The following is a 72,089-nucleotide window of genomic DNA, read 5'->3' on the forward strand; positions in this document are numbered from 1 at the left end:
CGGTAATTTCAGTGATCCTCAAAGTAACCCCCACTGCCAGTAGATGCACTTCATGCACATCTAGAAGTGCAGTGGTTGTATACTGTAGGCAGTTGTACTAAAATATCCATGAGATGGATAGCCATGGTCAGACCTGGCCTTTCAAGATCAGCTGGGATGAACATTAATAATGTATAATCATTCATCATCGTTGCATATTAGATGCAGGATTGTAGACAGACTACACTGCTAAGGTGTTTACTATCTGTAACCCTTTACTTCTCTTTAACTGGACCGTGAATGGACATATTATTTTACTTGGCTCTGATGGGAAGGTTTAGCAGTTGTATTGCTCCTCTGTTATCCATCACTAAGCTGACGTCTTTAAAAAGGTTTCACTTCAGTGATTTTGTTCCTGAGAAAGTGGAACCAGCCTCCTGTAACAATTTGTTAAGAAGCAGGGCCGTCAATATAGGAATCATTAGGTTGAATAGCACATGGCGTTATATATCGAGGTACTCTCAAAGAAAAGAGATTGAGAATACCTTGAATTTGTTTTCATGTCATGCACGACTACAGCCATCTATAATTAGATATATTTAAAGATTAAGTAAGACATCTAAGGTAAAATAATATATATTATTAATCAAAACGCATTTGCTCCTGTGGGTAATGTCCACAGTAATGACTCTTACATGTCTAATATGTGTAATGTGTACTTGTAAAGCACTTTGAGCACCTGTAAAAGCGCTCTAATAAAAAATGTAATGCATTATTATTATTATTATTATTAAAACATATTCAAATGTAATATGTGCAACATATTGAACTTCCTTGGTCATATCAAAAGCCAAGTGAGTCACTTCTAACTAAGAACAAAAAACAATATGTGAATTCATGACATGTTGAACCCTTTTTGAAAATACCAAATGAAACAATAAATGATGGTGTATCCTTATAGTTTATCAATAAAGACCTAGGTGCCTTTTGTTGATCCCACACTGTTGTGTACCGAGACACAGGACGCAGGACCCAAAAGCAGGACTCGGAGACAGTTGTCCAAAAATAGAATGTTCTTTAATAGCAAAAACTAAATCGTACTTTCAAAAAATAGAAAGTAGTTAAACAGCCAAAACTAAGTTGTACAGCAACACAAAAACTCACTTGGCAAAAGGTCTAAATCGCAAGGTAGGTATCAGGAGTCAAAAGGCCTAGGTGCTTACCAGAAAGTAAAGGAAAAAAAGACTAAGTAGTCAGATGTAACCTTTAACGAGGGTTAGATTAGCGATGAAAAAAAAAATTCATTACAGATCTCACAGTTTAAGGTGTTAGATTTAGTGTTGAAGATGCAGGATGTAAAGAGACATTCACGAAGGCGGACGGTGACATTAAGAGTCGACATACGTGGGAGTTCTTGCAAAGCTTTGAATTGAGACATAAAAGAGAAAAGTTGATGTAAAAAAGACTGAAGAAGAAGTTGTTTGATCTTGTGATTTATTCACCCTGCTGGTGGATTATTTGTGGAAATTAAAGGGTATCCTCATATCAAGGTTTGTATCGGAGTGAAATAAATTTGCATTTGTGTCTTTAAGTGAAATAAGTAGCTCATTTTATGACACGCGTAGTGGATGATGTGCCTGCACACCCAGCCCCAATGCACAAACAGGAATCCTATTGTGTAGGTCCTAGTTAAAATCCCCCTGTATTTTGACCGACTGTTAGATAATCAGTCTGTGCAAGGACTGTTTGTGTATGTGGGTGATTCCTGCACAGCCCACTGCATTTCAACTGGCAGAGAATGGAAATAAGTGCTGCGACGGGCACAAACACCTTCAGTATATTCTGCTTTATAAAGGCACAACGAGTTATAGCGGTAAATGTCTCCCGTTAAACATAATTCCTATTGAGCCCCGAGCTTGAATGTTTATGTCCGTGGGAGTTGGAGGGTTACGATATGTGCCCTCTAAGATGCCCTTATCTAAAACCTCTTTGCAAAACAGTTTTATGGATGAATGCTTATCCATATTCCAGCGAGGTAAGCGATGCGATTTCACTGTTGATTACCTCTGCTGATCGGTGTTATTGGTTTAGTGTTAGATAAATATAGGGGACCGTTGAATGGAATGAAAATGCTCCGTCGTGTCAAGACAAACAATGCATGGATTATGACGGTGGGAATCACAGGGATAAAGAGAGACTGATTTTAATAATCCTGATGAGCTCTCAAACGACTGACCCTGCAAGGTCAGTGTCTGACGTTAATTGAAGCTAATCTCAAGTTGGTTTCGGTGTAAAGTTTGACCTCATCCCGCGGGTTATTTGGTGCATGTTATTTTTGCAGGATTAACATTATACCAATCTCCTGCCTTTAATCTCCCAGTAATTTAAACCCAAAATTGATCCACATTTCTAAATGGAATTTATTTTAAAGTCTGCAGCATATCGGATGTATTACCTCAGTGAGGCACTTCATCAGAACAACTCAGAGTCAAAGTGACATCTTGGGCAGCATTGCATTTCTGTGCCTGCCCTAAAAGGCTCTTTTCCATCTCAGTGTTTCAGGGGCACTGACAGGGCAACCCTTCCGCAGCAAGGCTAGCGGCCAGGCAGTCTCGTCGGTGATACATTAAGCATCAGATTGCATATGAGCACCAATCCAAACAACTTGTCATGGAAAGATATTTACTCCTCAGTTCAGACATTATTCACACACAACTATGCCCTTGGTGGATAAGGAGCCGTCTTGGGCTGAAAGAAGAGTAGTGCTGTTCACCTCACCTGTCCCAGAGAGAAGGAGAGACAGACAAAGGCGAAGAGGGAGAGGTGAGTGTAGTGAGAGTAAAGAGGTGAGGTGGAGAGAGGGGGGATACAGAGCAGAGAACTTAAGATGGAAAAGTAATTGAAGTGAGGAAACATACACATAGAGGACGGCTGATGTAAACAGAATTGAGGTCAAGGAAAGTTGTTGTTTAAAGAACATGTGTTTTATATCAAGGTGTTTTTTACAAAGCTGCATATTTCACAATATAACGTTAACAACAGATCAAATGAGTAGGCAATTAGAACCAGACTGCAGTTCGCCTCAGCTTTTGGAGCATTGTAGCATCTTTCAGGTCATGGTTTGGTATTACAAAACTTTTACAGCCAATTCATTTTTCAGCGACGGAAGGCAACTGTTTTCGGTAAATGTCCAATTTGCTGTTGGTGCTTGGCAGCAGACGGATAGAGTTAGCAACTGGTGAACATAGTGAAAAACAAAGCCTTTAGCTAAGCTTAAGGAAGAGTTCGTTTGGACTTTAATTTGTGAGTTGATCAGAAGAATTTCGCTGACAGTGGCGAGCCGTGACTTATATACCTAGGCCCTCTGACCCCCACCCCTTCCCTAGAGTTATTACGTCACAGCGTATACTTCAGCGGAATATCAAAACAATGGCCCGGGGTGCAAAACGCATCAATGAAAGCGACCCTCTACCACACAAAACAACACCTGTAAATAACCCTATTTGTGTTCTTTGAAATTGAAAAGGATATATTGCATTGTGTTTGTTACTTTCGTTGCAGTTGTATGTCTTAAGTGTAATTTGTCATGCTTTTATTTTGAAGGCGAGTTAACGCTGTTGACAGGAAGTTGTTGTTCTATGAAAACAAGAAAAGTTGCACAGCGGGCGGAACTTGTCATAAAGTCTGCGATAATAACACCCACCCATTTAGAGGGAAGATATGATTGGTCAATTGTACTGTCATTTGACATTACTCTCTCGTTTTAGGCACAGAAATAGAACACACAGAACAACATAAACTGAATAGGCAGATTTGAAGGATTTATTTCTTTGGAAATGTTATTTTAAATACAATTAAATCAAGTTATTTTGGTAAAACAAATGAAAAATATAACACATTTTTTTAAAGTTATATTTAGAGGGCCCTGACGACTCTCCACTGTTCGCCGATGTTCCACTTTTCTGCACAATGTGTACACCTCATGCTAATGCTAATAATCAAAACAATCATTTATTGTGTTGATACATTGCTCTTAGCTTGTTGCACTGCCTCAAAATCGCAATTATATTATACTATAATTATTATTGGGGTAATATGCAACGTGGTTTAAATCCTATAGTTTTTTTTCGGACTTGAAAATAAAATGTTTAATTATCAATGGGATTGATGGCCCACATAACAACCAGAATACTAACATTGCATGAACATCAATACACATCAATATAGCCATCTGGACTTCCGGTTAGTTTAAACCACATTGACAATGCAAGACTTACAACCATTCATGCTAAACCCCCTTTTAACACTCAACCAACCACGGAACAGTGGTCAGTTTGCTTACAGGCTCTCAACATGGTCAACATGGATAATAATATAGCACTTTTGATGGTGACAGCAAGGCTATGCATGTGTGTCTACCACTCTCTGTGTGTGTGTTTGACATGCATATATGCTCTCCGCCTATGTGTCTGTGACAGAAGCTCAGTGGTAAGACAAATGTTTCCTCCCAGTTGACCGTACATCCTGCTGGCGTAAATCCTCTCTGTCACTCAACGGCAATCTTATATGCAGAGCCTCATTACTCTAACCACACAAGAGCCCCCTCTCACATGCAGCCAGGCATCTTAGCTATCTCTGGTGCACAACTCCCAGCAGATGCAGCCTCTTTCCCCCCCACGTAGAAAAATATACACATCCCAGACTCAGGCACTTAAGCAAGTAGTTGCACACACATTAATATGTAGATCCACAATCATGCAATTCACTGTATATGTCTCTTTAGGGACAGAAGCAAAACATAACAACATATACTCACTCACTCACTGAGGTGTAGCCACCTACCCAACTTTGCTTTGGACTTCCGCATCAAAGAATTGTAAAAAGCTCTACAAAGCAAAGTTAAATCCAGGATGGCCTCACCTAATGCACATGTAATGGTACCGATTAAAGGGCCCGTAAACACTGCCTAGCATGTGGAATAAGAGTTTAGTAGTTTAGAGGGTCTTATTATTTGTCGTATTTAAAGGAAGAGGCAGCCTTATGAGCCAATTGGCTGTACTGCAGATAATGCTATCTGGAGATGTTGTGTGTTAAGCACTAAACCTTAATCTCCCCAATAGTCATTGTAGCTTTCTTTGTTTTTGTTCTGCACACTTTTTTTCTGTCAGGATATTATTTTACACTGTTCATAGCTATAACTACGAAAAAATATTTGCACTGACATTGACTTATTTGTCACCTAACTTCAAATCTTCTTTAGTTAATTTAACCCAAACAACACATTATTGTTTGTATACCTAACTTTGTGGCTTTGTTGTGTGAAACTAATTGCTTCCTGTGAATTCTTCTAAAAAACGATGTCCATGTATGTATGTGTGTGTGTCTGCGTGTGTGAGGCATTAAGCTTTGAAAACAGCCCAGAAAGCTTGTGAATGTTTTGGGAGCACTTGGGCTGCCGACTTTTCCTCCGCTTAGCATCAACTTGGTAAATGTTAATGCCAAAGACATCTGCTCTTCATTTAGAAGTTAGTATGTGTGGTTTGGTTGTGACACTGAAAATAATGTATCTCAGGGAGCCAAGAAAGACCTTCTGCTATGAGACTCATCTTGGGGACCTCTGGGCAGAGGAAAGGACACCGAAATAGCACAGCAGAAAAATATGTTGTGTACTTCCTTCCTCAACCTTTCAGAAACCTGCTCTCAACAGGGATTGAGGTTTGGGCCTAATGTAAGTAAAACTCTACATTTTAAAGTTGTTAAATTAGCATATGAGCGCCATGAGGGAACACTATAAGCGTCTGTGGGTTTAAATGTCGAAATATCCACACATTTAGAGTTCTTAACTTTGATGTTTAGGTGCGTGACTGCCTGTCTTTGTGTGTTTTTCTATATCTGCCCTTAGCCATGCAGCAAGCTTGGGGAAACTCCCATCTCACCAGCTTCGCTATTCCCCGCAGCCTTCGCTCTGTACAACAGACAATGTGAGGAGAAGATGTGACTCATCCTCCCTTCTCTCTCTCTCCCTCCTCACCCCCCCTCTATGAATCAGTTATCTGCTTGTGTGCCTGGTTTTCTAGTCTTGACTGGTTGACTTGAGTCACAGTGGCACCGTTGCCCCCAGGCCAAAACAAGACTTGATGAGCGAAGACACACTTTTCTCCCTCTTTCCCATCCCAGATGAGTACCACCTCCTTGTGTGTGGTCTCTGTCTACCTATCACTGGAAATGCTGATTGGGTTTCTGCAGCGGATGACTGTTTATTCAGTTAGATCATGCAAAGACAACCATCATCAGTTTTTTCCTGGAGCCTGAAAACACCCCTGAGATTTAATTTGAGGGAAGCTAGCAACCGTAGACGCTCTCTCGCTGTTATAGAGGCTTTGCATATGACGTCACGTTACCCGTGACGTCAGCGCAACGGCCATACTGGAGTACCAAAACAGACACCGTAATACGTCATACCTGTTCAATGTTTGTTTTTTACCGGACATACAATGGTTAACTTCTGTGCCATTGTTGGCTGCGACAACAGAGGTGATCGAAACAGGGGGCCGAAGTCATTTTACAGGCTGCCGGCGGTTATTATAACACACCAGGGTGAAGCAACACATGAACTTTCAAAGCGTCGCCAGGAAAAATTGCTCAATAGGATCGGACGGGAGGATCTCAAACCATCCAACCACAACTATACTTGCGTTTGTGGCGATCATTTCACGTCAGGTAAGTGTTGGGTTTTACATACAAACATTCAAAATGAACATATAACCCACGTACTAAGACATGCATCTTAACAAGGAAATAGGAATTCTGGAGTCTGTCATCGATCGACATATCAGATTGTGGAGTATCTACAAAGTAAAGTCATCCCTTGGTCATCTTCACACCAGTCTGTCAATCCCCTGCAGTGCTTCGTTTAACTGTAATTTAAAGAAATTCCTCCCCCTACTGGCCATTTGATTATATGTAAACAGTAAAGGCTGTACAGTCCCTGGGACCTTTTCAGAGGCTTTTGGTTCCCTCAATTATTTGTCATGTTCCAATATCTTGACACCAGCATTTTAAATATATCTAAAGTCTGACTTGTCCTGTCAAAAGAGGTCAAATTTGTATTAATTAACAGTTCACCCAGGATATATCTGATCTACAAGTGGCACTTTTTGACAAAAATCATCCTGACTGGGCACCGTCTGTCAAATTGGGCCACGAGAAAATTACAGCACCTTCCCCTGCTACACATGCCAGTTATAAACGCACCATAAAAAGGTCATCCATCGCACTACTTGATCTCTACAGCATGGTATCTGATATACCATCTTTAGAAGAGCCCACACCAGTCCTGGGAGCCACTGGAGAAGAAGAAGGACTGATTAAACCAGAGACTGGCACTGCAACTCAGACTGATTAAGCTTGGGTAAATACATTTTGAAAAAAAACAATTGAAAGGGCAAAGTATTATATTTATTACAGGTTTCCAATATACCCATTGAAAAACAAGTACATGCTTCTTTAACTGTAAGCTGCAGAGATCACCTCACATAACAGAGATAGATTAACATTGTGTTCATATTACAGTTATTTTCAATGCTAAAACACATTTTTTGAAAGCAGGGCTTATTTTCTCAAAACACTAAACACAATTCACAAAACCATACACACAAAGTGCAAAACACCTCATATATACTGCAGACTTAAGCACTGCACCCAGAACTACAGAAACACTTACCAAAACCAAACTTTTGCACTAAATGGCACACACTTCATTTATAGTACAATACATTTTGTAAAACCAACTACACACCATCGTGCTCAAGCACACTGTTTTATGGCGTTTGATATAGAGAATTCTGCAAATAAAGATTGTTCAAGTCTCCAAAATATGTGCAGAAACACAAATATACTGTTGTTATACTTTTACTTTTCAAAAAGTAGAAAGTTGAATTGCAAATTGGGTGCAGAGCTGAACATGTGTTTAGAGTTTTGGATATTTGAGCTGAGGTTTTGCTCTTTGAGTGTCAGTTTAAATAATGATGATTTTTGTGTCATTTTAGTGTGCACAACTTGTTTTGATTGTTACACTTACATTACATTGCATTTAGCTGACGCTTTTATCCAAAGCGACTTACAATAAGTGCATTCGACCAACAAAATACAAACTTGAAGAAAACAGAATCATATAAGTACATCAGGTTTCATAGAGCAAAAACATTTCAAGTGCTACTTAACTGGCTTTAGGTAAGCCAGTCCTTTATTAGTATATAAGTGCTTTGTTAATAGTTCTATCGCTCGAAGTGGAGTCGAAAGAGATGAGTTTTCAGTCTGCGCCGGAAGATGTGTAAGCTTTCTGCTGTCCTGATGTCAATGGGGGGGAGCTCATTCCACCATTTTGGAGCCAGGATAGCAAACCCACGTGTTTTTGCTGATGGGAACTTGGGTCCCCTTCGCAGCGAGGGTGCAGCGAGCCGTTTGGTTGATGCAGAGCGGAGTGCACGTGCTGGGGTGTACGGTTTAACCATGTCCTGGATGTAGGAAGGGCCAGATCCATTCGCAGCATGGTACGCAAGTACCATTGTCTTGAAGTGGATTCTAGCAGTTACCGGAAGCCAGTGAAGGGAGCGGAGGAGCGGCGTGGTGTGGGAACATTTAGGAAGGTTGAAGACCAGACGAGCCGCTGCATTCTGGATGAGCTGCAGTGGTCGGATGGCACATGCAGGTAGACCAGCCAGGAGGGAGTTGCAGTAGTTTAGGCGTGAGATGACGAGAGCCTGGACCAGAAGCTGCGTCGCTTTCTGGGTCAGCTGGGGACGTATCTTCCTGATGTTGTAAAGCGTGTATCTGCAGCAGCGGGTTGTAGCAGATATGTTTGCAGTGAAGGACAGGTTGTTATCTAGGGTCACACCCAGATTCCTTGCAGTCTGAGTCGGGGAAACAACAGAGGTGCCGTGTACTTACATGTTCTTTATATAGATTTGATGTAAAAGAAACAAGTTCAATCAAATAAATATATACACTGTCATTCAGATTGATTAGTACTTCTGTTTCTTTTGAGAGGGGACGCCTTTTCCTGGGTAACTGTCTTGGCATCACGTATCCGTATGTTTCTATGTAGAAAAGGAGAGATGCAACATGGGTACATGTTGATCCCAAACCAGCCTTGCAGTTGCAGTTAGCTGTGATGACTGCACCATCCTTCTTCATCAGTACCCACGGACATGTTGGCGGCAGCCCAATACTCTGAGAATGCAATACCTGAAAAATAAAATACAAAAATATTATTGGATTGTTGACTATTTAAAACCACCTTGTCATATGCTAGGTAGCACATAACAGAAGCTGACAACCAAGAATAGGTTCACAACTTTTGGAATTTAAATATATTGCAATATATAATAAAGCTTTAATTATAAAGCCCTTTTCATAAAGCACGTGTAGCTCAAAGTGCTTTACAATCACAAGTTAAAAATAAACCACGAGAAATTCCCCTCAGATCAGATGTTAAGACCTTTACAGGTACATAGCAACAACATATATATATACATATAACATTTTAAAAGGTTAAGAGACACGGCGAGGTAAAATGTATGATAATAAAAATACATAATAAGACACAAGACTAAGTTAATTGATGCAACAATATAAAACCCTATAAAATAAAGTAAACATATAGATATAGGTACAACAAAAATAAAAGCTGGTGTTTAAAAATGTCCACTGAGTTGGCCTCTGATATTTCTTGGTAGCGTAGTGGATAAAAACAGCCTCACCCATTTTATTTTGGGGGACTTTAGGGATATTTAAAAAGCCAGCTGAAGAGGACCCCACGGATCAACACGACGTATCGAACCACCACACTATAATATTTTAGATTAACCTTGTTAAAAAGTTCCAGAAAAATGCAACCCGACCATCATTTATAATGTGAGCGAATGTACACTTTAAGCCATATAATATACATATTATAATATAGTATACTGACTGAGGTCTGTATCAAGCCTCATTAAGACCCACCGAGATCAGATATCCTAGTTTATCAGCCTGCGAGCCCACATTATGTTGTGATAAGTGTTAGTTTTACATATAAGTGTGTTAAGGTTAATCTAAAAATATTATAGTGTGGTGGTTCGATACGTCGTGTTGATCCGTGGCGCACTCATAACGCGCAGGGCTGGAGTGACTTTTGCTGTTGGAACTCGGGTTTGAGTCCAGCATGAACTTTTTTGTTATTTTCATGTCGATGGACACTGAATATTATGTGGTTTGAATAGAGGATTCCTAATATTGTATTGTTTGCCGAGACCAACATTAATGACCCATCATCATTTTAAAGTCTAATATCCCTGCACATGCAGCAATGACATTTCTGTTGCTATCTTTGCAAAACGAGTTAACAGTCACATGTTATCTGGATGAGTGCTGCAGAATGCCGTTTTTATAAGGGATGTAGATGTGTGTGTCTTTCATATTAAACATGATCGCTGGTAGATAGCCACAGAAGTCGTAACACAGTTTAATCTGGGCGGATCCCATTTTCCCATGGGCGAATCACAGTTTACCTGAGAGGATCACAGTTTAACACAGCTGAAAACTTCTCCACGCTGCTTTCAAACTCTGAGTAAACAACGTACGCTTCACTGGGAGGCTGTCTGAAGGTGTACACATGTCTCAGATGGACTTGGTATCACATTAGGAACGATATTCAGTGATAAGTCGGGCAACAATAGCTGGTTTTAAGGATTTATTCGAGCGGATCACAGTTTAACACAGCTGAAGACTTCTCCACGCTGCTTTCAAACTGTGAGTAAAGAACATGTGCTTCACTTGGAGGCTGTCTGAAGGTGTACACAGGTCTCAGGTGGACTTGGTATCACATTAAGACCGATATTCAGTAATAAGTCTGGCAACAATAGCTGGATTAAATGATTTATTGGATCTCGCAATGTTTTGAACAGACATCCCCTGTCAACTCGTTTTTCTTTTTGTAGTCCTCGCTGTTCGCGTCCGGATATCGCCATCGTAACCACAACCTCACACACTGGTACTGAATGTGCATCAAAGTGTTCCTATGAAGCCAAATATACCAAAAGATGTATGTAAACGACAGACGAAACGATCGAAATGTGTATTTCAGTCGAAGGCCACGCCTCCACATCTGTCAACCAGTTGATCGGGGAACCAGTTAATCCGGAAAACCGCCAGTAGAGTGGTACTCCAAGATGTCTGACGCGAAGTCCCGTGACGTCATTAGGAAGCCTCTATACATCAACCCTGATGTTTGAAGCAAAGCAGGAGTCGATCTGTGAGCAAAACATTGTAATAGACTTCCTTTTGTGTAAATAGTTTTCTAAAGCCTGATTTTATGCATTGACAAACTGACTTACTTGACACTTGATTCACTAAAGTCCTAACTTGAGTTTGGCAAACAATTCAAACAAAAATACAACAGGCGGTGATTATTATTATTTTGTTAGGGTTATTAATTTAGGTAGGATTGGTTTAAGGGAGTTTGGTTTGGCACGTTATGCTAACAAAATGAAAAAAGTTTAATTGTGTGTATCATGGTCACCATGTGTGTATTAATATGTGTGGATGAGCCATAAAAACGACTGAAGCTAAAGCTAATGGGAATTTCAATGTGCGAGTATTTGTAACCAAAATAATTAGAATTGTATATTTGTACCTGGTGAAAGCGCCAATCCAAGCAACTGTTATAATTTATAATATTGTATATGGCAACCTGCAAGAGGAATTAAGAGTTCAAATATGGAGTCTAGGTCACCCTAATTATGGTCCATCAATTCAGCCCAGTATTTGTCATTATTATAATTTGTTAAGTCAAATCTGGTGGCTCCCATACATAAAATAATTGAAACTCAGTCATTACCGCAGGGAGAAAAGAGCTTGAAAATTGTGTCTGGAGAGGTTGTTATGGCAGGATGAAGTGAAACAAGTTTACTATACATAAAGTACTGTTTTTTACTTCAGAGCCACAATTAAGTGTAATACGTGCACAATGGTGCCAATGCTGTCACGTCAGTGGAGCTTATATTGACCCACTAAATCATGATAACCTTGAAGGTGCTGTTAAGGCAAGCCATTTCATGTCAATGGACTATTTAATGCCAGGCTAGGTAATTAGCTTTTAGGACAGAGAGGATTTTAATTGTTTAAGGGTCTGTCAATGAGGCTTCTACACAGGTTTGTCAATCCTCTCTCTTACATACAGACACGAAAGGTGAGATTGCCAGCACGGCAGAGCTGTTGGTCACATAAAGAGTTTACCGCCTCTGCGTGTTGTAGAGAGGCCTCATGCAGGATGGCACTCTTCGCCACTAATTCTCTCAATTAAGAGCCTCCAGCACATTGCCACTCTTTGTACACAAATCCCCTTTAATTACAGGATTTATACACCAGCATAGTGCAAACATGAATAAATAACTATATAGAGCAGGAAAGGCAAACACAGCCACTCAATGCTCCTATGGAGCGTGAGATTTTGCAAGGTCACCACAGATAAGATGCACGGTTTATGACATGCATCTCAAGTAGAGCTAAATATTTCCTCCCAAGTGGCAGTTTTAAGTGTATACTTTGCAGGAAAAAAAAATAAAATAGGGAAAGTGCTGCTGTTAATACAATAAAGATACAGTATACTTGTCATGCAGCCGAGGTTGAGTAATTTCAGTTAGTTTTCAGAGTGGTGATGAGAAGCAATGCAGTCTAAAGTAGCACTGAATAGAATACATTCGTCACGTTGTTATGTCTAATACCAGCAGCTTGAGGTAAGCAGACCATGAAGGACACTGGCTGCACTGTACCGACTGTGTGCCACATAACTTCACTGTGCATTGTACCACTGGGGGAGACTATTTAAGATTCCCGGAGAGTGTTAGACAGAGAATAGGAAAAGCCTTTTTGTGTCCATGAATACCCGGGCAATCAATGCATCAATTATTCAAGCTGCATGCAGAGAGAAACCATTGCAAGCTGTCCATTGGAGCTCCGTCCCAAGACTCCTAATGTTGCTCTGACAGCAGTGGAACAATACAAATGCAACAGAGCCATTAGAAGCAAGGCATTGCAGAACAACTGCTGCAAAATTAGAGATAAGACGGTCCAAACATGTCAATGACATATCCAATTGTGACTTGGTTTAATCACAGTATATTAACAAGCAGGCATTCAATAGGCACAAGTGTTGAGTAAATTAATTTTATATTGACCTCAAGCCCATATGTGTAGAGCCATTCAAACTCAACCTCTCCACAGTGAGAACAATAGATACAGAGTGAATCTAGATACTGTAGTCTATTTGTACTTTGTCCCTTCTCGACACACATAGCTGGTTAGTACTTTGAGGTATGAAATAGACATTTAAAATAAATGTTTCTTGTTTTTTTAAAGCTTAAACGTGAAGGTCATTATTTTACATTCTTTACAACCATATAATACATCTGTTGTGACATGTTCAAGAAAACAAAGAGAACAGTGACTTTTGTTCTAAGTAGAGATGTCCCGATCCGATCACGTGATTGGGGATCGGAGCCGATCACGTGATTTTCAAAAGATTGGAATCGGGAGAAAAAAATCGGGGATCGGGAATTTTTTTTATTTATTTTTTTATAAAATATTTGTATTATTTTATTTAATGTTACAAAACAAAAATGACCATGTTCACGTCTTAAAGTCATCCTGAGGACTTAGTTTTGGTTTAAAATTACACAACATCATGTATGTGTTGCTTTCTTTGGGCTTGTTTTCATAGACCTGGTTGCTTATTTCTCTCAAATCTGGCAACAGAGTGGGCGCAGTGTCTAATAGTAGCAGTAAGCTAACGAGAGGCTACGTTCAGCTGGTGACTCGGGAGTCGGGAGTCGGGACAGAGAAAATGTCAGGAGTTTGGAAGTATTATAAAATTGAAAGCGAAGGCAGTGTAACAGCCAGATGCAATGTTTGCAAGGCGGAGGTTCCGCGTGGTGGAAAGAACAGAGCTACGTTCAACACGACCAATATAATACGCCACCTGAGAAACAAACACCAACAACAACACGACGAGTACACAGCGGCCACTCAGGTAACGGCACTGAAACAACCAACACTTTCAGAGACTTTTAAAAGGAAAGAAAAACTGCCCCAGAACAGTGAAAAGGCCAAAAAAATAACAGCCAAGATAGCTGAATTCCTCGCATTGGACGACCAGCCGTTATCTGTTACCTTTTTTTTTCTCTTAATGCATTGCATAAAGATCGGATCGGGAAAAATCGGTATCGGCAGATTGTCAAAATCAAATGATCGGAATCGGATCGGGAGCAAAAAAAGGTGATCGGGACATCCCTAGTTCTAAGTTGTAAGTCAAGCGCTTACACACATTTCCTATAAATGCAGGTGATGACAGGAACATCAATACAGCATCGATATGCAAAGGCTGTTGTTATTATTACTTTGGATATAAATGCAGTGCTAGATATTTCATATAGATATGAATCCAAGCGTCCACAATCATTACAAAACATGGAGGTTTGTTGAGTTTCTAAAGACTAAATAATACTTTATTCTTATGTCAATTTTTATGACATGCCCTTTGCACATTAAGTTCCCCTTCAAATGTTCACTTAAGAATTTAAGCTTTTGAGGTTATCTTCATATATTAAGGAATCCCTTAAAGTTGGTAAACATATTGCGTAGATCACAACAAACAGAGTATGGAAAAATTGTCTGGTTTATGGTGATAAATGAAGAAAATTTACACATCCAGAGAATTCTGAAGAACCCAATGAATGAGCTTAATGATGGGTAATTGATTTAACACTAAAGATTTTGTTGTGGCAATTCAGCACTCACAACAGGAAAGAATGAAACCAACAGTATAAGTTTTACACAGGCATATAGGTTTCTAGACCCGCGCTGCTAACCTAGACAACCTCATACCTCTCCAGCCTGCCACCACCCCTCCAACCCCCCACTTGACCAATTTTGCCCTCCTCAATATCCGGTCACTCAACAATAAAGCCCACATCCTCCACAAACTAATTATGGACAAATCCATCGACTTCCGTCTGCTCACTAAAAGATGGCAACAACCCAATGACTTCTTCTCCCTCAATCAAACATCCCCCCCTGGTTTTAATTACATCACTAAACCCCGCCCCTCACGCCGTGGTGGTGGGCTGGCTGTCATCTACAACCAGAACATCCGGACTACAGAACTCACCCTCCCCTCAGTACCATCCTTTGAATTCCTCACCTTCAAAGCCCCTCCCTCACTGACAGTTATCCTCATTTACCGGCCCCCCAAACCACACCCGTCCTTCCTCTCTGATCTCACTGAACTCCTCACCATTGCTTCATCCCCCTCCCCACGTCTGTTACTCCTCGGCGACCTCAACATCCACATGGACTCCCCCACCTGCAAACACGCCTCTGAATTCTCCTCCCTTCTGGACAATTTCTCATTTACCCAACATGTCACCTTCCCCACCCATGATAAAGGACACATCCATGACCTTATCTGCTCCACCAACCTCCCAGTACTCGACCTCCACCCCTGCCACTTTCCCCTCTCTGACCACCAACTCATACAGTTCACCATCGCCTCCCCCATCCGCCACCCCATCCAGGAACATCACCTTCCGTAATTTACGCTCTGTCGATCCCCAGCACCTCTCCGACCTGTTATTACATTACATTACATTACATTGCATTTAGCTGACGCTTTTATCCAAAGCGACTTACAATAAGTGCGTTCGACCAACAAAATACAACTTGAAGAAAACAGAATCATATAAGTACATCAGGCTTCATAGAGCAAAAACATTTCAAGTGCTACTCAACTGGCTTTAGATAAGCCAGCCCTTTATTAGTATATAAGTGCTTTGTTAATAGTTCTATCGCTCGAAGTGGAGTCGAAAGAGATGAGTTTTCAGTCTGCGCTGGAAGGTGTGTAAGCTATCTGCTGTCCTGATGTCAATGGGGGGGAGCTCATTCCACCATTTTGGAGCCAGGATAGCAAACCCACGTGTTTTTGCTGATGGGAACTTGGGTCCCCTTCGCAGCGAGGGTGCAGCGAGCCGTTTGGTTGATGCAGAGCGGAGTGCACGTGCTGGGGTGTACGGTTTAACCATGTCCTGGATGTAGGAAGGGCCAGATCCATTCGCAGCATGGTACGCAAGTACCATTGTCTTGAAGTGAATTCTAGCAGTTATCGGAAGCCAGTGAAGGCAGCGGAGGAGCGGCGTGGTGTGGGAGAATTTAGGAAGGTTGAAGACCAGGCGAGCAGCTGCATTCTGGATGAGCTGCAGAGGTCGGATGGCACATGCAGGTAGACCAGCCAGGAGGGAGTTGCAGTAGTCTAGGCGTGAGATGACGAGAGCCTGGACCAGAACCTGCGTCGCTTTCTGGGTCAGCTGGGGACGCATCCTCCTGATGTTGTAAAGCGTGTATCTGCAGCAGCGGGTTGTAGCAGCGATGTTTGCAGTGAAGGACAGGTTGTTATCTAGGGTCACACCCAGATTCCTTGCAGTCTGAGTCGGGGAAACAACAGAGGTGCCAATGTTGATTGTTAGGTCAAGAGTGGGACAATCTTTTCCCAGAAGGAAAAGCAGTTCAGTCTTGTCAAGGTTGAGCTTGAGGTGATGATCAGACATCCACTGAGAGATGTCAGCTTGACAAGCAGAGATGCGTGCGCTGACCTGGGTCTCTGAACGGGGAAAGGACAGAATTAATTGGGTGTCGTCAGCGTAGCAGTGGTATGAAAAACCATGCGGGCTAATGACTGATCCGAGCGAGTTTGTGTACAAGGAGAAGAGGAGGGGACCAAGAACAGAGCCCTGAGGGACCCCTGTAGTTAATTGACAAGGGTCGGACTCGGACCCTCTCTAAGTAACCCTGTAGGTGCGGTCTTTGAGGTACGAGGTGAGGAGGGAAAGTGCAGAGCCTGAAACTCCAAGTTCTTGGAGAGTGCGAAGGAGGATCTGATGATTCACCGTGTCGAATGCAGCAGACAGGTCCAAAAGGATGATGACAGAGGAGAGGGAGGCTGCTTTAGCAGTGTGCTAAAGTGACAGCAATGAGAGCAGTTTCTGTGAAGTGACCTGCCTTGAAACCAGACTGGTGCGGATCCAGAAGGTTGTTCTGATGGAGATAGCAGGAGAGTTGTTTAAAGACAGCGCGTTCAAGTGTTTTAGACAGGAACGGGAGGTGAGAGACAGGCCTGTAGTTTATAACATCAGACGGGTTGAGAGTGGGTTTCTTTAGGAGAGGGTTTACTCTTGCCTCCTTGAGACTGTTTGGAAAGTGACCAGAAGTTAGAGAAGTGTTGATGAAATGGGTGAGAAACGGTAGAATATCAGGAGCGATAGTCTGAAGAAGGTTTGAAGGGATAGGGTCCAGAGGTAGGGCGGGCAGAGGTAATGAGTGTAAGAACCTCACTTGGAGAGAGAGGGGAAAAGGAGGTCAGTGTGTGGGTGAAAGGAGGGTCTGGTGACCCAGCGGTGAGTAGAGGTGAGTCAGAAAAATAAGAGTGAATATCATCAACCTTTTTTTCAAAGTGGTTAACAAAGTCGCTTGACAGAAGGGAGGAGGGGGAAGGGGCTTTGGGGGGGTCCAGGAGGGAGGAGAAGATGGAAAATAGTTTTTTGGGATTGGAATAGGAAGATTGGATCTTATCTTGAAAGAAAGTGCTTTTTGCCTGAGAGATCGAAGCAGAGAAAGAGGAGAGCCTGATAGGTTAGGAGGTCGTCACGGTGTTTGGATTTCCACCATTTCCGCTCTGCTGCCCGAAGGACGGTTCTATTAGCACGCAGTGCATCATTTAGCCAGGGAGCAGGAGGGGACTGACGAGCCTGCGGAGGAGAGTTTCTGCAGCAGAGTTTGGAGGTAGTAGTTGGAACGAGTCCGAGGAAGGGAGGGCTGAGAGCACCGATGAGGCAAATGTAGAGGGGGAGAGGGAACGAAGGTTACGGCGGACAGGTGCAGGATGAGAAGAGATTAGTTTGTTATGTTTGGAAAGGGGTAGAGAGAATGACATGAAGCAGTGATCGGATGTGTGGAGCGGGTTTACAGAGAGGATAGAAGTAGTACAGTTCCTTGAGAATATGAGATCAAGGACATTGCCAGCTTTATGAGTTGGTGGAGACGGAGACAGTGAGAAAGCAAAGGCGGTTAACAGAGATGTTAGTTCGTCTATCTTCCCTGTCTGGAGGTTGAAGTCTCCGAGAAGTACAGCGGGAGGACCAGTTTCAGGGATGTGTGAAAGGAGATGATCTAATTCCTCCAAGAAGTCCCCCAAGGCGCCTGGTGGACGGTAGAGAACAACAATGGTTAATTGTATAGGATGGGTTACTGTGACGGCATGGAATTCAAAGGTGGAAGGAGTGAAGTTAGGTAGCTTGAAGAGGGAAAAGCTCAATTTGGGAGAGAGCAGGAGACCAGTGCCACCTCCTCTGCCAGTGGGTCTGGGTGTATGGGAGAAGGAATATGCTGTGGAGAGAGCTGCTGGGGTGGATGTGTTGGATGGAGTAATCCAGGTCTCAGTGAGAGCAAGGAAATCCAGGGTCTGCAGGGAGGCGTAGCCAGAGATGAAGTCAGCCTTAGGAACAGCTGACTGGCAGTTCCACAGGCCGCCTGAAACTAGATGTTGGATCTCAGTGGAGCATGTGGGATAGACGAGAGCAGGCCGGTTATATCGATTACGAGATACACGGGGCCAGTGATAATTGCGAGAAGACACATAAACAGGAATGGAGAAAATACACTAACAACCAAATAAAATAAAAACACCAGCGATACTTTAGCTCAATCAAAGTAGGATTTGCCTCCCTCGTGACTCCCGCAGGACTCTAATGTCTTTGTCAGTCTTAGCCTGTCTGACGCTGAAGCTGACGCCCCAGGAAAGTGCTACCTAAAATGGACACCTGATTGCTGAGTTCTCACAGCTGTGGGGCCACGTCCCTTTAATTAGTTAACTCTCTGCAGCTGGTGGCCCTCAAAAGGAAATCTAGACTGGCTCCCTCCTGACTTGTTATTGTATTTGAAGTGGCCCAATGGTTTTACAATTACATTAAACCCTAAGTTATAAAGTTATGAGTTTAACCCTTAATACAGTTACACCTACTCAATAAAGCTCTTAGTATTCTACAAATGTTTAAATCAAAGTTAACCCTAGCAGTCAGTTAGTTCAGTTTTAAGGTTTCAGTCAAATTACTTGTCCCAAGTTTCTGCCTGACAGATACTGGAGCGGTTTTGAGATTTAAAATCACAATTTCAGTCAGATCAACTTCAGAGCATTGATACAGAGTACACACACTGAAACAGAGAAGTCTAAAAACAGAATGTTACTCACACAATTCTAGAAGTCTCCAGTTGCTTTCACAATTCTAGAAATCTCCAGTTGCTTTCCTGTCAAAATCGAGTTGCAGTTGTTGTTATCCTCTACTCTCCCCCTGGACTCGAACCTCAGCTCCTCAAAAGAAAAAATGTCACTTTTAAAACCTCCTCACTCTAGTTCACCCCTATACTCAGTAAGTTGAAGCAAACCGGCCGCCAGCTTGAACGCCTAACCATAAAATCACCCTTCACAGTTCACCATGAATCCTACAAACTCCATCTCACTACCGCAACATTTGCTTACCTCTCCACCATCTTTACCGACCTCTCCCGTAACCACAGGACCCTCTTCTCCACCGTCAACAAGCTCCTCAAACCCTGTGCTGACACCCTCCCTTTCTCCACTTCCACTCTATGCAGTTCATTCCTCCAGTTTTTCTCTGACAAAATCACTGCCATTAATCTCTCCCTATCCATTGCATCTGACACACAGACATCTCCCCCAACATCCACCGCCACAATTTCTCCCTCCATCTCCCTGGACCTCCCGAGCCCTCCTCCCCACGGCCGCCTCTCCCAGTTCACTCTGGTTACCCCCCCTGAAATACTCAAACTGATCAGCTCCTCCAAACCCACAACCTGCTCGCTTGACCCTCTACTCACCCCTCTGCTGAAGTCCTGCCTCCCCGTCCTCTGCCCCTACCTTGTCAACCTTTTCAACTCCTCCGTCCCAGGGAACCATTCCCTCTGCCTTCAAAACTGCTGCTGTCACTCCCATCCTCAAGAAACCCGGTCTGGATCCCTCCTCCCTCAGTAATTACCGCCCCATCTCCAACCTCCCCTTTCTCTAAAAAACCATAGAACGCATCATCTCCAAACAACTCCACAGCCATCTCCAAATCAACACGTTTTTTGAACCCCTTCAGTCTGGTTTTCGTCCCCACCACAGCACAGAAACGGCACTCATCAAAGTCCTCAATGACCTCCTCACCTCTGCTGACACCGGTTCCCTCAACATCCTCATCCTCCTCGACCTGAGTGCAGCCTTCGATACCGTGAGCCACACCATCCTGCTTACCCGACTCCAGGACATCGGTATCGAAGGCACTGCACTCAGGTGGCTCCAGTCCTACCTCTCCGACAGATCCCACTTCATCTCCCTCAACAACCACTCCTCTGCCACAGCTTCAGTCACCCAAGCTGTTCCCCAAGGTTCAGTACTCGGCCCCCTCCTCTTCATCATCTACATCCCCCCCTTGGTCAGATTCTCCGCCACTACAACCTGGACTTTCACTTTTACGCTGACGACACACAGATTTACCTCAGCACCAAATCCCCCCAAATCCCCCCACAACCCCCCCCTCCTCACCCACATCGAATCCTGTCTGACTGCAATACAATCCTGGATGCAACACAACTTCCTCAAACTCAACAGCAATACAACTGAACTCCTCCTCATCAGCTCCAAATCCACCCTCAGCAAAACCTCCAACCTGACACTCACCATTGATGGCACCCCTGTTTCCCCCTTCACCCAGGCACGCAACCTTGGCGTTATATTTGACCCCACCCTCTCCCTCGAGCCCCACATCCGCCTAGTTGTCAAAACCTCATTTTTCCACCTCCGCAATATTGCCAAACTCCGTCCCTCTCTCACCCGCCCTGCAGCTGAGCGACTCATTCACGCCTTCATTTCTAAGATAAGATAAGATATACTTTATTGATCCCAAGTTGGAACATTTGCATTACATCAGCATGTGTAACAGTTGTAAATATGCATGTCCTCCCACCTTGACTATTGCAACTCACTCCTCTACGGCATCAGCACTATATCCCACAATAGACTCCAGCGTGTCCAGAACGCAGCCGCCAGACTCCTCACCCACACCAAATCATGGCATCACATCACCCCGGTCCTCAAAAGAACTCCACTGGCTCCCCGTTTCACACCGCATCAGTTAAATATTCACTTAAATTTCAATTTTCAGTTTTTCAACACCAAATTTCGTATACAGCATCGGTGGAAGGTCAGACACATTACCCTAGGAGATGAGCATGTTCAAACGATAAATATTTCCGCCATGAATTAAAACGTACTCGCAAAAAGGCGGGGCTTAGAAATAAATGCTCATAACTCATCAACAATGTATCCATTCACCACAGATTTTGGTGGAAAGGTTAAATCTGTTTTGGGAAATAGGCACACCAAATACATTTCATTTAAGACTATAGGGGGCGCCAAAAACACCACCAATTTATAACTCAAGAGCGGATGGATGAATTATTATTTATGTTTTTTACACATACTCTCGGGGTGACTACGAACTCAGATTTAAAGTGTTGCAACAAATTCAGAATTTGGGCGTGGCCTAAACATTTTTTTAAATTGCGATAGCATAAAATGAGCTTCGGACGCAAAACTTGGGACACACGTCAGAGCCCACGACTTTTTCGAGAATGTAAAAAAAAAACGTACATTTTCAAAAAAACTGCTCACTAGCGCCCCCTATTGTGTGGTAGTCACATATAGTTTCTCAGAACTTCACGAATTTTGGCACAGACATTCCTCATGGAATTGCGGACATATTTGTAGAAAGATTCCATTAGCCCCGCCCCCCAGGAAGTCGGCCATTTTGAAATATGTGCGTTTTTCAGCCATTTTAAGCACGTTCTTGCAAACTCCTCCTAGGGGAATGATCGGAAAAATTCCAATGCAGGACAGGTTTAGCCCCTATCCAATATGATACTTAATTGCAGAGCACATCTTTGAAAAATTACTCGTGGAGGTCGTAAGCTAACAGCGAATACACAATTTTTGACGATTTACATTGCGCAAATTGCTCCAAACTGCTCGCATATAGTTTTTCCGATATTCACGAAACGCTGTATACACATTACTATTATGATTGCACACATATTTAAAATTGCCTTCCATTAGCCCCGCCCCCCAGGAAGTCGGCCAATTTGAAAAATGTGCGGTTTTCATGCATTTTAAGCACATTCTTGCGAATTCCTCCTAGGGGAATGATCGGAACAATTCCAATCCAGGACAAGTTCAGCCCCTATCCAATATGATGCTAAATTGCGAATAAATCTTTTGATAGCTCAATCGTGGAGGTCGTAAGCTAACAGCGAATACACCATTTTTGACGATTTACATGTCGCAAATTACTCCAAACTACTCGGATATAGTTATTCTGATATTCACGAAACACTGTATACACATTGCTCTTATGATTGCGGACATATTTCAAATTGGCTTTTATTAGCCTCGCCCAAAGTCGGCCATTTTGAAATATTTGCGTTTTTCATGCATTTTAAGGACATTTCTGCAAACTCCTCATAGGGGAATGATCGGAAAAATTCCAATCCAGGACAACTTCAGCGCATATCCAATGTCATACTACATTGAGAAGGAATAGTCCTTCGCTCAAACGGGGAGCTCGTAGGCTAACGGAGAATGTACAATTTTTGACCAATTATATGTCAGATAAGCTACTGAGGCTTGCCTGTCTGCCTGGCACATCAACTCTCACACACACACACACACACACACACACACACACAAACAAACAGACACACAAACACACACACCTACTGTTTGTCCAACAACGCCCTTTGCTGCCGGCATATTCATTACAACAGACACCTATACACTCCCTAACCCTAACCCTACTGTTTATTTGTAGATATCTCCTAAAGCCTACAAATAAAGTGTGAAATGTAGGCCTGTTACATTTATTATTGAGCGATATATATTATACACACTGTTCTGCTTTCTGCACTGACCTCAGCAACTGTTCTCACTGTAAACATCGTGTCACAATGAAAGCAGTTGTATTGAAAAAAAAATAGCCTAACATCCAGGGGACATGTGATAAGTGAGTAAACAAACGGTAAAGGGCAGACAGTCTGATGCACATTTGATCATCTCAAATAACTTATAATCACAACGGGAACAGTTTGCAGAGCTGTGCTTCGTTGACAGAAGTCCAGCCATGCGCCACACCTCTTTTAAACATCACTGTTGGCTGAAATCGTCTCAGCAGAATACTTCACTGTATCCTCGGTTACGGCTCCTCCAGACAGCCTCCTCCATAATCGATCCTCCACGAGCATTGAGAGAAATTTGTTTTCCTTCGAGACGGCGCGCCGACATCCGTTTCCAGGTCGCTGCCGGATGACCTGGGAGTCTGGGACGCGAAAATTATAGACATGAGAAACGGCTCATTTCCCAGGACTCGCGCGCGTCTGCTTGACGCCGGGACGACCGGCTGCCCTCCCCTACAGGCGCACGGACGCGAGGGCCCGCTCATCACTGCGTGCACAAGTGCGACCGCAGTTTTAATTATTATTATTATTGTAGTGTTTTGTTAAATGCTGTGGTGTTTCCTGAAATGCTGTAGCGTTTTGTGAAATGGTGTGGTGTTTGGTGAAACGCTGTGGTGTTTTGTGAAATGCTGTGGTGTTTTGTGAAATGCTGTAGCGTTTTGTGAAATGCTGTGGTGTTTCCTGAAATGCTGTTTTGACTTGACCCCAAATATATACATCTTATAATAATAATAATAATAATAATAGCTTCGATTTCTATAGCGCCTTTCAGGGGACCCAAGGTCGCTTCACAAGTAATAGTGCAAAGACAAACATAACAAAACAAAAGACAGACAAACAGAACAACAGATCGATTTAGGGGCCGAAAGCCTTGGCAAACAGATGGGACTTGAGGGCCCTTTTGAAGGCTTCAAGTGTGGGGATGTTGCGTATCTCCACAGGGAGAGCGTTCCAGAGGGTGGGGGCTGCCACACTGAAGGCTCTGTCCCCGTAGGTTCGCAGTTTGGTGCGGGGGGTGGTAAGCAGGCCACAGTCTGAGGACCGCAGGTTCCGGGGTGGGGCATGTGGGTGAAGGATGTCCGATAGGTACTGGGGGGCAAGGGCATGGAGGGATTTGTAGGTAAGGAGGAGGATTTTGTAGGATATGCGGGACTTGACCGGCAACCAGTGTAGGTGGATGAGGGTGGGAGTGATGTGCTGCTTATAAGAGTATAATACATTATGTATAATATCAGTTAAGTGCTTCAACATAGTTAACATTGCTGGAGGTATGCACAAATATTGATAGATGTCTTGTAATGCACTATTGAGGAACCTGCGACCCAAGTTGTTCATTCAATGCATAACTACACCATAGTTGTGTAGGCCTATATGATATGTCAATAAACCTTAGAAAATCTTGAAATCTTTAAAGGGATGTGCAAAATAGTCATTATATACAGTCTTTAATTAACTATTAGTAGAGAATAACGAGTAATGAATATACTTTATAGGGATCCTATTAATATCTAATAATAAAAATAATGAAATTCAATAACATGCTTTAACCACTAGGTGTCCCTTTATATCAGCTGTGCAACTTTATGGTGTAAATACAGCCTATCTACCAATTGGATCAAATATAAAAGTCAGCCGAATTAGTGTTGATACTGCAAGGAGACGTATTGTGTGAAAAGAAATGTAAGAGGGAAAATAACGTATCTTTAGATGCGGATTTTGTTAAACTAATACGTTTGCGCTGTGGACCAACACTATACATTGACGGGGAAGGGGGTAGCAATAAAGATAACACCATTAAACAGTTACACAACATAACAGAAATAATATCGATAGCAGCGTCCCTAGCAACCACCTTGGTAACAATGAAAACGTTCTATGGACGCAATTTCCTGAAGTAATCTTCGTAATAACTAGCAAACTAAAGATAATGTACATCCACTGCACACATAATCTGAAATAACAACTCACATTTCTCGCATCAAATGACATCAAAACACATTTTAATGGCCAAACTAACTTTAAATAGGCATTTTCCACCGAGAATAAAACGAAGTTCGGCCATGTTTTTTTTCTTCTGCATTTTTGAAGATCACGTGACATAGACTCCAGTATAGGCGGCGCGTGAGGCTCAGGTTTGGGAAGGCTAAATAACTTTTTTTTACCTGACGCTGCCCGCCCCCGGCGTCTATAGCATGGATGTATAATAAGAACTGGATACAGCGTGGGAGGCGGGGCCTCATTCATTCCTATGAGAGTTGCTCAATAGCGCATGATGACAAAATGGCCCAACTTTTGAGAGAGCGAAACGTCACAGATTACCCGGCATGCCTGAGAAGTACCCGTATGTGTGCTCATAGCGCATGCGCAACTTTAACCACGCTGCCTAAAAGGCTCGTTCACATTAAGCACGTGAATTTGCGTACACGTAACAGCACCGCGCGTTCATGACAGCATGGTACTGGATTTATATTAACGAGGCGGCAGTTAGCAGCTAGCGGCTAGCTAGTAAATGATGCTAACTTACACATCAATCGTTATGTACTTTTATATTACGCTGACATCAGGATCTAGTGATATCCAAGCAACAGAGCTTCATTTAGCATGATACTTGTGTGGGTTGTACATGAAACCACTTGGTAATATATAAAAATGTATATGTTGAAGCGGCTGGGATGAGGATCAGCACCTCCAAATCTGAGGCCATGGTTCTCAGCAGGAAACCGATGGACTGTCCACTTCAAGTAGGGAATGAGTCCTTACCCCAAGTGAAGGAGTTCAAGTATCTCGGGGTCTTGTTCTCGAGTGAGGGAACAATGGAGCGTGAGATGGGCCGGAGAATCGGAGCAGCGGGAGCGGTACTGCAGTCGCTTTACCGCACCGTTGTGACGAAAAGGGAGCTGAGCCAGAAGGCAAAGCTCTCTGTCTACCGGGCCATTTTCGTTCCTACCCTCACCTATGGTCATGAAGGATGGGTCATGACCGAAAGAACGAGATCGCGGATACAAGCGGCCGAGATGGGTTTTCTCCGCAGGGTGGCTGGTGTCTCCCTTAGGGATAAGGTGAGAAGTTCGGTCATCAGGGAGGGACTCGGAGTTGAGCCGCTCCTCCTTCGCGTCGAAAGGAGCCAGTTGAGGTGGTTCGGGCACCTAGTTAGGATGCCACCTGGGCGCCTCCCTAGGGAGGTGTTCCAGGCACGTCCAGCTGGGAAGAGACCAAGGGGTAGACCTAGGACCAGGTGGAGGGATTATATCTCTTCGCTGGCCTGGGAGCGCCTTGGGATCCCCCAGTCAGAGCTGGTTGATGTCGCCAGGGAAAAGAAAGTTTGGGGCTCTCTGCTAGAACTGCTACCCCCGCGACCCGACCACGGATAAGCGGGAGAAGATGGATGGATGGATGGATGGATGTTGAAGCCTGTTATGATCAATTGTGAGTTAAAACTTTATCTAAAAAGTAAAGCTGATGATGGATTACTGTGGTGGAGTTAAAATAACAATAGCCTATTTCTTTTTGAAATGTGATGGAGTAAAAGGATAGTAACTGTGATTATTCATGTTAAGTAGCCCACAAGTAACTAAAACGTATAATACTTGAAGGAAAGGTGTAAAATGTTCCCATAAATACCAATATCACAGTACAACACCCCTTGTTGTTAAATACCAACCATGTGTATATATATATAAAATATATATATATAAAATATATATATAAATATGCCGCTAAAACTGTGTAATATACCAGGCTGATAAATCCTCCAAACTGTTACAGGATGTGTATTTTGTGAAATGTGTATTTTTTTTAAATTATAATTTCTTGTTTTGAATCTTTAATACTTTTTTTATGCATACTTTAAGTAACATTAGGCTGTCTTTGGCTCTTTTCTGCTGTAACAATGTAAATGTATTCTGATCTAATTGATGTTTTTGTCAGTTTGTTTCCCTATATTGCGACACTTATTTGGTTTAAGATTATTTCTCCTTTTTTTAGACATCCCCAACCATAGTGGAATGCTGTTGTAAAGGATTGCATTGATCCGTGCATCAATACCTTCACCCAGCTTTGAGGACTCCAATTAATGAAATCATCTTGTGGCTGGGAAAAATGTGAACAAATAAATCTCACAAAGAGTGACTTTCTGGTGTAATCATTATAATATCAAAGACAAGCACTTTAAGTAACAATATATAAAATCATTCAGCAGCAGAGGATGGGGTGGAAACAGCATTTCTAACTAAGATAATTACAATATTACAAGTTAAACATCAAGATGAACATACATTAATTAAAAAAGTACATGGGAGACTTAAATATCCTGCAATATTGTATTAGCAGAATTGGAACAAATGTGCCAAAACATTTCTAAAATAAACATAAACATAAACTGAGGGCTTTCTTCCTGAGCCGCTGGGAGTAAAGGTCCTCCATGGATGGCAGCTCCGCCCTGGTGATGTTCTGTGCAGTTTTCACCACCCTCTGTAAAGCCTTACGATTGAGGGCGGTGCAGCTGCCATACCAGGCCGTGATGCAGCTGTGTCCGTGATGGACACTGAGGAACCTGAAGCTGCTGACTCTCTCTACCGTAGTCCCATTGAGGGCGATGGGGGGCGTGTCCCTCTCTTTGCTGCTTCCTGCAATCCACAATCAGCTCCTTGGTTTTGCTGACGTTGAGATGGAGGTTGTTATCCTGGCACCAAGATGTCAGGTTTTCGACCTCCTCTCTGTACGCCGTCTGTGATCTGGCCGATGACGGTTGTGTCTTCAGCACGTAGGCCCATACCAGTGTCTTGAAGTAGCTGCGCTTCCTCCTGGGCAGCATCCAAAATGGAGAAGAAAGAGAACAGACACACCACAGCTGGGTGAGGCTGGTGAGGCTGGGGAAGATGAGTGAGGGAAAGAGAGAAACAAAACGGGGGGGACTAAGATGAGTGAGGGAAAGAGAGAAAAAGACAAGGGGACTAAGATGAGTGAGGGAAAGAGAGAAAAAGACAAGGGGACTAAGATGAGTGAGGGAAAGAGAGAAAAAGACAAGGGGACTAAGATGAGTGAGGGAAAGAGAGAAAAAGACAAGGGGACTAAGATGAGTGAAGGAAAGAGAGAAAAACACAAGGGGACTAAGATGAGTAAGGAAAAGAGAGAAAAAGACAAGGGGACTAAGATGAGTGAGGGAAAGAGAGAAACAAGACAGGGGGACTAAAGTTTAAGAGAGAAGAAGAACACAGAATGTGAGTGAACAATTAAATTAAATTACACATTTAAAAAAAATAGTGTGAGTAAGTGAATACATCCTTACAAGGAGGACTGCCCTGTCAAATTTAAAAGTTATTCTTGTTAAATATACATGGGGCTAGAATCCAAAATGCAGAACCACTTTAGATTGTAGCCTCAAGGGACTGTTTAAGGTTACTTAAAAACATATCATTTCCCAAATTGGTGAAATGAACTCCATCTCTTAGAAATATGCCAGGGCAGTCAAACTTAATGCAAGGATGCCTTACACTCTCTCCACCCAAACCACTAACAAATGTATCCATCTCTCTGTTCACCCACATTCTGGCCTTGTTCAGCTTTCCCGGATTGGCTTTCCTCCAGTGACATCTCTCATTGATAGATGATAGAATTATCTTCATCTCTGAGAAGTTGTCACTGAGGGAAAGCAGGTCCTGCTTCATCGCTGTGACAAGCTCCACACCTTTGATGTTGCCAAGGTCGTTGCCGCCACAGTGGATGAACAAGACATCCGGGACTGTTCTTCCTCTCAAGGACTGATAGAAAAAGGGAAGAAGTTTCCTCCACCTCAGACCACCCTTGCCAAACCACCACACACGGCAATTGAGACCCAGGTTGCTTCCCATGGTGTGTCTGGCTCTTTCTTCCCCACGTCTAACGTAGCTGCTCCCTATTATCCACACATTGGGACCTAGATAGAATAAAATATATTGAAAAAGGAAAAAAAAGTGGTTACTGGTGATCATCTTTTAGAAAAAGGCGGTACATGTAGCCTGACTTGTCATATCATTTTCATCATATTTTTAAGACTACACAAGTTTAATTTGCATATTATATTACATATAACTCTATACTTGTATATAGAATCATGATGAAACTTTATAAGGATTAAGATTATATATGAATATTACATTAAATAATGCATGACGATTTCATGCATTATTACGAAGCAGGATGTATCAAGTCACTGACTTTTTGTGATAAGGTCACAATCAACTGATTTCACTTATCAGATGTAAAAATAAGGTACAATATATTTGTTTTTGCCATATGAAAGTAAAGGGTATGCAGTCAAAAAATTACTGAAACAAAATGAATAACAATTCTTATAAAAACTATACAGCACCTTGTCCAAGTATGGCGGGAGGCCCACTTTCCTTCAGGATTTCCTCTCTGGATGTCGATCCGGCTATTTCTGCCATCTATAAATAAAGTACAAATGATTAGCTCTTCACGCCTCTTTAAAATAATATGTGTTCTTGAAGATTCTGTATGCATCGTCGTTTACAATGGTAGGGACATTGCATTGGAAATTAGTTGTGAAAAAGATATGTCATTTTTTGTTTTTTCATCTCACATTTATAGATTTTAAATACAAATATATATATATATATATATATATATATATATATATATATAAAACGAATTATAAATGCAAAGTCTGGTTTCTAGAAAGTTAGCTAATGCATACAGAGTTAACATTGCAGTACTGCTGGCACGCATACATTTCTAGCATTTTGGTTAACTATGAAAAGTATGGAAAATTACTGTACAAACACCCAACATTAGCTTAGCCACAGTAGCGGTTGCTGATGAGTGGTTTGGCTTATTTTACTCTTTTATATGAGAACATGTTACATTACATACAGACATTACGGAGGCAGGTTAGAAAATAAATATGTTTTCGTCTCTTACCTTTTGGAGCAAACGGTTGTCGGTTGTTAGCATATACTGTATATATAAAGCGTTGTCTCTTTAGCCTCAGTGACGTGACAGTGAACACTGAACGTGACCGCGTGTGAAGGGGGAGGGGCGCGGGGGATTTAGGTCTGGGCTGCGCTATATTCAGCCTCTCTTTCCAACATCTCCTGTGGCGGCAATCCACATTTCTTTGTCTTTGCAGCAAGATATTATAAAATGCCTTCTTGTGTTGCCTACAACTGTGTGAACCGAAGTGAAGGGAGTGGTTCTAACATTTCTATGCACCGGTATGTGAAAAAAACATAATCAATTACAGTCTATAAATATATAACATATTATTTTAAGTAAGCTAATGCTAGCAAGCTGAATAATATGCTAGACTTAAACAAATAGCTTTAACAATTGCTAATGTGTGATTACCACTCTCTTCATACATCTATGATCAGGGTTAGATTAGAAAAATAATTATGAAAGAACAACATATGATAAGTAGTTGTTTTGTGTCGAATAGTGAATTGTAATACCTAGTTAAGCCTCCTGTTAAATTTATTAAATATTCCTTGGTCAATGTGACACAGTGCATGTTTACCTCCCACCAGACCGTGTGTGTCTGTCTGTGTGTGTGTACTTTAAAGTATTTTTCCTAGATTTTAAAAAGGGGTACATTTAACCCTGAATGTAATAGGAGGGATAATAAATACAATTAAGATAGGCATACCACTCAAGCTATGATATAAATATGGTTACAGTTTTCCACGCCATGACAAAGCAAGAATGTGTCAGTGGGTCAAGAAGATCAATCGCAAGAATTGGAAGCCAAACTCCAACTCCCGCATATGTGCTCTACATTTTACCGAGGAGTGTTTTCACACCGTCAGAGAACTGAAATCATCTGCTGTCCCGACTGTTTTTGCCTTCCCCTGCGTCCACACAACATCCAGGACACAGGTGGTGAGTATGGCCCCGAAGGTAAGTGACACTGTTTGCGTATCAGAGGTTAATGACAACATTGTGATGGAGGAAGTGCACGAGGAAACACATTTTGTGTCAGATGTAATCTTTCATCACAATGATGATGAACATTGTGTTGAGGACACAAAGGTACAACATTTTGAAGTGAGTGACAGCATTTCAGCCTCTGCTGACCACACTTACCATAAATTACAGCACCGCACCACCAATGAGACTACAATACAGGAAGGTGCAAGTGTCAGAGAGTTATCGGACGATAATGACAACATTGTGATGGAGGAGGTGCACGAGACATTTTGTGTCAGATGTAATCCTTCATCACAATGATGAGACACTGGAACCGTGTGTTGAGGATTCACATGCACAAAACACTGCAAATCACAACATAATTTCAACCACTGCTGACCACAGTTATTTTGCATCTCCCAATAAGCTGAAGCACAAATTCGAAGTTAAAATAAACAAAATGGATAAAAGATTGGTAAATTGTCGCAAAAAACTAAGAGTGGAAAAACAAAAAACCACACGTTTAAAAAGAAAAATTAACTGTTTAACTGAGGTTATCAGTGAGCTGAAGCAGAACATGCTCATCTCAACAGGTTGTGCTGAGATGCTGGAAGCCTCTTTTAGTGGAGTGCCAAAAGAAATACTCATCAGAGTTAAACAGAGGAAAAAGCAAAAAGTGTCAGAGGAATTGCGTTCATTCGCAATGACTCTGCATTTTTATTCCGCTAAAGCTTATGCTTATGTGCGTGAATGCTTTGACCTTGTTTTGCCACATCCCGAAACCATCCGGTCGTGGTTCAGCAAAATCTCTGCAGATCCTGGATTCACACAATCAGCATTTTCTGCCATCAAGTCTTGTGTCGAAGAAAGGAAACGTGAGGGAAAGGAAACCTTGTGTGCTCTCATGATGGATGAAGTGTCAATACGTAAGCATGTGGAATATGCTGCTGGTAAATTCCATGGATACGTGGACCTAGGCTGTGGCGTCGTCGATGACAGTTTACCACCAGCCAAAGATGCCTTGGTCCTTATGGTTGTTGCTATTGACTATTCATGGAAGATACCAGTAGCGTACTTCTTAATTGATGGATTGACAGGAGAAGAGCGCGCTAATATCATCAAGGAGTGCCTTCTACGACTCCATGCCATCGGAGCTTGTGTATTGTCATTGACATGTGATGGTCCATCATGCCACTTTGCAATGTTGAGAGCCCTTGGAGCAAACATGGATGTACTTAACATGAAGCCATCATTTCCACATCCAGCTGATCCCTCAGACACAATCCATGCAGTGCTTGATGTGTGCCACATGCTCAAGTTAATCCGAAACACATTGGCTGATCGAGGTACGTTGCAAACTCCAACAGGAAAAATCAGTTGGAAATTTCTACAAGAGCTGAACAAACTTCAGGAGGCACAGGGACTGCGACTTGGAAACAAGTTGAAAATGGCACATATACGGTGGGAAAAACAGAAAATGAAGGTTAAGCTTGCAACCCAGGTTTTCAGCAGCAGTGTGGCAGATGCTTTGGAGTTTTGCAACACAGAGCTCCATCTACCACAGTTCAGAGGATGTGAAGAGACGGTTGAGTTCCTGAGAACTATTGATGCTGCCTTCGATGTCCTGAACAGCAGGAATCCCCTAGGGAAAGGTTACAAAGCACCTATCAGGACATCCAACAAAGAGCGTGCAGAAAAAATCTTGCTGAAGGCAGAAAGGTCTCTCCTCGAACTGAAAGATGAGAAAGGCATACCAGTGCATGCTGGAAAACGGAAAACCTGTGTGGTTGGTTTCATTGCCAGCTGCATAAGTGTATGGAATGTTTTCCAGGAAGCTGTGTGTAAGCCAAATGCCCAGTGCCGTTACCTTCTCACTTATAAGCTGAGCCAAGATCACCTTGTGCTGTTCTTTTCGGCTGTCAGAGCACGTGGTGGATTTAACAACAACCCTACTGCAAGACAGTTCACAGCTGCATACAAGCGTCTTCTAGTGAAGTTGCAAGTGAGGACTGGAACAGGCAATTGCATCCTCCGCGATAACACATCCATCTTGGGGGCGACACATGCAGCAGCTAACACCTTGCGCAGGTATGACTTGAAGCCTGTTGAGCATGCAGAGCCAGAGCATGATTACCACCTATGCCTAAATGTTGATGCTGTTTCTGAGTACAAGGAAGCTGCCATCAACTACATTGCTGGCTCCAAGCTCCGTGTTACTGTCTTGAGAAACCCAAGCAGATGTTGTGAGCATCTTCCACTGTATGCTCCTTAGAGCCAGCGGAGATGTCACGTCTCTTACCCTCTGAGTCTCTATTTGTTGTGTTATGGGACCCTCTAGTGTCTGAACACGGTGGTGCCCCATTTCGACAATCCCCACCGACACTGCGCATGCGCATGACGGTGGTGCCTTCACAGCCCCAGCCGGCACTGCGCATGCGCGTGACGGTGGTGCCTTCACAGACCCATCTATTATCCGCCTTTTGAGCTTCTGAGCTGCTCTCAGAAGGGGAACAGTTGACGGACTGTTTATTGTTTTTATTGTTTTTCTTTTCATTTTTTTGAGCTGCGCCCTTGGCCTGAAGCCTGGATGCGTCAGCGGAAAATGGTTTATTTGAGAAACAACAACAAACTTGTGACATGTGTTTTTGCGGACTTGAGGATGGTGTTGAGGCATCTCTCGAGGCGGCGGGAACACATCTAGAGCTGGGGAACCGTGGACTTCCAGCTATGTCACAGAGGGGAGAAGGAGGGGCTGTCAGGCCGCCCGCTTCTTCTTCCTCGACTGCTGGCCGAAATTCTGGGTCGGCTGCGCCTGGGCTGCAGCCGGAACCGGAGATTTTCTAGGCCAACTCGCCCTCGTCTCCTGCCTGGGCTGGGGACTCGGGGCGGGCTGCGACCTCTGCTGTTTAGGTATTTTGAACCGAGCAGGGTTCGAGGCAGCTTGGGCGAAGGACTGCCGCTGTGAAGGCAGCGGCTGGACCCTTCGAGGGAGGCAGAGGTGGAGGGCCTCGTCCTCCTTATTTTCTCTGCATGGAGGCGAGAGCGGAGCCGAAAATCCCCTCGGGAACGATGGGCATGTCAAGCACATCCTCCTTTTCCCGGTCTGGGAGGTTGGTGAGGTTGAGCCATCTAGCTCTAGACTTTTCTGGTGATTCTAAAGTAGATGACAATGTATGTGTGTCGCTTAAGAGGAAAAGATGCCTGTTTTTGTTGTTGTTATTACTGTCAGGAAATGTACAACCTAACCCTGGTCCGCCCAGTAGTAGTAGTCAGATCGTTACTCCTGCTGATTTTAAAGCTAGGTCTGGGTTGGGTTTCATCCACTTGAATGTGCGCAGTCTGTTAGGTAAACTAGATTTTGTCCGTATCTGGGCGAGCTCGACTGACGCTGACGTCATTGTTTTATCAGAAACATGGCTAAACAAATCTATTTTGGCCTCTGACATTGCCTTAAATGGTTTTAATTTGTATCGTACCGACCAGCCTAATAAAGGTGGTGGCATTGCCATTTATGTTAAGAATAAGTTCATTGTAACCGCTGTAGTTTCCAAATCTATCAGTAAGCAATTTGAATTTTTAGCCTTAAATATAGAAATGGCAAAGGGCCAAGAGGTCATGGTCGTGGGCTGTTACAGACCCCCCTCAGCTGTCAAAGACTCCTTGTCTTCGCTAGCAAATCTTTTATCGCAACTAGACTACAAGGAAATAGTGCTACTTGGACATTTTAACTGGGACTGGTTAACTGCAGTGTCAGAGGATTTTAAAAACCTTTGTATCTCTTTAAATGTTACTCAGATTGTTGACAGTCCTACTCACCCTAATATTAAGTCCCCAACTAAATCCTCCCTAATTGATCTCATTTTAACTAATGTTCCCTATAAATACTCAGCTGTGGGAGTATTTGCGAATGATTTGAGTGACCACTGTGTTGTAGCCACAATAGACCTATCGCTAAACCACGCCCCAAATAGAATTTGTCCAATCATATCACAGCAAAAATCCCTCCTGGCAGAAAACTCGGACATCACCAGAAAAGCCGTTTGTGGGGCGCATCAAACCAAAACCAGACGTCTGTGATCGAAACCACTGTGAAGAGTTCAGTTTCTATGTATATTATCTAGCTAATATCTGATGGTGAAACGCTGTGCGTGGGGTACCTGTAATTCGGACACCAGGTACCCTAAAAGGCTGGATGGAGGAGTATATTTCGTACCTTTTCCGAAGCCCAAAAGAAAACTCAACAAATGCAAGCGGTGGATTATGCTGTGTCGTCGACCACATAGCACATACACAACTGAATGTGAAGACAATTACCAAGGACACTTATTATTGCTCAAAGGTAAGGTCAATTCATAAAGACATAATATTTGACGGCATGTATTAGAAACGTAGACCAAACTATTAGTTTGCTAACGATTGACTTTGACTGCCAACTAGCTAGCGTATATCCAGCCCAGCTAACTAACGTTAGCTGCCAACTTGTTAGCCAGCTAACTAGCTACAGTGTTATCAACATCAACGTTTGCTGTCTGACTTTTCGTCCTCGCTAGTTAGCTGGTGTTTTTAGCTAACTGTCTTTTCACCTCAAAGCACTTCAGATATGGGAAGCCAACTCTGGAATATCCAGATCCCATCCGGACTCTCGTATGTGCTGCTCCGAAAAGACACAGACCCTCAACCAAAAAAAGGTAACGTAACAGTCAGCCAGGTGCATAACAGTGAAAATGATGACCAACAAGGACAGTTATAGTTATAGATTTAATGTAGTGACCACCACTGCTAACATTGACTTGAACTCCCCCCGCGGCCATTGTCAACAGTCATTCACGGTCGGCTTTGTTTGTCCGAGTTTTCAAAGGGGGCGTGGCTTAGCAATAGGTCTATTAGGGACACTAAGGTCCAAAAGGTTAAACCTCGTATTATCATCAAGAGAGACATAAAACATTTTGTGGAGCAGGGTTTTGTACATGATCTGTTTGGGTTTGATTGGGGAAAAATCGATTTGTGTGCTGATGTTGAGACTGCATGGTCTTATTTTTATCTTGGTTTTATGGAAATTATAGATAGACATGCACCCATGCGTACATTTAGAGTGAAGGGACGAGACAATCCTTGGTTTTCTGCTGAATTATCTAGTCTCCTTCATGAGAGAAACAAGGCCTGGGCAAAGGCTAGGAATTCAGGCTCAGAGGTAGAATGGCTGCGTTTTAGGCAGCTAAGAAATAGCTTCACTTCACATGTCAAAAGTGCTAAATCTAAGTATTATCTGTCAGTTACCACAAAGAACCTGAACAACCCTAGAAAATTATGGAAAGCCATAAAATCGATATCCACCAGTGATATCCGTAATGAGCTACCTCCGTGCCTTACCACAGTATCTGGCACTATATCAGATAGGGCCACCATACTAAATTGTTTTAATGAGCATTTTGTGTCTTGTGGCTCTCTGTTTCATTCTGTTTCTAATTCTGCTTCTGTGAACAGCACAGTCGGTGACTCAGAACAATGTGGTCTGGAAAACCCTTTCAGTTGTACTCCTTTTACTGTTGATGTTGTTCGTGAAGTCTTAACCAAGCTAGATCCTAAAAAGCCGGCTGGTCCGGACAACGTAGAACCTTTCTTTTTAAAGATAGCTGCAGATTTTATTGCTCCACCTCTTACTACTCTTTTTAACCTCTCTCTCAGCACGAACAAAATCCCAAAAGTATGGAAGTCAGCTTATGTCCTGCCACTACTAAAAGGAGGGGAGGCCACCTTATTAAATAATTATAGACCCATCTCTAAATTGTCAGTTCTGGCCAAGGTTCTTGAACGCCTAGTGAGTGAACAGGTAAAGGTGTTTTTATGTAACAATGACATCCTGTCTAAACATCAGTGAGGCTTCAGAAAGCAACATAGCACTATCACTGCCACAATGAAAGTGGTAAATGATATTACGAGTATTTTAGATAATAAGCAGAGTTGTGCAGCTCTATTTGTTGACCTATCCAAAGCTTTTGATACTGTCGATCATCGCATTTTGAAGCAAAGGCTGGTCAGTATAGGCATGTCCAGCCATGCAGTAGGGTGGTTTGTAAACTACCTCTCTGAAAGGTCCCAATGTGTTCAGTTTGATGGGCTGTCTTCTGAGTGGTTAAACATCACTAATGGTGTACCACAAGGTTCAGTTTTAGGTCCGCTATTATTCTCTATCTATATTAATAGTTTAGGTGAAAATGTCGAAGGAGCAACATTACATTTTTATGCGGACGATACCGTTATGTACTGTGCAGGTCCCTCGATTAACGAGGCTGTTGTTAAATTACAGGCTGTTTTTAACATTATTCAGGCTCAGCTCTCTGAGCTTAAGCTTCTTTTAAATGTAGATAAAACCAAGGTAATGCACTTTTCGAAAGCTAAAGCTAAAAATACACCAGAGACTGCTTTGGATATTGTAACTACGCAAGGAAGTTGAAGTGGTTACCTGTTACAAATACTTGGGTATCTGGCTTGATGACTGTCTCACTTTTAAACTTCATGTCAATAACCTGCTTAAAAAGCTGAGGGTTAGGCTAGGTTTCTTTTACAGAAATAAGTCCTGTTTCTCGCTTGAGGCCAGGAAAAGGCTAGTCACTGTGACCTTTTTACCTGTGCTGGATTATGGTGATTTGTTATATATGAATGCACCTGCCAATTACCTGAGCAAGTTAGATGCTGCGTATCACAGTGCACTGAGATTTTTGACAAATTGTAAAGCACTTACGCATCACTGTACCCTGTATACCAAGGCGGTTATGCCATCACTTACTGTACGGAGGCTCAGTCACTGGTACTTTTTCCTTTACAAAGCCATGTTTCATACAAATACCTGGGTGTAATTATTGACCATCTGCTGTCATGGAAGGATCACATTGATTATCTGTGCAAAAGGACAAAACAAAGAATTTATTTTCTCCGCCGTCTTAGGTCTTTTGGCGCGAGCAGAGAAATTCTTCTGTTGTTCTTTACATCTGTGATCATGTCCATTCTACAGTACTGCAATACTACCTGGTACAAATGTCTGTCAGCAGCGTTAAAATCAAAACTGCTCCACCTGTTAAAGATCTGCTCAAAGATTGTTGGTCAACCCTGTCAGAGACTCTATGACTCAGCCTATCATAACAACCTAGTGAGGCTGTCCAACAACATCATCTCCGACCCAAACCATGTTCTGAACAGTGAATATGAACTGCTACCATCTAATCGGAGATACAGGGTCCCACGATTCAATAAAGTCAGACTGAAGCACTCCTTTGTGCATCAGTCAGTCCTCACAGTAAATACAGAGCTAAATCCCAGACCAAATGCACGCTGAAGGCTCTTTGAGCATGTTTTTCTCTCACTGATTGTGCTGTTATGTTAAATGTTTGTGTTTCATGTATTTGTGTATGCATATTTGTCTGTTGATGTTGGACATGGAGCTGCTGTGACGCAAGTCAAATTTCAGACTTGATCTGACAATAAAGTAATATCGTATCGTATCGTATCGTATGTTGGATAAACTACCATCTTATATCTGCTCCCTGATCTCTCTGCGAATTGAAAGTACTTATTGCCTGAGATCGCATGCTGTGGTTTTATTAAATGTGCCAAGTGCTAGGACTGTCTTAGGGAAGAAAGCTTTTAGATGTGCAGCTCCACTAACATGGAACAGTCTGCAAAAATAATAGAAAATTACCAAGCTAGTACCACTACATGTTTTTAAAGCTCGGTTGGATGCTACACAATCAGATGCTGTTGGTACCTGTACATGTGGTTAAATATGTAAATTGTAATCCCTGTACATTTTGCTGTATGATGTCCTTTTGTTGTTCTGTTGTTTATGTTTTTATGTCTTCTTGTGGAACCTACTGCTGCAGGTCTCCCTTGAAAAAGAGATCATTGATCTCAATGGGATTTTAGCTGGATAAATAAAGGTTTTGAATTGAATTGAATTGAATAATATTAGTAGAGAATAACGAGTAATACATATACTTTATTACTCGTTTCCATTCATGTCAATTGCAGATCCATGTTTAGTCTTCTCAAGCACCAACTATCAAATATCTCTCCTGATTGTTGGCACTTGACAATCACCTTACCTGAATTTTACTCAGGTGTAACTAAAGTCTGATTTAAGGGTTGTTTATATTTCACATCATTAATCAGAATCTGCAAAGTAACTAAAATAAGTCTAGTGGAGTAAAAATACCAGGTTAACCTCTGAATTGTAGTGGAGTAGAATTACAAAGTAACAATGAGCTGTCATGTGGGTATATATTAATGCTGCGCATTATGGACACAAGCGATTTTCACCCATTTAATAATTATATGTTTTACATTTGATAACACCAATGTGTTTAATACTGGCAACTTCTAATTGTGGGAAAAACGAAAACGTTCAGTAGAGACGTCCCATAGAACATTTTGCGAAACACAATAGCCAGCATGTGTAGTTCTAGGGGGGCCTTCGATTCCAGTTTTGGATAGTCTGGCGTAGTTTCATTCCATTTCAAACAGCTGTTTGACTCTCGGCGTAACCTTGGCGCACTGCCACTCCAACATCCAATCCCAGAGCTTGAAGATGAATCATGGGGACTGTAGTCCTAAACGATAGCTGGAGATTATGGGTAGTGTAGTGTCTTCGGCCATCCTAAACTCAGAAATGTTGACAATCGCAATGATGCTCGAAATGTCCCTTATAGGCAGGGCTGCACATAACTGGTGCGCAGGTGCGCATGCGCACCTCCGCCAAAAAAAGAGCACCGGGCCATTTGAAACAAAGCGCATTTGCGTACCAACATTGAGAGAGGGAGAGAGGGAGAGAGAGAAGGGAGAAGAGAAAATAGAGGAGAGAGAGAGAAAGAAAGATATTTGCGAGTTGCATATGAACCATGATATGAACTCAGGGCCGGCCCGTAGCGCTGGCTAGATGTTCGCCTTGGGCGCCAGATCTGGGGAGTCGCTGCGCTGGCAGTTCTGGGAGGGAAAAAAACATTTTGACCGTTGGGGCTCATCCTAATTTTTGGCCTTGATGTAACAATATTCATAATTAAGTAAATGTAACACCCTTTTCACCCCGGTTACACGTTTCATTTGCCCTATACGATGGGCGCTGTAAGTGATGAAAATGGGGGATGTTGGCTTATCTGGCGCCCGCAGCTCACAGCCAAAATGCGAGGGTGCACCGGTACCATCGCTGTTGTTATTAGAATCTGGTGCCGTGCTAGCTGCTCTAACGGATATAAGAAGAAGATGTTTCTACAATAATGTGGAGGGAGAGTCCTCTTCAGTCAGACTGAGAGGCTGATACTACAGCTCAGTGAGGTAAGTCACTCTTAGTCTAAGTTCAAACGGTTTGGTCACAATTTATGTAAACACATATTTCCAAGGCACTCCTTTATAATTATTGGGATAAACAGGTTTTAAATCATTCCAATGTATACTATAGGACAGTAACCAAAAATATCCTTTAAAACTGGAGAGCTAAAAAAAAATGCATAAATAAATACATGTTAAGGTAAAATAAGATATGAATGAACAACACAAATAAAATAAGTTACATTCATTTGTTATTGGCTATGGTAGGTTATTGGTTATGTTCACGTACTTTTTTGATTACATCCACTTGTCTAAGATGACAACAGAGACTTTCGACCCAAAACCAGCTGTTGACTTGTGGATGCAAGCAGCTAATCACAGACTCAACCAGAGAGAAATAAGTAGGCCTACATCATCAGCTACCATGTCTGACAGAGAGGAAGACAGTGAGGAGAACAGTCAGGAGGGTAGTGATGACAGCTTGTAGGATTACTGGTCGTGCTAATGTTGTCTTGTGTTCACCACTGCATGTGTGTTCTGTGTTCACCTCTGCATGTGTGTTCAGTGCCGTGTGTCTGGCAAATAAAGTCAAGACCCCCTCAAAGGTTACGGTTTATTTCATTTTAAGGATGAGCACCAAGCAACATCTCCAGGTGCTCCTTTGAGAACCAGGGCAAAAAAGTTATGTGCACCCCTGCACATAACCCTGCATATAGGCCTACGTCTGTTTCCGGTTATTTTTATTTTGAAATTCAGTTCCTGACGGACGCCAAAAAAGCCAGAGATTATGGAATTAAACCAATAAATAAAAGCAAGGATAATTGTGTGTTATTGGTGAGTAAATAACAGTGTGTTATTTTGAAAAGAATAACAAATTAGAAGGAAAAAAATATTTAAAAATACAGATTTCAGTATTCTGAGGCTCTGAGCCCCATTTATTTTCCTCACAGACGGCAACAAAAGTCCGAAATTATACGATTTAAAATAAAAGCAATAATTGTGGCTTAATATTGAGTAAGAACATGTTTTTATGAACCACACAGCTTCCGGTCTTCCACGACCCGAGAAAAATACATGCTCCAGGCACGAAACACATTACCAGTAGAAATACATTGCTTTTAAAATCGTAGTAGAAATATATTGCTTTTAAAATCGTGCTGTGCAACACGAAAAAAAGGGTAAAATCGTGTTGGTGAACACGAATCAATAGATTAAAAATCGTGTTGGTGAACACGAAATGCCATGAGACTGGGTTGAAATATCGCTGCTCTGATATCAAGCAACGGAAAAGCTGTTATATTGCTTATGGATTATCAGAACATGCAGTCACATTGGATTAACCTATGGATTAACTACACCATCGTTTTAATGCCATTGAAGACCAGTTTAGACCAGACAAAGACAAAGGTAAGCCATGTTAGCGTTGTGGGCTACCTAGCGCCACTTGTTTTGATGTACGTTTTTGTTGATAACTTCACGAGTTTATATCTTTCAGTGTAGAGGTGGGCACCGTTAGAATCTGTGTCTCCTTGCAATCATAAAATATATATTGGATGGGCACCTAGGATAAGTAATAAGGGAGCTAGGAGTGATTATCAGTGCAGTAATAGGTTAGCATTTTTCGCTCGGGTCATTTAGATGCTTCTTATGAGACTTGTGTTTTGTTTTGGTAAAAATTGTTTGTATCGTCAGTTAGCTGAGATTATTCCCGTTAATCTGGTATAACACATTAATAGGTTCTTAAATATTAAGATCCCCTGAGACACAGTGTCGTGAAAAAAAAAACTAAAGTACCCGCCGGCGGGGACCTTCGGGCTTAACAGGTTAATATTTGAATTACACATGTTGTGCTTTTTTTGTATGTAATTTCAGCTGGATGAATTATATATATTTGTTCTTTTTATTTGAAATGTACTTTTTGCCCAGTATTGTTTGATTAGTGAAGTGTCTTTAAAAGAGGAGGGACTGTGAACACTGAGGACAGCACTCTTTTTGCTAATATACTTGCTTACCATGCTGCGAATGGATCTGGCCCTTCCTACATCCAGGACATGGTTAAACCGTACACCCCACTACGCTCTGCATCAGCCAAACGACTCGTTGCGCCCTCGCTGCGAGGGGGACCCAAGTTCCCATCGGCGAAAACACGTGGGTTTGCTGTCCTGGCTCCAAGATGGTGGAATGAGCTCCCCATTGACATCAGGACGGCAGATAGCTTGCACATCTTCCGGCGCAAACTGAAAACTCATCTCTTTCGACTCCACTTCGAGCGTTAGAACTATTAACGAAGCACTTTTATACTAATAAAGGACTGGCTTACCTAAAGCCAGTTGAGTAGCACTTGAAATGTTTGGCTCTATGAAATGATGTACTTATATGATTCTGTTTTCTTCAAGGTTGTGTCTTCCTGGTCGAATGTACTTATTGTAAGTCGCTTTGGATAAAAGCGTCAGCTAAATGCAATGTAATGTAATATCAATATATTTATGTCTCCATGAGGTTGTTGCACCGATAATGTATAATGTAATAACGGTTACATGGAAAGTTGTTTTTTAAGTGAACAATGGAAGTACTTTGTATTCACTTCATGTCACTGTTGCCGTTTCTCATCCCTCACCAATGACATTTGGGCAGTGTGCCCCGATAAGTTAAAAAAACGCCCAAGTATTTTTCTCTTTTAGATATATCTCAGCTGCCGCGAAGCACTAAGCTGGCACTTTAAACCTCATATCACCTGTCAGCTCAAAATATATCCGGCATGTAAACAAATCTTCAGAAATAAACATCTAAGTCAACAAACTATTTGAATAAAATGTGGAGAGTTGTGCCGTTGCACTGAAGTCACCTTGAACACTGCAACTATTATTTACAAAAACACAGTACAAAGACGGAGTAAACACCCACTATACTTCTCAGCTTTTTTGCTTATTAAACTTAACCGTACACTATATAAACACCAACATACTTCTCTTCCCTCCACACTTTTAAATATAAAGTTTCAGAAAACACCAGTACTGTTGGTTATTTTTATTTAAAATTTGTAATAAAAATTAAATGTCCTTGATTGCTTTAAGGTGCGCCTTAAATCCCCTTGGTGGTCACTGGCAATGAATCCAATTCACTCAACCCCACTATGGCTCAACTGCAAGTAGACAGTAAACAATATTAGGCAGTAGGACAATCCAGGGCTAGCCAGTTAGCATCAGTAGATATCTCTGGAACACAATATAGAGATGTCTTTGACATAATGTCAACACTGTAACCTTTACGCATTTATAACAAGCGTTAATAACGTTCGATTTTAAGTGTTCAAATGTAATTTTGGGCAAACCTTAGTCATTCCACACAGACTTACTGTAATAAAGTGGTTTCCATATCATTATTGGGGTGTGACGGAATTTATTTTTGTTTTTCCAGGAATAATCTTTAACATTTTATAAAACATAATTGTTATTATTAGAACAGTATTGATAGCTATTTATGTTTATTCATAACAAAACTAAACAGGTGTTCTTGCCTAAATGCGCGTCAGAATAATGATCAGGATGAAAATGATCAAATGTCTTATGATGTGCTACAATAGTTTCTAAGACACAAAATTAAATGTTGTATGCAAACCAGCATAGACAAACCTGAACTAAGAAAGTAAAACACGGGTGACTCATATAAAGTATATTTTTTGTCTTGATTAAAACTACAGAGTTCCACCACGTATGTCACACACTGCCGTGCTGCACTACTTCACTCTGATGATGAACAAAATGGGAGTCTGAAAAAGCAATTTTGGTTTCAAAATCTAATTTTCTTTAACTACCAGACTCTTAAAAGGCCTGACAAATATCACTGAACCAATTAAAGTGCACATCTGTTTCATTAGGGGGGCCCATATCCATCCATCTTATCTGTCAATCTCATCTCTCAGTACCTTCGTGGACCTAAGATGTCTTCATGCGTGCGCGCCTGTGGAGATTAATTGAGCCAATTTAACATAATTTCAGGGGAAGAGAAAAACTTCACGCTCTGGATTTTTAACTTGATACTCAGTTTTATTACATCTTAAAGCAGTAGCGTAGGCAGAAATGTACTTTAGGGCGGGCCTGTATAAAATAGGGTGGGCCAGCTTTTTCCAGGGGGAAAAATTACTTTAAGGTAGGCCTGGCCTATAATCATGGCCATTATATGACAAGTACCCCCCACCTTTAAAAATGATTAGTTTAGACCCCCCCACTTTTAATATGCGGAAAGTCCGTGCATCGGTCTATCCACTCGCCGCTCTTTGTAGAGCGCTGTGTCAGTGCTTCATCACTGACACAGCGCTCAATCAAATCCATTCCACTTGCTTATTGTGAGAATGACCAAATCAATGAAACTCCGTACCATGTTTTCACTGCTACTTAGTACCAAGGCAGATTCTCAGAGCCGTGCACATGAGCCGTACACATGAGCCGTACACATGCTGCGTGTTTTGCGTAGCTGTGTCTTTAGTTGTAAAATTATGCATGCCACAGTTTACCCGCTGCGAGGCTCCGGCGCTAACAGTTCACGAGCGTGCTCCACTAGCACCATAAGGCGTTGTTATTAAAGAGGTGGAGGGAGAGTCCTCTCCTGTCAGACTGAGAGGCTGATAACTACAGCTCAGTGAGGTTGATAACTACAGCTCAGTGAGGTAAAGGACTCTTGAGTGTTTGGATAGTTAACTTTAGTCTAAGTAGTGGGTCTCAAACGGTTTGGTAATCATTTATGTAAACAAGTATTTGCAAGGCACACCTTCATAATGATCATTATAGTTATAAAAAACAAGAGAATAACAGGTATGAAATAATTCCAACTCATACTATAGGACAGTAACACACAAATACAAGGGGAGTGAATTGTAAAATATGCATAAAGAAAAAGTAAATCTGTTTCCAGTTCTGTTTCACATGGGTATTGTTGAGAGATGTATCCATAGATTTAGTCCCTAATTTTGCTCTCAAAGTGCACCAGATTGATGCTTTTAACTTCAATATTTAAAAAATCATAAATGCTGACACTAGTGTCAGCAGAAAGTATTAAAAATAATGATTACAAAAAAATGCAAAAAAACCCATCTGATTCGTCTGTACATTGCTGTTTTAGTCTGTGTTCTTCTAATTGGTGTCTACAGTGTGTGTCTATTGAGCTGTTTAGAGCCATGTGGGACAAAACCCGATCATGTCCCTCCCTCTCACTGTCTAAGTGAACAGTGACTGTAAAAACTACACTGCGCATGCTCAGAGTATTTTCCTATTTAATGTGTGTGGCAAAAAAATAATGACCATTGGGGCATAGAGCTGCCATCCCCACCATACGTCATCTCACATAATTCAGAGCTGATTGGCTGTAAGTACGTGTGCCGCGAAAAGTGCGGTGTGTGAAGAGGAGATGAGAGAGCTGCGCATGGGTTCCCTCGACAAAAAAGCAATGAGATTTCTCCATAGGATTTTAGAAAATAGCTCGAAATAAGATCTGTGGGAAACGTACCTGTTAGATAAATGCACATTTTGTTCAGTCGGATAATGTCCACATGTCTACCCTACTTTTATAATTTTCTAATCATAAATCTATCGATTAGATTTATGATAGACTTTTGAAACTACAAGAAGATAAGGAGGACTTTTACAAAGAAGGATAGGCAAATGGACTTCATCTTCAAGTCAAGGTAAGATCGCAATTTTATTGAAAATGGGATCTTACTAAGAGAGAACAATTCAATATTTAAATGATAAAATTACATTTTTGGGGTATCCTTTTGTTGAACTGTCTGTTTAAAATTAATCGAAGCATCAGACAAAAAAAGCTTTTGAAAATAATATTATATTTGGATTTAGGTCAAAATATAATATTTGTAAACCTGAAGAGTCAGTGCCTCACCAGCCATGAACCTCACTGTACGTCACTGCAGAATCTTATAGACATCTAATTTTTTTGTGCCCCACCACTTTTGTACATATAAAAACGCCACTGCCTACGCCCAAGCCTATAATAATAATAATATATAATAATGCCCATTGCCAAGCATCGTTGTAGCATTTCCCTCCGAATAATGGTCGAAGACTTGACTGATAATATGAATTTATTGAAACCTCCAATATCAACGTAAGAGCTATAAAGACACAAAAATAACAAATAGGTTCCATCCGTATCAGAATCATTTAGCATACTACCAAATGTTAATTGTAAACAGACAGCAAAGCTACAAAACAGCATAGCCTACAAACGAATTAGGACACAACCCACATTTTTATATTATAGGTAATGTTGTGGAATATTTTCCAAGGCCCATAACTTTGACCCAGTGTATCAGTTCAAACTGTCCTGACTAAGCACAGGCACCTGTAACCTTGGCTGCTGTGCTCTCAGTGTTTTGTCTCCCTGTTCCTGCCTGTTGGCGTCAGCTGATAGAGGTGTTATCATTCTATCTTGTTATGCAGCATGTTGATGATGCTCTCTGAACTAGCTAAATACATGGGTCTGGGGTAGAGTTCTTCAGAATTGACGTGGCAACTCTACCGTGAAGTCAGAACCTCTGACTCTTGGACTTGTGATGTGAATCCTCCGGCCGTTAACTCCAAATAAACCATCATGTGTTTGACATCAAAGCTACTGCTCTTCCCGTGTCTCCTTCCTGAGTCGGTGACTCCCACTGCATAGCTACACAGAAGTTTCCTCTACAGGTAATACCAACCTTGTGCCTCTTCGTGGGGTGCTAAACTTAACCATAAACGTTATCCTTTACTTTCTCCGTTTTTATATGTAGATATTACTTTTCTCCATTAATCTCCGCTCCTTTTCTGTTGTTTCCATAGCAACAACAACTTCCTGTCAACTGTGTAAACTCGCCTTTAAAATAAAGCCATCTAAATAAAACAGGAAGTTAACCTAAATTACATTTAAGACATACAACTGCAACAAAAGTAACAACAACAATGTAATATCCTTTTCAGTTTCACAGAACACAAATTGGGTTATTTACAATAGTTAGGTAACTCTTTTATTGCACTAGGTAACAGCAACAATAGATTGTAGCATTCAAACCTGCTCATAAACTTGCAGTGGTCCTCGCTTTTTGTATGTCTCTCCAACGAGTTACGCAGGTGCTTCAAGTCTACATATCCATCCCTCGTAAATGCACCTTCAGCTCCTGGGCCGGAGAAATGTCTGCACATCTTACAGAAAAGCGCGTCCCTACTTGCGCTGTATTCCACCCAGGGAAAATCTTCATACCACCTCGATGAGAAGCACCTTGCTTTTTCATGATTAACAGTGTAGGGGAACTTCTTCAGTTTTGGCTGTGAAGGCGGTTCATCAAGTGCAGACAGATCAGTGGGTAGGCCTACACCTGCTTCATGCTGACGACCGGGAGCGGGAGGGAGCACTGCTAGCGCCGTGGAGCAAGCGGCCGTAACAGTATAGTCTCCAGAGTCGGAGAGCCTGGCCCTGGATCGCCGCTAGATGAGAGCATAATTTGCAGGCAGCTCTCTCACGTTACTAATTGGGCGCGCGCCGGAACCAACAACCAGTTTTTACCGGAAATGAGTTCCGTTTAGAGGATAAAACACATACAACATTAATTCTACTCGGTATTTGTTCACTTACATTTCACTTTGAATGCTTGGATATTCTCAATGGGTGAATAAAAAAAAGTATAATAATACATTTTTTTAAATAAAAACAAATTACACCGAAGCTTTCTCAGAGTGGGCCAATGTGTAAAATGGGCCTGGGCCCGCCCCGGCCCTAAGGTGGCTATGCCACTGTCTTAAAGTCACATTTGCTGCACACGCTTTTATTCAATTATAACCTGAGGAAATAGGAAATAAATTGGGGCAAGAATAGCTGAGTATACAATGAACTGCGCTCAAATAATGATTGAATGTCATGCTATTTGAATGAGGTTTAAAAAGAGACACTGCTTCATATCATATTTCAGGAGACACACACAACTCAACTTTACAATAGCACACAACTCACACACACACATCTCACACAACTCAACTTTACAATAGCATAGCAACATTACATATATGCAGAGTCTTTGTGTATTCAAAGTTTTAAAATAATAGTGTTGTGTCTCCCAGTTGGATTTTAATATATGCTATGGGCAGATTCTGAACATGAACCCAATATAGGCAGTTCACTTCCCCACAGGAATAACAGACACAAATCCACTTTATGTGTCTTTTATCTTTGTCCAGACGTTTACAAAAACAACAGGTAAAGAAACTATTACCTGGGGGTTGTTTCCTTGTATTTTTTAAGCAACTGACAGTGATGTGAGAATTGTGTCTGGGGTTGAGTCAGTCAACTGTCAGTCTTCGGGAGGCTTGTTTTTTTTTCTTCCTCAGCAGACTTGAGGTGTGTTTTCACTCTTGTTTTGTTTAATCTGACTATGAAATCAGCAATGCTTACAAAACACAATGTTTCATACAAGAAGCATCTGCCTTAATGGCTTGACTCTGAGGGGATGTGAACAGCTGCACTAAGCCATTTCTGTGGCAGTCATGAAATATTATTCACTTACCATATACACAAACTTTTGCAACTGATCAAGAAAACGAGAGCAAATTGTAATTTCTCATCTAAAGTTTGCATTCCTGCTATGTTGGGAGGAAACCATTAGCATGTTTAAACTAGACGTTGTAAATAAGATTAGTTCTGCTGTTATAAAAGATAAGGCTACACTTTTGGCTGACCCAGTATATTACCGTAGGTGCTAGCTTAGAGCATTGTCTTTATTTGTATACAGTGGAACAAAGGTGGCTGTGTGTGTTCATATTCTTTGGCGTTGCTTTATCATGGCATCATCCTTTCTACATCTTCAGAACAATGTGTGCTTTGACAAAGGTTTCAGAAGTACAATGAAGATGGAGGAAAACTTTATTCCCTTAAGAGTTTTTTCAAATTGTCAGAAGTATCCATCATCTATCGGTCAGTGACACATTTCCACTAAACGCACCAATAGTATGTTTTGCATGTTGATAAATTATAACAAATCTATAAATCTTTATTATGTAATCATTTCAAAACCTGTCACATAGCAGCACATTACCAAATAAGTGTGTCCATGCAGTTGTTAAATTGTAATCACTGCCCAATTGAGCTCGATCAGGAAAACACCTGTGAGTCAAAAAAGCCAGATGTTGGTTGGGCGTTACATCTGTGCTATGCTAATTAATTAGTTTTAAACCTTGAATGAAAAGGTAAGCTTTTCCATACTTGGACAAATGCAAAAGAATAGTCCTGGTAACCAGGACCATTTTGTTGGTTGTCATAACAACAACATTGTATAAATGTTTTACCTTTAGTATAACTTACAACTAAAACGGAAAATGTACGGTAGTCTTTTGATGTGTAATTTTCCCATTCCTGCTTGACAAATAGAGGAAATGTCACTTAATGGCTGCCTGCATGGCCTGATTACGTCAGAATGTCTTGTGCCATCTTTTGTTCAAACAGCATTTGAAACTGTGGACATGTAAAAGGAGACGGAATGGCACTGAGTGCAGCAGAAATACAGCGGGTGAGTATATCCAACATGCAAAGTGCCCTTTTTATCTCCTGCATTTTGCAAGCGACAATAAAGTACTTGCAGATTATACCTTTGTCATCGTTGTGCTTTTGTTTTTGGAGTCCTACCATTTATCAAGCTGCTGTATACTGAGGTTTCACAATTCTCTGCAATAGTATTTTAGCTGACTGTCAGCAGAAGTCGACTTTTAGGAGAGCAATATTGTTCTTTGGTGCTGTTTAACTCCTGTCCCAGTCAAATTCAAGAAGCCACATAATTATCTGGGAGCTGCCTCCCACTTCTGTAACTAAAGGAAAGTAGAAAAGAAGAAAAGACGATAGCCAAAGTCCTTTTTCTGAAGTGTTTGTGCATGCATTCATTAATTTGGCTTTGTTGCACTTTAACTCATCATTTCTGTCATCATCAGAGAAATACCATCGATTAATTTAGATGAAAGGAATTTGCACAGAAACAGAGAGCCCCCGTCCTCTCTGAGAATCAAAGGCCAAGGACTCAATGTTCTCTCAATGGTGAATACATTCATCTGAAATGTGTAACATGAAGCACCACTGCTCGCACTACATGTTCTGCATCACACTCTATACTGACATAATACAGCTTTGATGTTGAATGTAAGAATGAAGTGTGTTATGGGCTTGCACTGCGTTACCACAGCAGTGTTCACCTACAAGTGTGCAGATACAGTGTGAACCAGATTGCATCATCAGCTTAGCAAATGATGACATTTTGTACTCTTCTTCTCATCTCAGGAAAAATGAGTCTTTATATATTAGGATCAATTAAATGTATAATTTTTGAGACTGTTTGCTGATGTGTGAACATATCTGATGAGTATTATTAATGCTGGCTGATGGTATAATTATTAGGGCTGTCAAGTTAACGCGTTAATAACACGTTAATAACGCGTTAACGCAATCATTTTTTTAACGCCACTAATTATTTGAACGTGCAATTAACGCATGTGTATTTGTCCTCGGCCCGCCCCGTAGTTTCAGAGCCCAAAGGCTTGACGTTGTTGTTGTTAGTTGGATGGTGGGAGATTCTAGCGAGAGATATGGATACAAAAAAAGGTGTTTTAAACAGCAAGCCAAGCACACAGCTGATGCTGACGCTCGCTTGCGGCAGACCACGCTTGAAAGTTTGCCGGGGAGACGGCTGGACACGGCGTCTACGAGCAGCAATCTTTCAACAACGATAGCTAAAAGGGTGGAGGTGGCTACAGCTTGCAGGACAATTAACATTGTGGAGGACGAGGGACTGTGTGAGATAATTTGGATCGCATCCAACGTGTCGACTGCACATCACAGCGCATTATTTTGACCCTAGGTGGGAACTTCAGTCTCATGCTTTGACTGAAGATGAAGACAGAGGAGCGGCATTTCGCCGACAACTGTAAACAGGCTTGTCTGTTTGAGCAACTGGCTCAGTGCAAAGAAGTAGACAGGGTTGGGAGAGAGTGTAAGAGAGAGAGAGGTTCCAGGTTGTTGTGTTGAGAATATTCAGGAGAATATTTGTCATTGATCAAATGATAATAAACAAACATTTGCATAAAGCACATTTTTCCACTCATATGTTGATAAGAGTATTAAAAACTTGAAAAATATCCCCCTAAGGTACATTTAGAAGAGATCAAAATTGTGCGATTAATTTGCGATTAATCGCGATTACATATTTTAATCGACTGACGGCCCTAATAATTATGTCCCAGTGTGAGCTTTTACAGCTAATTTGATTGGCATGTTATATGTGATCATGATTTAAGTGAATTAACCTTTGGACGTGTTATTATTCAGAAGTAACATGTCAAAACTGTAGCATGATCACAAAATGAACATTGTTGATGTAAATATTCTACTGTGAACATTACTAATCAGTAAATAGTTTGAATGATTGTCACTAACTTAAGTGCTTTTTTTCATGTCTTGAAATGTCATACATTCTTCTTTTTTTTTAAACACTCAAAATCATGTCACCTGTCAGAATTGATGGATAGCAAATACAACACACACAGTAATAATAGTGTGTTCTCAGTGGGTGGTAGATAAATATAAAAATGCTGTTTTTAGACGGTGTCTATCATTTCTTTGCTCCCTGGAATGAAGAAAAAATATGGCATTTGAATGTCAGAAGTTGTATTTGAATGTCAGACACATGAATATGCTTAATTATTAAAGAATTACATACGTTTCCCAGAAATCTTAATTTGGTTATAATGGGAATGACCTGAGCTCCAGTTTCCAAGTGTGTAGCAGGATGGTCTAATGTTGATTTCTGACTATTATTCACATTGAGTCAACCTTTCGCTAAAGGTAATATCCTTTTAAGAAACCCATTATGCTGCAGTTCAGTGGTATCTGTTTCTGCACACTGGGACTAGTGCTGGTGTCTACTCGCATTTTATCATTGACATCTTCTCGGGAAGGTAATCCAAGGCTGTTGAATTCAAAAGTATCTTATCGTCTTATTTGGACCTACAAGTTTCCCGGATTCCAAAATAAGCTCAGTTTCACTGGAAAATATCTTACTTGTTGTCTATCACTGTTTATGGTCATACAATTGTTTTTAACCATCTCATAAGAACTTTATATTATATTTGTATTTAGTTATTGATAAAAAAGAAACCACAGCCATTATACACTGAAAATACATTTAGACTAAAAGTTTAGTTTACAAATACTATGACTATTACTAGGGACACTGGTCTTCATCTTTATTCTGTGCAGCCAGAACCACCTACCATTATTTTAAAGCCCCGGAGGCTCAGTTGGTATTACTTTGCCAATCTTTCCACAGTAGTAGTACTACTAGTGTTGTGCTTAGCGCTGCCCGGTGATAGTCATTTGTATAAAGAAATACAAACAAGTCACAGCATTTGTTTTTTTCCTACCAGAATGATAATATGTAGAGCCAGACCTTTCGCTGATACAGCATCTGCCAACATGATATTAGATATTTACTTACTTTTGTCTGTGCCTCAAGTTGCCATTCTAGTATTTAGGGTTGCACAACATAATGCAGCTGTAGAATAGTCCATTGAATACAGTAGGTCCTATTGTGCTTTTTGGGGTTTTCCCCTTCCTCTTGTGTGTTATTTAGGTTTTTGTGCATATAATTGGTTTGCAAAGGCTAAAATCCCAAAGTTCCCTGCCTGAAACGCCTCCATTGGATGACTTTGTTTACTTCCATCACATAGTTGCATCACTGTAGCACTCGCTTCTTGTTCTCAGATGGGGAAAAGAGCTGCTGCAGCACAGGCAGTATGACAAACATAAAGCACTGGTTGAACATTAAAGCTTGTACTGTAAACATGTCCCAGCAGGGAACCTTTTTCCTCTCAAGGGCCATTTCAATTTTTTCAACATCCTCCGAGGGCCGTACAAATTATTGACCTCTGCTTAAAAAAACTAAAATCACAGCCCATTAATTTCACCTTTCTTCCATGCTGTTTAAAGAAAAAGCAACCTCTTAATCCAGATATCTTGCCATGACTCACGCATGCATTCAGGTGCACGGTTGTGGCATGACCACCAAAACAGAAATATATGGACACAAGATGTGTGCAAATGTATTTAGTTTCATATCCATGTGAACATGATTTAAGTGGTGGGGGGTGGACCTAACCTCCTCTAGGGGCGTCCAGGGGCATGCTCCCCCGGGAAGATTTTTTTTTAAATGTTGAAGTTAAAAGCATCTATCTGGTGCACTTTGAGAGCAACATTAAGAGATCTATGGATACATCTCTCAACATCCATATGAAACAGAACAGTAAACAGATTTACTTTTTCTTTATGGATATTTTACAAATCACCAGAGGTGTGGACTCGAGTCACCAATTTGATGACTTTGGACTCGACTTGACAAAATCACAAAACACTTGCGACTCGACTTGGACTTGAACACCAATGTCTCAGGACTTGACTTGGACTTGAGCCTTCTGACTTGAGGTGACTTGATAATTTAATTCAGAGGTCTCCAACACGCCGATCGCGAGCTGCCACTAGAAGAGCAGACTCCAGTCAGGGGGAGCAGAATCTTCAGCCGCTCCAACTCTTGCTGAGAATCCTTGCAGGCAGGGGCGGGACTTTATTTAGCTGGGCCACCATGCGGCCAATCATATGCGAGGACACACTAGGATCATACCATTATGTGAAAGAGGGTGGGGGGCAGATGCTCCAAAGACAGCAAGTGTAGTGGTACAGGCCAGCTGCAGAGCGACAGGGAGACGGGGACCCGGATTTAAATGCACGTGCGTCGGAAAAAGTCAAGAAATTAGCAAAAAACGAAAAAATAAGCAGCATCTGGCTGCATTTCAATGATATTGGAGAAAGCAAAGCTGAGTGCAGGATTTGTAAAATGATGATTTTTTTGGTAACCACTCAGGATTTATTGTCAGAGGTGGGAGAAGTTCAGATCTTATTCTTGAGTTAAAAGTACCTGAGTGAATACTCGGTTACAATAAAAGGTCCTGCATTCAAAATGTTACTAGTAAAAGTACAAAAGTATTATCATCAACATATAGTTAAAGTACCACCTGCAGAGGGATCTAGATTCAGGTGTTTTTTCCCCATAGAGACCGCCTCGCTGCACATTATCCCTTGCATAAAGATAGATTGTGGGTCCCTTATAACATGTTGTACACAGTGGAAATAAACATTCTGGTCACCTCAACATCAGGGATCTTATACATTAAACTCCTTCTGAATCAAACCGTCACGGTAGCCTTACCTTACTGATCCCTCTTAAAATAGAAAAAAATGTTACTTTACCAGCAGAGAGAAAATTGATTATTAAATTATGAATGTGACTAATAAAGAACAGTTTAATTATCAAGTATTATTCTGTTGATCAATGTCATTACATTTGGTGAAAAGCACATAATGACTTGTTTAAGACTCGTTTTGTCAAAGTTTAGGACTTGGACTTGACTTGAACTTGCCCATCCTGACTTGAGACTTGACTCGGACTTGCAAAACAATGACTTGGTCCCACCTCTGCAAATCACTCCCCTTTCAAACTGTATTCTTGTTTATTAATAACAACTTCATAGTATTTTATACCTGTTTACTCTATTATCTTATTCTTTTAGAACTATCATGATCATATAAAGATGTGCATTTACCTCACTGGTTGTAGAAAAAGCTTCTTATATTCGTTAGCATAGCTAGCTAACCAGATGCTAATAACAACAAGTTATTGACTGTATGGTCAGTGTGACAGATGAACAGATCGCCACTGGGCTTTCAACTAAAGACACAGCCACGCAAAAACTGCGGCATGTGTACGGCTCCTTATTGTGGCGGCACGTGGGGGGTGTTTGTTGGAAATCCTATTCAACTAAAAGCCAGACAACGCCACCTTGGGAATTGCACCCAAGGAAATAATTATTCCAAATACCAACAAGGCACTCAGGTTTGTGATCCTGAGGGGCAGGAGACGTGGTTCCAATGTATCAAATGTTTTATTTCTGGCATTAAAATATCATTAAAAACACCATAAGATCGTTATACACTAAAAATAAAGGGGGGGAACTCTTAATTCAGGGATGCTGAGGCTTACCAGTGGATGGAGGTGACGAGGGGTGAGAGGGATCCCAACAAAGTAAATTAAGGCACCCGTGATCACTACACACTCACACGAAGGAACACAAATCCTGTTTCTCTTTTGAAGCCAGGAACAGGCTAGTCACTGTGACCTTTTTACCTGTGCTGGACTATGGTGATCTGGTCTATATGAATGCACCTGCGTATTGCCTGAACAAGTTAGATGCCGCCTATCACAGCGCACTGAGATTCGTCACAAATTGTAAAGCACTTACTCATCACTGTACCCTGTATGCCAAGGCAGGTCTGACATCACTTACTGTAAAGAGGCTCAGTCATTGGTACACGTTTATTTATAAAGCTTTGTTGGGTAAACTCCTGTATTATATCTGCTCTCTGATAACACAGAGAGTTGCAAGCAGCTATTGTCTGAGATCGCATGATGTAGTATTGTTAGATGTGCCAAGAGCAAGGACTGTCTTAGGTAAGACAGCTTTTATGTGCGCAGCACCATTTGCTTGGAACAATATTCAGCAAGAATTGAAACTGAGCAATCTCATTCCTCTGCATGTTTTTAAAGCTAGGCTAAATGAAATGCTTGTTGATACTATGGCCACTTGTAAATGTCTATAACTATGTAAATGTATCCTGTAAATATAATGTATAATGACCTTTATTGTTTTATGTTTCATGTGGAACCTATATGCTGCACGTCTCCCTTGAAAAAGAGATCTATGATCTCAATGGGACCAATCTGGTTAAATAAAGGTTTGAAATCAGGGGGGAGCACAGCACGACACACAAAGGGGGAAGCCACCACCGGGGACACCAGCACCACACCATTGGCTCTCAGCAACTAAGAGGGGCAAACAATAAACAATTACTGGGATAAACAGTAAACACAAATTAATACACAGACCAACACATAAGATAAGTATAGGACAATAAAAAGCCAAGAATACTACAAAATACTGATTTCAAGTAACTGATATTAACTGAAATAAACAAAACAAATTTAAAGCAACAGGGTCGAAAACTAAACCAAAGAAACACAAATCAACCTAACAGTCTACTTAATCTTGAATTAAATAAACAAAACAAACTTAACTCAATGAAATAACTAATCATGAACAGAGATTAATCGAACAGTCCGCGATAACAATGTTTAAAATATGGCCCTGTAATGAAGAGCAAAGGCACAGTGATACCAAGAGGCTGGTACAGACAATGTAGGCCAAGAGCAACACCCGCCAGACAGTAGTGTAGCGGTGAAGCACAGTAGGGCAGGCAAGCCGGCTGTGCAGACAGACACAGCCGTGAGGGTAGACCAGCCGTCCAGGCAACAGTCAGGCAGGCAAGACACTCGTAAACTCAGAGCAGTCGTGGATGCAACACAGACGTGGAGGGTAGACCAGCCGTCCAGGCAACAGTCAGGCAGGCAAGACACTCGTAAACTCAGAGCAGTCGTGGATGCAACACAGACGTGGAGGCAAAACAGCAGTCCTTTATCACGCTTCCAGCGCAGAGCCTAGCAGACATTAAGTTTAAGGTGATGTTACGATAACAATACCAGGTTAAGAACATTCAGGAAGAATGATACTAGCAGAAGGTCTACCTACCGATCAGGCCAAGTTCAGACAAACACACAGCAGGGGAGCTTCATTTACAGCGGCAGCAGACATGGGCTACAGGATCCCTGCAAGGGTCTACAACCAGCGATACATTTAGTATTTAGGCTAATTGTCATGCTAGGTGTACAACAAACGGCAGCCACTGCAAACTCACCGGTGCCAGCGGAGAAAGCACGTCAGCGGAACCCGGAAGTGGCCTTCGTGCCAAAGAGCAAGAGGGAGCAAGAGCGACACTGACCCCTCTTTATAAAGGTTGCCCCGTGTGGTGATAGGGCTGAACAGTCTATCCTGCTACATTATGGGTAGACCTGCTGCAATTTCTGAAGTGCCTGAGTGGCGTTCTGGTGCTCTCTAGAGGCTTCTCAATACTCAAATTTCCCCTCCTCGACTCCTCGGTCCTCGGTCCTCCGGTAGTGACCCGGAAATGAATTTCAGCGCGCCATTTTGAAGGACATCTAATTTCTCTAAATGCACACCGAGGATCGAGCGTCGAGGAGGCTCTCTGGAGGAGCTCTAACCGAGGATACACTAGGCTTGTTTGAGACACATTGCGGCTCGCCTCGAAAGTAGACGAGAGTAGCCGATCGCAGCCGGGGGAGGTGTCAACAAGCTCGTCTTAAGTCGGACAGCTCGGAGTCGGCTTGACTGGCTGGGTTTGCAATGGCGGAAATTGCGTTGGCGTTTTTCGTTGCAGATGAAGTGTATGCAATATAAATCCCACATGTATTGTATGGAGAATGGCATGATGAACACCGTCTGCGGAGGTAATTACCAGGGGCGTTGCCTGGACCTGGAAACATTCGGGGCTTAGCCCACAGTGGCGGCGCTAGTCACATTTTCTACTGCAAGACTCCCCACACGCACATACACAATTGCGCCATCTGGTGTCACAAACGTGTGTCTGCATTAGCTTTGTTACGGCAATGGATTGTGGGAGATTCTCATAGCACGTGAGGATTTCTTGAGGGTAAGGTGCCTGTATTATCTCGGTGGACAAAATGTATGTTTTTATTTTATAAGGACAATAACGTACTGTTGTGTTTGTTTAGTTTAATGTTAATTGTTTAATGCTCACAGTCACAGCAACATGTTTTTGTGTGATTGGTTTTATATGATTTATCAACGTGATCATCAATAGCTAATCTGAGCACCAGAACTCAGCTCACGTGTCCTTTTATGCTGTCCATTGAAATGCAGGAAAGTAATCACCAGCTCTGAGTGATCTGTTGCCGAGGGGACACTACACCAGAGTTACATAAGCAGAGATAAAGTGCTATTTTGAGGGAACTCACCTCCTCTGGGGTCCAGGGGGAAGAATTTTTTTAAATGTTGAAGTTAAAAGCATCAATCTTGTGCACTTTGAGAGCAACATTAAGAGATATGGATACATCTCTCAACACCCATATGTCAACAAAAATCAAAGAATCAGAATCAGAAACGGGTTTATTATTTAAAAACACTTTATTTTCCAATTAAATCATAAACTATGTCAAATTATTAGAAGTTGTTAGTAATCAGATTAAACAGAAAAAAGGGATGGAAGGAGGAAATAATAATCCCTCATCACTTGCTGTTTGCGGTTGAAATGATCTATTTTGCTGGCCAAACATGCTGGATGGAAAGCAGTGATGTCTCACTTGCCTTGGCCCTGTATCTGCAGTCCCTAAATCAGTCATGTTACCCATTGACTCTTGTCTGTTCTGGTGTTCCTGTTCATTGTTGTCTCCATTGTCGTTCTTGTCTGTTGTTTCTCCTTCTTGTGTGTCCCTTTCTCCTGTTCTCCTTTCTTCATCCTCTACTCTGTTTGGCTCATCTGTGATGACTGTGTAGGTAAACACAAACAAGTATGTAAGTCAATCAGTTTCCAGCTCTGTCAAATAAATGAATTTCAAGATACACAAATTTGTCTTCATTAAAATGAGTGTCACCACACTGTCACAAAATGTAATACTAACCAATTAAAAATAGTTAAATGTACATCTCTTGTAGATATCACTGTTAGAGTAGTTATCTGCCAATAGGACATAATCATTCCTATACAAATGCAGTTTGAGTAATTCACTTAATATATTCACTTCATACTTTAATATAGTCATTTTCACTTGATACTCTAATATAGTCCTCTTTCTGCATTCAAAACTAAGGAAAGCTGTACAATTTGACATGATAATGAGGAAAAAAGGCCTCCGACAATGCAGATCATTTTGTGATCATATCAATTTAAAGATGGGGGTCAAGGCTTAATATTTGGGAGCATAGTGTCCCTTGCCCCCTTTCAGGAGCCCCACTGGATTAGCTTTGATCTGAAAGCTTGTTAGCTGGCTGTCCATCTCATAATGTACACATAGAAACTAGCTGTCAATAGGAATATCAATCAGAAGAATTATAATTTCATGCAAAAATCTGTCACAAAAAGAGGTTGCACATTTAAATTCAGGTGTTGTTATGGCAACGTCAGTGGCCAAACAGCCACATTTACTGCTGCAAATACGTTCAAACATGCTGTTGACACGTAAAGCAGTGGCAACTATGCCACCATTTCAGCTGACTTTTCCTCAGAAATACCGTCACATAACATCCATATATTTCAGTGCTAGGTTGATGCTTAGCTAAGCTAACTATGAAACACTTTAACTGACAGGACTCCGGATCAACTGTGTAATGTAAGGTAGCTTCTAGCTTCATGTCGAACACTGACAGTAAGTCAACATTTCCCAGAGAGCTTTCTTTGAAATCACCAGGTAACGCTAAAAAACACAACATTTAGATGTTATGACAAAGTGTTTATTTAATATATCTGGCTAGCTATAGCTACTTGCTAACGGTTTAGCTTACCCCCGCGATTCAAAGTAACGTCAACGTAGCTATAATTTATGCTTTGCTTACATGTTGACATAACTTGTAAGTTTACTGACATTTACATACCTTGTTCACCTGGCTCAGGTGGTGGCTCTGGGGTTGTTGTGTGAGCCACCACTTGAGAATTGCCGTATTTTTTATTTAAAAAATGTCTAATGTCCATCTTCAGAAACTCCGCGTCCGCGGCTGAAAGTTTAAAGTTTAAACACTGTCACAGAGGAGAGGTCAGCCAATAAAACACGTTTATTTCCATGCAACTCTCGGATTGGTCTGGTGGTTGCCTCTGTTGCATTCACTGAACACGGGAAATTACAATTCTGCCATCCTCTAGGTAAAGTACGGTTAATGTATTATATTATTGAGGGAGAATTTGTCCGGGGCTAAAGAAAAAACATCCGGGGCTAAAGCCCCGGATGCCTACCCCAGGCGACGCCCATGGTAATTACGTATCTTTTTATTTGTTTATTTGATAGGGACAGAGCATGTTAATGAACATCAGTATAAAATACAAGAAGTATAAATGTGTTTGAGCAAACGTGCTAATTTACATCCGTAGTAGGCTACCTAGGCAGGTAACAAAAACAGATACACAATACAATACACAAGTAAAAAGACAAAATATATTGTTGCATCAGTCTAAATTAAAAAGTATGATCGATTATCCGGACTGATTACTTTACTCTACAGATCACAAATTGTGCAAAATTATGACACTATTAGTCTTTTTTAGTCCAATGGGATAAGATAAAAGCTACTTTACTAAAGATATAGAAAGCAAGCAAGATAGTAGTACAAAGATACAATAAATAAACAAGAATACAACTGAAATCAAGTGAAGATAATATAGGCCTACAGCAGCAGCAGCAGCAGTTATATATATATATATATATAAAGAATGTTGAATAGGTCTAATGATTTATGGTCATCATTTGCTCCTGTGTCTGCCTTCCTTAGATCCGTTCCAAAGGTCCAACAATTTGTGGAAGAAGTGGTCCCACAGTACAGTCCTTCAGACTTCAAAAGTCATTTCCGATTGTCCAGGGGACATGTGGAAGTCTGTGTGTGTATATATATATATATATAAATAACATCAAATATGTATTATCTGGACTGGTGATATTAAAAGCCATTTATTCCTTTCTACCAAACAGGATGTGATGACGACTATTGGCCCGTTCTACTGGAACAGACAGCACAGTAAAGTGCCGCTTCAAAACAGTGTTCTTGCCTGTCTGTGAACTCTATCAAACCAGGAATCCTATAGGGGGGTTGCTGATCGTTTCAATATCACCAAATCCACTGTCTGCCTGCATCTCCATGAATTCTGTAGTCTTGTCACCACATATTTGTCTCACCACATTTGCTGGCCCACAGGGCAAGCCCTACATAATTCTGAGTTAGGATTTCGTGCAGCAGGATTTCCCAACACTGTCTGTGCGGTAGATGGATGCCACATTCCTATTGTGAAACCACACTGTGAGAACCCAGTAGCATACATCAACAGAAAACAGTTTTATTCTGTTGTGCTTACTGGGTTCTGTGACAGTAAACGGAGATTCTGTCATGTTAATGTGGGCCACCCTGGTAGCTGGCATGATGCACAGGCATTCCGGTTGTCTGCTGTTGGAAGGCTGCTTGATGAAGATCCCCAGTCCCTGGTGCCTGAGGGAATGCACATCATTGGGGACTCTGCCTACCCACTATTGCCTCAGCTTATGAGGCCATACAGGGACAATGGCCATTTAACTGCTCGGCAGCGTCGTTTCAATCAAAAATTAAATGTTGCACGCGTGGTCATTGAGCATACCTTTGGCCTACTGAAAACGGAGTTCAGGAGGCTCAAATGTTTGTACATGAAAAACATTGCAAACATTAGCACAGCAGTCACTGCCTGTTGCATACTTCACAACATGTGCTTGGAGGAAGGGGAAGCAATTGAAGTTGATGAGCAGGTTGAAGCAGCAGATAACAGGGCACCGCATCCCCAGAACCAAGATGCAGTGTTGCACAGAAATCAGATTTGTGACCTTTTTTAAAGAGCTCACACACACACAGCCCCCCCCCCCCCCCCCCCCCCCCCCCACACACAAATAACCACTGTCATATTCTTTGTGGAAGACATTTGTTTTTTATTTCCTTTCCTTTTATGCCCACAGTATTGAGTATGTAAGTCGCTTTGGATTAAAGCGCCTAACAAGTAACATGTAATGTCATCCAAAATGATTGGGCAAGTAAAACAATTTCTGCACATGTCAATAGCAGTTGACTATCTTCTTTGAAAATGAAATAACTATATATACATATGTACTTGGCAAATAAATAATAATTGCATATAAACATTGTGAACACTTAGTGTATACAAATACAAATATTACAAGGCAATTGCCAGGGATGAAATAATAACTCAACTGCATAACGAGGAAAATAAATAACTAACCTAAACAATATTACTTCCATAAACAAACTGAGGTGGTGTTCTTTATAAACAAATTAATTCAGGGAATACCCAGTGTGGGGGAAATTATGGCATATTGGGCTTGTCCTGCAAAAGCTCAATGATGCGCTCTTGTTGGCTCCCAATGGACTTTAACTGGGAAACAACTTCTACCATCGCAGTCAACATTTTAGCTTCAAACCTCCTCCTATTTCTCTCCTTCAGCCTTCTCCGGCGCTCCTCTTCTGGCCGCACCAGTGTCTCCAGTGCACTGGTCCTCCTCTCCGAGTGGGCCTCATACAGGTCGTAGAAGGAGGGATGGGAGACTCGAGACCGGATTGATCTCGGCTGAGTGGTGGGCAGGGTCATGGAGGGACCAGGCTGGCCCTCAGAGGCACACGGCAGTGTGGTGGGCAGGGTCATGGAGGGACCAGGCTGGGCCTCAGAGGCACACGGCAGTGTGGTGGGCAGGGTCATGGAGGGACCAGGCTGGGCCTCAGAGGCACACGGCAGTGTGGTGGATGGTTGTGAGGCAGTGGGTAATAGAGGGGTGGAAACAAGAGTGCCTGGAGGTGCGCTCCCAACACCGCACATCCCAAACAGGTTGTCCATTATCTGTGGAATTGCAGAATTGTTAAAATGGAAATGTTGCTTTTACCAACTAGATGTGCAAGAACAAACTTCTTACCCCATAATATTCCCACGTTATGTTCCCCTCTCCTGTTGAGGTACAACGGTCATTGGCCCTTTTGTAGGTGGTCAAAAGGTTGTTGAGTTTTTTCCGAATTTTGTCTGAGGAGAAACTGTATCCCTCCTTGCTGAACTGCCGTTGTAGAATTTTGGAAAAAACCGGGTTTGGAGTGATAGTACACCTGTTGGTGTGTTTTTGTCAGGTCCAAAAGCAGCAGTATGGTGTTGTGTGTGAAATCTGTTAAGACACAAGTGTTAGTAACTCAAACAAATAGCATCTGCTGTTTAGATCCTCATTTTAGTTACTGTACCTTGTGTTGCCTCAAGGTGTTCTGACCGGCTGGAGGGGGATGCCAGGTGAGGAGTGCCAGCTTGGGATCTAGCAGGCCTTACAGGAGCAGGCCTTACAGGAGCAGGCCTTACATGAGCAGGCCTTTCATCAGGAGCAGGCCTTTCGTCAGGAGCAGGTCTTTCATCAGGAGCAGGCCTTTCGTCAGGAGCAGGTCTTTCATCAGGAGCAGTCCTTTCAGGAGCAGGCCTTGCATCTGAAGACAGATCTAAAGGGACTGTGATTGAGAGAAAATTAAATATTTGTTTACAATAAACATGAATATGTCATTTGTTTGATTTGCATTAAAAGACAATACCATTTTTGATTTAAATGATAGATTACCTTGTGCATTTGTTGCAGCCCTTGCTTGCTGCATAAGTGCAGCTGCTAAACTGTTATCTGAAAAATAATTTACATCATTTAAAATCATATCCAGATTGTTGGAATGCAATTTAGTTGTTTACTCACCATTTTGTAGTCTTTGGGAAATGTCTTGTGAGACTCTTACAGTGATGTCTCCCTGTTCGTCACACAGTGTAAGCACCACAAATTCCATGTTACCCACTGTAGACAAAGGTGATCTCCATTGCTTTATATAGGTTTGTTAATTCAGTCATGATGATGAACCACACTAGTGACTGGGTTCCATAATTAGAAATGCTCCTCCCTCTTAATGTTTGCAAAACTGATAGGTGGACAGGCTACAAATGATCAGTCCCTTCAGATCCGCACACATGAAGCTTAATGAGCATGAATTGAACAGACCTGCTGCTGTGTTAATTCTTTAGCTGCCACTTTAAGCTTTATGATGTGTACAACATGGATGTAATTTGATTTAATCTTGCCATTTTAAATGATGTATTCAATAAATAAGGTTAAACCAAATCATTACATTACAATAGATTTTATTTTAATGATTTGGTTTAACTTAAAGAGAAACTTTATTGTTATTGCACATATTACAGGTACTGAGACAACGAAATGCAGTTTAGCTTCTAACCAGGTGCAACAAGCAGTGAAGTGGAAAGTAATGTACACAATCTACAGAATAACATATAGAATGAATTGAATGATGTATAAACAGTGGGGTATGAATACACTAGATATCAGCCTGTGAGCAGTATGAACAGTGTGTATGAATATGCTAAGATATATAAAGTATGAAAACGGTAAGCAGTATAGCAGTGACCACCAACTGGCGGCCCGCGGGCCAAATCCGGCCCGCACGACGGGGGTGACTGTGGCGTTGGCTGAGTGGTTACTGCGTTCGCCTCCCACCCATTTTTATTTTTTAGAACGTCGTGAGTAAGGTGCAGTACCGGGGTCCAACAGAGAGGCAGCAGCTGCGGGACAGTAGACTGCGTACTGCGAAACCTTCCCTGCCTTCAAGAAGAAGTGACCCTTCGTTGTGAAGAGTCTGCTTTGTGCGCTCCGTAGCAGTAGCCCCGCTGCGACGGAGTCCAACAGAGGCAGGAGCTGCGGGACAGTAGCCTAGAAGCAGGGTTGGGTTGTAACCATAGACTGGTTGTAACGGAATACATGTAACGGCGTTACGCAGAATATAACAATCAAGTAGTCTAACTGTATTCAGCTGGCGTTACATTTCAAAAACGAGTAATCTGATTACAGTTACTTTCGTAAACCTGAAGTGAATACATTTTGGAATACTTATTGGAATTATTGGTGGAAAAGTTTCCTCACAAAATGTAATTTTCATTACCGGCAGAACTGTGTGCACACTGCACAGCGCTGCAGCATGTCTGTGAGCGAGAGAGAGGTGCAGCTTGTCTGAGGCCCCGCCCCCGCACGCAGTGAGAGAGAGAGATCTCTTTTAAAATATATTGAAAGTTAGAAATGGAGATGGTTGGATAAAATGTGCAAGATAACGTTTATGTAGCATTTCTTTATTGTCGAAATTATGACATTTCATAACTATCAAATCAAAGTGAATGGCCTGCTGCTGCTGAATGCATGGGGCAAGTGACTGGAACAAGTTTTAAAAGTTATTACATCATTTCAGATAATAAATTAAAGGTCCGCTGCAGTACCTGAGCGTGCTCCACTAGCATTGTGGACTATATCAAAATCACTGGCCCGCGATTGTGTCTATTGGATACATTTTGGCCCTTGGACAAATGTAGTTGGTGATCCCTGCAGTATAGTATAAAATATATAGATATTAATTTCATGATGATAAACATTGTGGAACAATGATGAAAAATGGGAATGGATGTGGCGACGTAAAACTGACACAAAACAACAACAAACTTTTGCCAGCCAATTGAAGAGTTTCATCAGCAGCACGTGGTAAAAACCACCAATGAGCGCTCAGCTCGAGATACCAGTGAGCCGTTTCCCATCAAGCATTTCGCTTCCGCAGCCCGTGGAGAGCAACTGCGCCAACTCGCCTCGCCTCGCTCTCAAGGCTGCGGGCGTCTTTGTCCCGCGAAATTTCAAAGTCTCATGTGGGCGGGCCTTCAGAGCAAGTCGGACAAAATGACTAACCATCATGCAACACACTAGCAAGACGTTGATCGCAACTGCGCAGGTCTGCGCAGGTCTTGCTTGTCTCAAACAAGCCTACTGATGGTTCCTCCACGGCTCCTCCACGGATGCATTTCCGGGAACGGTGGAGGCGTGACGCACGGCCGGACTTATCTCAGCCAATGACAGCTATGCATGCATCCCCTGGATATTATTTTAGAAACTGCTTTCATCGCGTTGCGATGTTTCCAGAGAGAACAGCTGTAAGGTCCGTTTAGAAAGCAGAGCAGTGTGTATAATATATATCACTCAGTATAACAGGCCTACTCTCTTTATTTGCTTTAGTTTAGTAGATATCTACAAACAAAGAGTCGATATTTTTCTAAGACCATTGCTTCACATAATAAAATACACAACGGCTTATGCTTTAGGAGCTGTATGTGTGTGTGGTACAGTGTGTAGGTGTGTGTTGTACAGTGCGTAAATGCGGCGGACAGACGGGTCTCAGTTGGTTTGGTGTCCTTTGCTTACTTTTAATAGGCCTACTTGTAAATACAACTTTTGGCCCGTAATTTCAATTCCCCATTTCAGCGACCAGAGAGAGGGGGTGGGGGGGGGGATATATCCAGTCTCTGATTGTGTTACGTTATTATGAGAGTGCTCTCATACTTTAAATTGTATATATTTATATAAATATATTTGTGTGTGTGTCCCCGCATCTGTAGCCTGTTATTGTCTCATTATACCGCACTCTCAATGAATTCAAAGTAAATATGTGGGGGAACAATGTTCAGCTGATCTAACAGAGATACAGCGCTATGACAAAACACTCGACAGCTGATGCAGCTGTTGCCACGTAATAATGAACGGACGTCGCTTTAATATGACCGCCCAGAGGAGAGGAGTTCTCATTTCTTTAAACGTCTGCTGCTTCCCCTCCTCTCTCCTCGGTTCCCCTCCTCGGTCCTCCGCTCGCATCTCCTGTGGGCGGGTCTAAGTCTTGAGGAGGGGAACCGAGGAGGGGAGTCGAGGAGGGGAAATTTGAGTATTGAGAAGCCTCTTCTGTCACTACCCGATCTGCAGCTCTGCCCGATCAGTGCGCATGTGCGAGATGGTCCGCCATATTGGACAACTCCGTACGGCATCCCAAGAAGGACCCTTGACACAGTGGCTTTTGGAAAAACACAAAAATAAAACTCGAGAGAGATGAGTTATTGTTATTACAACGTGACTTCACTATTCTTTAACCAGTGGCGAGCCGTCAGGGCTCTCTAGGCCCTATGTGAGGGCCTAAGATATTCTACAAAATAATATTTAAAAACATTAAAAAAATATATATATTTTTTAATATATTTGTTTTGTTATATTTTTCATTAGTTTTACCAAAATAACTTAATTTAATTGTATTTAAAATAACATTTCCAAAGAAATAAATCCTTCGAATCTGCCTATTCAGTTTCTGTTTGAATGTGAAGGGTTAAATGAAAGAAGCTTGTCTCTGCGTGTTACTGTGAAGAGAGAAGCTGTTGGACGTCCAGGCGGTCCAGCTATGAATTCACAGAGGGCCAGCTATAGTAACTGAACGAGAGAGTAATGTCAAATGACAGTACAATTGACCAATCATATCTTCCCTCTAAATGGGTGGGTGTTATTATCGCGGACTTTATGACAAGTTCCGCCCGCTGTGAAACTTTTCTTGTTTCCATAGCAACAACAACTTCCTGTCAACAGCGTTAACTCGCCTTCAAAATAAAAGCATGCCAAATTACACTTAAGACATACAACTGCAACGAAAGTAACAAACACAATGCAATATCCTTTTCGATTTCTAAGAACACAAATAGGGTTATTTACAGGGGTTGTTTTGTGTGGTAGAGGGTCGCTTTCATTGATGCGTTTTGCACCCCGGGCTGTTGTTTTGATATTCCGCTGAAATATACGCTGTGACGTAATAACTCGAGGGAAGGGGTGGGGGTCAGAGGGCCTAGGTATAAAAGTCACAGCTCGCCACTGTATTTAACAACTCTTTTTATTGGGTTCTTTTATTTGGGGTTAAGTACATTGTCAGAATAAGTGAGAAATGGATTTAACTTCTGTTAGACAGCTATCATACTGAATAAATATTTACTGTGAATGTATGCAAAAATGTATGGCATATAGCCAGTACTCAAGTTGTAAAAAAAAATCAGGGGGGATGGTGGATTTTATCATATGGGGACATCATTTGTGCTGATAACCCGCCGAGGGTGGGAGACCTACCAGCATAAAGATAATTAGTATACTCCTAAAACAACATGCATGTTATCGATGTTCAGATACTCCTTTCATTGCTCTTTACCAAGGCACCTCAGAATTAGAGTAGAATAACATTTAGGGTCAAATGCAGAGGACAATTAGGGCAAAATCTTTTTTTCACTTTAATTTAAAGGGGGGGAAGGGAATACAAAAATGTGGTTATAATGAAGTATATGGTACAAATCTTGTAGGTTAACAGTCCCTCATTTATTATTCAGATGGATCAACTGATCCAACACACTCTCACTCCCTAAGCGTCCAGGAGCGACGTTTGGTCAGTGTCCGTGGCGTCCAGTTGTGACGCTCCTAGGCTCCTTCAGCGTCATAAAGGGACGCAAATAGCTTTCAACTGATTGCAATGTATTCCCATCTGCGGCGGGATTTGACGCTCATGGAAGCACGGCATTCGTTTGTGTCGGCTGCCCTTAAAGGCAATGTGAGCGTCCATTCCCATTGGATAACGGAGAATTGTACACCCGGAAGTAAGTATTCCTCTTACTGTCGATTGATTTTACAGTGATATCTGCACTACTCATTGACTAAAAAACACCAGATTATCCTTGATAATTACACAACATTGATTGGTTTAAATTGTGTGCAATGCTTTTGTATTTTTCCCCTTCGATTCGGAGAAACAAATATTTTTTCGGAGTAAAGGATGGCAGAAGACACTACACTACCCAGAATCCCCAGCTATCGTTTGGACTACACCATGTGCTCTGTTTGACAAACCCCGTTTTTTTCACTATTCATTCCAATGGCTGGCGTCTATGTCACGTTATCTTCAAATTTCTCCCTGCAGAAAAAGAAAACATGGCCGAACTTCGTTTTATTCTCGGTGGAAAATGCCAATTTTAAAGTTAGTTTGGCCATTAAAATGCGTTTTGATATCATTTGATGCGAGAAATATGAGTTGTTATTTCAGATTATGTGTGCAGTGGATGTCCATGATCTTTAGTTTGCTAGTTATTACGAAGATTACTTCAGGAAATCGCGACGTTTTCATTGTTACCAAGGTGGTTGCTAGGGACGCTGCTATCGATATTATTTCTGTTATGTTGTGTAACTGTTTAATGGTGTTATCTTTATTGCTACCCCCTTCCCCGTCAATGTATAGTGTTGGTCCACAGCGCAAACATATTAGTTTAACAAAATCCTTATCTAAAGATAGCCTACGTTATTTTCCCCTGTGCAATTTCAGTCTCACATCTCACAGCACATCGTCATTAACAAATACCGGAAACAGACCGAAAACTTTAAAAAAAAAAAAAAATACTTTATTCCGAGTGTGCTTGCTTTTCTCTTTGAAAGTCATCACATAACGGCATTGTAATACACGGTTCGGCTGCATTAAATATTACATATCAGCCGTAGTTCTGTATTTATAGAGCCCTGATGAGAAGACTTATAGACAAACATGAGGAACTGAAAACGTGACGTGGATCATAAATATATCAGCCATTAAACAACATCTTACATTTATTTTCACACAATACGTCTCCTTGCAGTATCAACACTAATTCGGCTGACTTTTATATTTGATCCAATTGGTAGATAGGCTGTATTTACACCATAAAGGTGCACAGCTGATATAAAGGGACACCTAGTGGTTAAAGCATGTTATTGAATTTCATTATTTGTATTATTAGATATTAATAGGATCCCTATAAAGTATATTCATTACTCGTTATTCTCTACTAATAGTTAATTAAATACTGTATATAATGACTATTTTGCACATCCCTTTCAAGATTTTCTAAGGTTTATTGACATATCATATAGGCCTACACAACTATGGTGTAGTTCTGCATTGAATGAAAAACTTGGGTCGCAGGTTCCTTAATAGTGCATTACAAGACATCTATCAATATTTGTGCATACCTCCAGCAATGTTAACTATGTTGAAGCACTTATTTTAACTGATATTATACATAATGTATTATACTCTTATAAGATGTATGTAGATATTTAATCTCCGGCCTTGTCAGGTATTGAACAATCAATAAATAAAGAACACAGAATTGTTAAATATAAAACACAGAATTTGTGTGATTATACTGAATGATTTACAAATAAACACCACTGCATATTTACAACTGTTACACATGCTGATGTAACGCAAATGTTCCAACTTGGGATCAATAAAGTATATCTTATTTTAAGCTGATCGATGGCTACTGCCATATTTGCAAAATTTGCCTCTGAACCTTGACAAGTGCATGTTTCAGGCTTATCAATTAATGTAATGTAATGTTATCAATTAACAACAGGGGTCACAAACATAAGACCAGCTGTTAAATAAAGCTCTTCTGACCTTAGCTGGCATGTGTGTATATATATTAATGCTGCCCATTATGGGCACAAGCAATTATCACCCATTTATTAATTATATGTTTTAAATTTGAGTGTTTCCTATGCCCTAAACCTCCAGGGATGTACACAGTTTAATACTGGCAACTTCTTATAATGGGAAATACGAAAACGTCTTTTAAAACTACAACTCCCAGTAGAGACGTGCCATAGATAGAGAACATGTTGCGAAACAGAATAGCCAGCATGTGTAATTCTGGGGATGGGGTGGGGGAGGGGGGGACGCGGTGGACCCGTTCAAATCTAGTTTTGGACAGTCTGCCGTGCATGGTTCCATCCCATTTCAAGTTCTGTTCGAGAATCGGCGTAACCCTCGGAGCACACTCTCCAATCACAGAGCTTGAGGACTATCACAGGGTTTGTCAAACAGAGCACATGGTGTAATCCAAACGATAGCTGGGGATTCTGGGTAGTGTAGTGTCTTCTGCCATCCTTTACTCAGAAAAAACATTTGTTTCTCCGAATCGAAGGGGAAAAATACAAAAGCATTGCACACAATTTAAACCAATCAATATTGTGTAATTAACAAGGATAATCTGGTGTTTTTTAGTCGATGAGTAGTGCAGATATCACTGTAAAATCAATCGACAGTAAGAGGAATACTTACTTCCGGGTGTACAATTCTCCGTTATCCAATGGGAATGGACGCTCACATTGCCTTTAAGGGCAGCTGACACAAACGAATGCCGTGCTTCCATGAGCGTCAAATCCCGCCGCAGATGGGAATACATTGTAATCAGTTGAAAGCTATTTGCGTCCCTTTATGACGCTGAAGGAGCCTAGGAGCGTCACAACTGGACGCCACGGACACTGACCAAACGTCGCTCCTGGACGCTTAGGGAGTGAGAGTGTGTTGACTGATCATACTAATAATAAAGTCAAAATAGTTTTTAGAATATTGAATTATAGTGTATTTTAAGCAGTTACTGGTATACGATCAAAACTGGTATCTAAAGGGTTACATTTGTATCGTAATTAATTAAATCATTATGTAAATTCTTCATGACATTTTTTAGGAACAGGGCATTAAGTGCAAATTGAAATTGTTTACGAAATATGAAAATATATTAAAAGATTATACAGATAATACAAAATAGGACCAATGTTGTCAATGGCTGCCTACTACACTCTCCCCCATCTCATAGAAGTTTCCAAAGATTTTCATAATCATGTTTTTTGGTCTCAATTTTTCTGGCTCTTGCTTTCGGATTGTTAGCTAAGCAATGGCTTTGAAGCCAAGTCTTGACATATACCTCTGGTCTGAACTTGTTCAGTGGAGGGCCAACACACTTGATGAAAAGCAACCTGACATGCTTTTTACCTCTAGGGAGCTTCTAGTTGTGGTTCAAATGTTCATCTGACTAAACCCACGTTCACACTCAGCTGTGGAGATGACCAGAGTGTTCACTGCTTGAAGGAGGGGTTTCAGCTCTTCTGGTGCTGGTGGTATCATTTCATCAACAGTTTTGAGTCTTACCAGCTAGCTAACACGAGAGAAAAACGTAGCTAAACTCCAAACTAAGTTGTTATTGCTGCTTATGTCCATAGATTCCACCTT

General features: G+C 41.6%; 1 long non-coding RNA gene across 1 annotated transcript; it reads right to left on the minus strand.

Moving 5' to 3' along the window:
- Positions 1 to 28,911: 28,911 nt before the first annotated feature.
- LOC117552004 lies at positions 28,912 to 30,059 on the minus strand. The gene is made up of 3 exons (XR_004569887.1): positions 30,046 to 30,059; positions 29,477 to 29,552; positions 28,912 to 29,041 (listed from the first exon to the last, which is right to left on the minus strand). It is a non-coding gene; the product is annotated as an uncharacterized LOC117552004 (long non-coding RNA).
- Between the last annotated feature and the right edge of the window lie 42,030 nt (positions 30,060 to 72,089).

This window comes from Gymnodraco acuticeps, unplaced genomic scaffold (assembly GCF_902827175.1).
Source record: "Gymnodraco acuticeps unplaced genomic scaffold, fGymAcu1.1, whole genome shotgun sequence".
Taxonomy (NCBI): domain Eukaryota; kingdom Metazoa; phylum Chordata; class Actinopteri; order Perciformes; family Bathydraconidae; genus Gymnodraco; species Gymnodraco acuticeps.